The 72,089-nt window shown below is 43.3% G+C and overlaps 1 protein-coding gene across 1 annotated transcript; it reads right to left on the bottom strand.

Annotated features, from left to right (window-relative positions):
* Positions 1-26,436: 26,436 nt before the first annotated feature.
* elavl2 (ELAV like neuron-specific RNA binding protein 2) lies at positions 26,437-61,384 on the bottom strand. The gene is made up of 7 exons (XM_053619387.1): positions 61,181-61,384; positions 50,021-50,258; positions 42,446-42,549; positions 38,081-38,234; positions 37,003-37,228; positions 36,347-36,385; positions 26,437-32,592 (listed from the first exon to the last, which is right to left on the bottom strand). The coding sequence occupies exons 1-7, from the start codon at positions 61,250-61,252 to the stop codon at positions 32,265-32,267; spliced, it is 1,161 nt and encodes a 386-aa protein (XP_053475362.1). The 5' UTR covers positions 61,253-61,384; the 3' UTR covers positions 26,437-32,264.
* Positions 61,385-72,089: the final 10,705 nt, after the last annotated feature.

Below are 72,089 nucleotides of genomic sequence, written 5' to 3'. Positions count from 1 at the left end.
TGGAACAGTCCTCCGAATTTATTTATTTATTTATTTATTTATTTAAGCCGAATCGCAGGCGGAGAGGCCGGGGTTTGGGCGGGTTAAAGCCTTAGATAGAGCACATTACTGAAAGAACCACTCCAGCGGCTACATACGTCCTGACAAGAACTATACGCTCCTGCGGCTTTTTAAAATCTATGCAGCAGGATATTTGATATAATCATATAAACTTTGGCGTGGTAACATGCTAAACGTACGATGGACAAGTGCGCAGGGTGAGTTTATAAGTATGGCAGCTTATCACCTAGATGAGTCGTGTTGGTGTCGTCTCACGTTCATATTCACGCAGAATAAACACACGGTCACGCTCCCCGCCTTCCCCAATGATGATGGATGTGGCAGCTAGGACCGGCGCCGAATTAACGCCCGCAGTTTAAGGAGTCAGCCGAGCAGTTAATTATGCACAAAAGGCCACTGTATGGGCCTCTGTCCAAGCTGGAGTAATTAAAAAAGCCTGGTTTTATAAAGTAGATTTTAGTTGTTGTTTTTTTTTTTTTTTTACATAACATTCATACAAGATGAATTCTTAAGGCCAAGGTCAGTACGAGATAGAGATGCAACCAAGAGGCCAAGACTAAATTCAATGCTCAGATTGAGGAAGGTGTTCAGAGGATAACCGTAACCATAGCTGGGCTTTGTGGAAACATGCCAAGAAAGCCATTATTTACAGGGAAGAAAGAAATCTCATGTTTGAGACTCAGCAAATGTAAAAATTATTATTTGACCAACAACGAAGCTTTCAGCTTTGCTACAAAGTGGTGGAAATCCAACAGTTCTTGTATTCTCACTGGGAAGCACGGTGGAGGTAGTATCATGTCCGTGATGTCATGTCCATACTTTTGCAACCGACAAATGCGACATTTTTTTTTGTTTGTTTAATTAACCCGTCACAAGAAAAACAAATTACTGTGGAACATTTTTTACATCGAACATTTTTGTACATCTAAAATTTGGCCAAACAAAGTGATTTGGGATGTGTACGTGTGTGTGTGTGTGTGTACGTGTGTGTGTGCGCGTGTGCGCGCACACCTTGATGTTGCCATCTCAATTACACACACGATTCACCTTTATTTTTGTATTGTTCTGTTTTTACCATCTGTCTTCACTTACTCATTCCTCTTTCAGTTCTTTTTCTCTTCTTCTCGCTTATCTTCAGCCCTTTCTCCCCCCCCCCAGGGGCAGAAGAGCAAGTGGATCTTCTCGTTCCTTTGACCTTTTCGAAAGCCTTCTTCCTTTGCTATGAAGTAGAGAACACACACATACTTTCATTTTCCCCACACATGCACATACAAGGACAACCACAGACACACACTGTTTGTTAACACCCCCCTCCCCCCCCCCCCCCCTCTAAAAACCTGCTTCTACTGTTTTTATTATTTTTTTTTTTAAACAGCTTGGGGTTTCATTTGTGTGGTGTCAAGGTCAAATGTGTGTGCTGTCGCTGCAGATATGTGCATGCACGCGCGCACACACACATATATATATATATATATATATATATATATATACATACACACACACACACACACGTGTTATGATGAAAGTATCAAGTGCAAAAAATAGAGTGCTTTGCTCAGGGAGGGTCTTAGGTCTCAGAAGAGGAGTGTGATTCATTCAGCTGCTTGCAGTTTCTTTCTCTCTCTCTCTCGCACACTCTCATATACACACACACACACACACACACACACACACAACGTATTTGCTGATGGGATGCCATCTGCTCTGGATTCATAGGAGTGTGTGTCATTTTTCAAGCACCTGCCACACTCTTAATGACCAATCTGACACAAATGTGCACACACACACACACACACACACACTTTATGAGCACTGAATCTGCCATCAAGCATTTTTAAGTATTCTCCTGCATACATTTCGTATCACTTTGGGAAGAGTGCAGAATGCATCAGTAACAGTGAGTCATTTTTGTGTTTAATATCTTCACCGAGATTAAATACAGTTAAGGCTTTAGATCGGTTTAAAATAACAGTTTGGGGAATAATTAAACATCCACGATGCTCCTCGGATTCCACGTTTAGTCCGTCGTCCAGGACGTTTGCCATCAAGCTTTGCTTCTTCAGTTTTGTTCTGGAGAATCTTTTAAGAGCAAGCTCTAATCCAGTGGTGTCGAATCTTATCCACAAAGGGCCGGTGTGTGGGTGCAGGTTTTCATTCCAACCAAGCAGGAGCCACATCTGATTCCACCTGTTTAATCAGGTGAGCTTGGCTTTCAATAGACTCAGGTGTGGCTTCTGCTTGGCTGGAATGAAAACCTGTACCCACACCGGCCCTTTCCGGGACGATTGGACACCCCTGCTCTAATCACTGGCATCCTATTTAAAAAAAAAAAAAAAAAAAAAAAAAGGAAGTTATTAGAGAGTTTTGTTTCCTCAGTGTCATGCGCCATCTCCATTTCTGCTGAGATATTGACGATGATGTGAACCGCAGTGACATTGACTTATTGGGGGAAAAAAAAAAAAAAAAAAAAAAAAAACCCGGAAAACTCTGCCTTATGCACTCGTACCCAGGGCTGGGCGACATGACAAAAATATCATATCACGAAACTTGAGGACATTTCTACGCTACACGATGTGTATCACGATATACAATTTAGCTAACCAATACGTATCTATAAAACAGTAGTCAAATAAACAAAATAAAAAAAAACATTAAACAGAGTGTAACAATACTTTTCTTTAATGCCTGCAACGACAAAAAAAGATTAAGTCAATTTAATTACATCAAATAAACGGCATCCATTAGTACTATTTAACTTGTAATGATTAAAAACGTAAAAAAAAAAACCACATCACCATAGCAACAATATCACAATATCAATATTACACTGATATATCGCCTAGCCGTACACTGACACGAGCTACCGTTTCAGTGTCACTGTTATACTGAGGATAAAGCACCGCTCAAAATAATCTCGGCTCAGTGCTGGTCTCTTTCCATTGAAGGATGGGGGGCAAATACTTTGCACAAGGCGACAGTCAGTAGTTGTACACTTGACTTTACGCTGTGTTTACCTGATAATATGGCGAATACCATACTGTAGATGTACCCGAGCATGTCTGAAAACACACTGTTCACTATGTTTCACTTTAGGTGTTTTTTTTTTCCTTTTTTTTTTAAAAAAAAAAAATAGATGGGTCTGAAGAAGAGCTGGTGGGACGCTCCTCGCTTTCTCCTCACTTTAAATGTCGCATTTCTGTGCTAGAAAACATACAATAAGCATACACCCTAGGGAAAGTTTCCGAGTGTGCTGTGTGACACAGAGACAGGGTTTTTAAGTAGGTTACATGCGAACAAGTACACAAGTTAAAAGCCTCCGTCTCTCTCAAACCTCATTCATCCCCCTCACTTTATCTCTCTCTGTGTACCAGAGCTGCGGCTCTAATAATTCAGTATTAAGTTCAAATGTCACGCTGTTTGTATTTGGCCTCATTTTTATTTTTTCATTATTTTTTTTTAACATCAGCGCTAATCTCTAACAAAGCTACTGACGATGCCAAAAACGGTACGAGAAAATAAGTTTAAAAAAAAAAACCAAAAAACATATAGGGGACGCAGGAACGAAGCAGAGACGGACGAAATACTTTTACATCACGCCGAGCTTAACGCACAAATACGATCACAAATAACGGCTTCAATCCAAATCTTATCGCATTCAGAGCACGTGGGAAAACTTATTCCAGACCGAAAGCGTTCAAGGCGTCGCCGTTTCTTTCGCCAGAACAAAATGGCGTTGACGTTAGTACGATTCGTACCAATTTTAGCCCAAGTACGTAATTTTAAACTGTAATACAAACTAAAAGTCCTATATTAAAACCTTTCGGACGCACGGAAAGTTTACGGAGTCAGTTCCAGGTCCGGTCTGAGAAATCGCAGCTGTTAGAAAGCGCTCAAACTTCTCTGAAGGTGCAAATTCTGCCCGCCCCTCCATATGATGCGTAAAATTAGCTAAAATAAACGTTTACCTATAGAGCTAGGTGGCTCGATTAGCTAAACTATTTGCGTATTATGCTTCGACATGGCTAAAGATGTGGCGCTTCACAAAGAAGCATAAAGCTGGGAAGAGAGCACACACTGACAGATAAAACAGTCCATATATATCAGCTAGATTAGCCACTTCTGTGAACTGCTTTGAAATGTCAACACCCACGCCACATTAGGATGGATTCGCTCAAAAGCTAACTGTCTATGGAGAAATGAACTCTACCATGATAAAAATCAGCTATGATCGCTATAGCTTATATATAAATATGCAGGTGTATATGTATATAATATGTGTGTGTGTGTGTCAGTAAGAAGGAACATTAGAATGAATCATAGCCTCTGCAGTGGAAATCAAGTTCATTTTTTATTTAGACATCTCATCCATCATCGTGGGCAGAGAAGTAGCCAGCCGGCAATATTAATCTGCCGAAGAGACAGTCATGTCCCCAGAGCGTGTGTATGTGTGTGTGTGTGTGTGTGTGGGTGTTTTTTTGGGGGCATGCGATTTAAACGCTCACATTTATCACGTGCACGTCAACAGCGCACAATGTAAATAAATTGGTTCATTAATACGTAATCGAATAAACGCAGCTATATTCTCAGAGAAACACAGTCGTGACACAATCACCATTTGATAGCAAGATGTAGGCACAGGCACGTGTTGTCACATGGTACAGTATCCCATCTTTAAAACTTATTTAAAAAGGTTTGTTTGAAGCAGTTAGCGGTGAGAAAACGATGTAATCTTATGTTTGACAAAGCACTATGGGGTTTTTTTTTTTCCTCTTAGCTAGCTGACATTACCAGAAATATACTTATGTTGTTATCTTGATCGGATATTTTCACGCTTGGGCCAAAGACCGTCCAGTTCGGAGCTAGACTGCAACTGGCCACATGTTTAAGAAGGTCCACAACGGAACGACTTTTGTACCACCTAAATTGACCATGGAGGGATTACCATAACCTTACACTTCTACTGTATAAACCAATAATAGCTGACCCCTGACCCCGTCCAGCTAGGTTTGCTACACATGACCTTAAGATGGAATTAAACATACAATCAAGTCAAACAGCAAATGAATATATATATATTTTTTTTAATATTAAGGGTTTTAATTAACATTTATTTTTGTACACATCGGTCCCGTATGTCACAAGACATCCATTACGGAAACGCAGCATTTATTTGTAATCGTAACGCACACACATGCGCGCACCCGTCCATAAACCGTAAACCGTTACAGCATCTGCTGCAAAGGAGACTGATGGAAGGTGTGACAAATAAATAGACGTGCATTTTCTTATTTTCTGCTGGCAGATATCGCTGGAGAATATACTATGTGATAGAGGCTCTGGCAAATGCATACACACACACACACAGAAAATGAGTGTGTCAATGCTGATAGATTGAGCCTCTCAGCAGTCCTAGCTAAGCAGGATTCTAAAGACAGCAGCGTGAAAGCTGTGAATAAGCATCAAGCTTTCGCTTACTCATGTTCTTTTTGTGATACTGTGCATGCACGCTTTTAATCAATACACACACGCACACACACACCACTCTTCAAACCCTCGAGCCAAAATGACCTATTGTAAGATTTCACAATAAAGAACGCAATACTAACAACCATTTTGGATCACTGATTGTTTTGGGTTTTTTTAATGAATTGGGAAGGAAGGGGTTTTGACATGGTTATGACAACGCCTTAAGATGTATTAGGAGGAGTTATGATATTTTGACATCAGTAGGACAGTATATTGGGGAGTTTGTGGTTATGACATAATATATGGCTTGGTTACGATTTCACGGACAGGATGTAGGAGGAATATTAAGATGTAGTTATATATTAAGAAATGTTTTCCACTGTGACGCATTAAAGTGAAGAGAAAGTGTATTGGGATGGATTGTGGTTATGACAATGCATAAAGAAGAGGCCTGGACATCACATAATGTATTAAGATGATGGCGTGACGCGTCACGATGAGGTTCGGTCGCGGCGTGACTCCTTAAGATGAGGTTCGATCGCGACGTGACGCATTAAGATGAGGTTCGGTCGCGGCGTGACGCATTAAGATGAGGTTCGGTCGCGGCGTGACTCCTTAAGATGAGGTTCGGTCGCGACGTGACTCCTTAAGATGAGGTTCGGTCGCGGCGTGACTCCTCAAGATGAGGTTCGGTCGCGACGTGACTCCTTAAGATGAGGTTCGGTCTCGACGTGACTCATCAAGATGAGGTTCGGTCGCGACGTAACTCCTTAAGATGAGGTTCGGTCGCGGCGTGACTCCTTAAGATGAGGTTCGGTCGCGACGTGACTCCTTAAGATGAGGTTCGGTCGCGGTGTGACTCCTTATGATGAGGTTCGGTCGCGACGTGACTCATTAAGATCAGGTTCGGTCGCGACGTGACTCATCAAGATGAGGTTCGGTCGCGACGTGACTCATCAAGATGAGGTTCGGTCGTGACGTGACTCATCAAGATGAGGTTTGGTCATGACGTGACGCATTAAGATGGGGTTTGGTCATGACATAATGTATACACACCTGTCATTTGTACGATAAATGAACATTGGACATGCTTTAGGGGCTGTATTTCAATTAGGATTGATTGATCTGAATGCCGTTCCATCCCACAGATCACCACTGGAGAACAACTGATATTTTTGCTTTTAGACCAAGAATAAAATGAATTGAAAACAACATATGGGTAAATGTAATTTTCTGGGGGACGTGATTATTTTTCTACTCATATTCATTGGACTGCAGCTTTGTGGTTTTGGTAAAACATGAAAAAAAAACAAAAAACAAACAAAAAAAACACACACAGCTCAGAGTGCACTTTGGACAGCGTCCACTAGCCCTGCAGTGAGGCTTGCCATTTGAAATATTAATGGCTGCTGTTAAGGACATGGCTTGTGCTAGTGGTAGAGGGAACAAGCTAGAGTAAGAAGAAAGCATGTTAATAGCTAATGCTAGAGATGTGTTGGAAAGAGCATGCTGGTTCTGGGAACATTAGAAGGACTGTAGTAATCGAGGACCAGAATAAATGATTTTAAATGATATTAAGCTGATATGTACATTTTCAGTGTTAACATGAGACTCGATTAGCAGCTCCACTCTGAACGCAGTTCACTAAATCTCACTAAATCACAAATCTTTTTTCTAAAAAAACAAAACAAAACCACACACCGTGTTTGTGTGTGTGTATAAACGGGCCTCCTCTAATTATACTTGAGCCACAACACCCTTGACAACCTGAAAACGAGTCCAATCACAACAGTGAATGCTGGTGTTTGATGGTGAATGCCGGTGAATGCTGGTGTTTGATGGTGAATGCTGGTGTTTGATGGTGTTTGATGGTGTTTGTTGGTGAATGCTGGTGTTTGATGGTGAATGCTGGTGTTTGATGGTGTTTGTTGGTGAATGCTGGTGTTTGATGGTGAATGCTGGTGTTTGATGGTGTTTGATGGTGAATGCTGGTGTTTGATGGTGAATGCTGGTGAATGCTGGTGTTTGATGGTGTTTGATGGTGAATGCTGGTGAATGCTGGTGTTTGATGGTGTTTGATGGTGAATGCTGGTGAATGCTGGTGTTTGATGGTGTTTGATGGTGAATGCTGGTGTTTGATGGTGTTTGTTGGTGAATGCTGGTGTTTGATGGTGAATGCTGGTGTTTGTTGGTGAATGCTGGTGTTTGATGGTGAATGCTGGTGTTTGTTGGTGAATGCTGGTGTTTGATGGTGAATGCTGGTGTTTGTTGGTGAATGCTGGTGTTTGATGGTGAATGCTGGTGTTTGATGGTGAATGCTGGTGAATGCTGGTGTTTGATGGTGTTTGATGGTGTTTGATGGTGAATGCTGGTGTTTGATGGTGTTTGTTGGTGAATGCTGGTGTTTGATGGTGAATGCTGGTGAATGCTGGTGTTTGATGGTGAATGCTGGTGAATGCTGGTGTTTGATGGTGAATGCTGGTGTTTGATGGTGAATGCTGGTGAATGCTGGTGTTTGATGGTGAATGCTGGTGTTTGATGGTGTTTGATGGTGTTTGATGGTGAATGCTGGTGTTTGATGGTGAATGCTGGTGAATGCTGGTGTTTGATGGTGTTTGATGGTGTTTGATGGTGAATGCTGGTGTTTGATGGTGTTTGATGGTGAATGCTGGTGTTTGATGGTGAATGCTGGTGAATGCTGGTGTTTGATGGTGAATGCTGGTGAATGCTGGTGTTTGATGGTGAATGCTGGTGTTTGATGGTGAATGCTGGTGAATGCTGGTGTTTGATGGTGAATGCTGGTGTTTGATGGTGTTTGATGGTGTTTGATGGTGAATGCTGGTGTTTGATGGTGAATGCTGGTGAATGCTGGTGTTTGATGGTGAATGCTGGTGTTTGATGGTGTTTGATGGTGAATGCTGGTGTTTGATGGTGTTTGATGGTGAATGCTGGTGTTTGATGGTGAATGCTCGTGAATGTCAGTGTTTGATGGTGAATGCTCGTGAATGTCAGTGTTTGATGGAGTTGATTTCCAATTTGATTGGGGATTTACTGTATGTTTTAAACGTTTAAACGCCCACCAATTAAAGGAAAAACCAACCAAGTGTGTGAGTAAGGTGTTGGACATTTTTAATAACGAATTTTCGTGTTTAAAGGAGAATCTTGCTGTTTGTTGGCAAATGTTGATGCCTAAAGAGAAGGCTGGTGTGTAATGGAGGAGTGTTTGATGGTAAATGTGAGTGTCTGTTGGCGAGTATTGGTGTTTAAAGTAGAACGTTGGTGTTTTGATGATGGTTGCATCTAAAACATCACTCCAAAGTCTGCCATAGGTGTTCGACTGGGTTGCGATGCGGTTTATCCGAAGGCCGTAGCATATGATTTACAGCATTTTCACCTGCATCGGACCATCCAGTGACCCTCTGAAGAACAGACGACTGATGTGTCGACCAACATTCACTATTCATTAATATACCAACATTCACTAACAAACACCAACATTTACTCACACACATTAACATTAGTTCTGTTTCTCTCAGCGTGTTCGTTTCCGGTGGCTCACAGGGACTAAGTACATAATTGCATGTTTAAGCGTTTTTGCTTAATGGGCTCGTTTTCAGGTTGTCAAGGGTGTTGTGGCTCAAGTACCATTAGAGGAGGCCTTTTTGTCCACACACACACAAACACGGCAAGATTTAGCGAACTGTGTTCAGAGTGGAACCGCTAATCGAATCACAGGTTAACGCTGAAAATGTACATATCAGCTCTAGTATATTAGCAAACCTTAAAATAAAAAGGGGATGAGTGTGCGTTACTGTTGACCGCTTTGAAAACCCCGTCATGTGCCATGATATCGAACTCCAAACTGAGACACCGACAATTTATCACATCCTTCCAACCTCAAGGATCCCCGTCTGCGCCGTTCGAGCCGAGGGAGCAGTTTAAGATTAGTGCCGGATTATTCCGATAATATTGTCCAAGGAGTTGGGATTATCCTAGCAATGCAGCTACAGACTTTTGACCACATAAAATGGAAAGAAAGAAAAAAAAAAACCCACTAAAACAAATCCGAGGATATGAAATGAAACAAACCCATTATTATAATAACACACTAATCAGCTTTTTAGTAACCTAATTAATTCTAATACGGATTAACATCAATTAAACAACGCGGGTATTTTAAGATTAAGAATTTTAATTTGATTTGTAAGAATCCTTGGAGTTATTGACGGCGTTAGAAAGTGTTTAATTTCACTGTTGGTTATTATTTAAGTCATTTTAAAGTTATTTTAACTCTTGAGAGTCCTTACGGACATTTTTGTCTTTCTCTCTGTCTTTTTTGAATCATTTTGTCTGTGTTAATGCAAACAGCATAGATTTTTGCAAAAGGTGTGTATTTTTATTGGAATTTGAATATTTCACCCTCATTCGCTTTCATGAATCTATTTTAAATTCCCCCATTGAAACCCATTCAAACTGCGGTATTGAATCCCCATGACTTTTGATTTTAAGCGTAAAATCATGCATTAAATAAGTTAAATACGCTTTTATTTTGTTGACAAGTTTTCAAAAGATTTAATATTTTTAGTTTATTTTCTGAAACGTGTAGTATTTTCTCAGGTTTAGCCTCGGGGGAAAATCCATGCTTTTCCTTTTTTTTTCTGATTCTGCTGTATTATAGAGCGCTGCAGACCAACTGAATAAATGATGCGGATATAATTGTGTGGGTGTGTGTATGGATATCAGAGTTGTGCTTTGTGTGTGTGTGTGTGTGTGTGTGTGTGTACTGGAAATTTGATGTGTGTGTGAACAGTTTGAAAGAAAGAAATGATATTGTACTGAAATCCCAAATCCCACCCCATGTATACGAGTCAATGAAGGCTACTGAGCTTCGAGGATTTTTGCATTATGTAAAGAAACCAGCATTTAAAGGGTTAAAATTCTGAAAATGAAGGAATGTTTGGTAATTATGATCAGAACTGATCCTGGTTAAAAAAAATAATAATTAAAAAAAAAAAAAATCGACGTCAGTGAAAGTGGAACATTTTTTCATATCTAATATTTTATGACTTTTTTTTTCCTTTTTCGACATGGACATTTTCGTCCTCTGAGTTCCTATGTGTAACTTCTTTTAATTGACGCACACAGGTTAGTGTGTCTTGCTTTTTTTTTTTGCGTAAATTGAGTGCGAAACGAAACGAGCAAGGAAAGGCATTCTTGTAACATATAAATATCATTTAGTGCAATTTAAACATTGGCTTATTTTTACCCAAGTACAGCATGTAGTGAGGGTCCGGGTCCCTCACCCTCCGACCTCGAGATTTCTCACAAATATAAAACATCTGGTCAACTAATTCAGTGTTATAAGATCATAGGATCATTATTTGACAAATTGTATACAATTAAATAGATAAAAGTCCCCCAGGAGTTGCTGCTTTTTTCCTTTTTTCCCCTCACCTTGTACACGCCTCACTCACTCACTCAAACACATTTAAAATTTTTGTTTTTTTTTTTTTTACTTACATTTGAAATCTTTCCTCTTTGAGATTTAATTAGCTGCTCCAGCAGGAGAAAATGCCTGGTTTGGGATCGAGTTCAGCGGTTCTGTGGCCGCTCTGACAAAATTAACTCAGACAAACGATAATTAATATTTTCACCCTGCAGCGGCAGAGGAGCGCTAACAAGCAATCACAGGATGAACTGCCGCTTGTTGTTGCTCCACTCAGCCAGATCAAATTATTTCCACAGTCGTTAACCCTTTAGCACCCTGTACCCGGCCCTCGCTAATGCGCCGCTTAAGTGGGTTGTGGGTAAATAAACCAGGGTGTATGCCTGCTCGCGTCTAGCCTGGTGAAATATTAAACCTTAGCATAAGGCTAACGTTAGCAGAAGTTGGTAACATGGCTGCCGTATGGCGAGTCCATTAGAGGGGCACATCTTGTGCAGTTTCTCTAAAAACATTTTCCACTGAAGAGAATTTATAACATTTACACGTACATTCATGCTCACAGATATTGGACTAGACTGAGAATTTCCATGCACACAATCCTGATCACTCTACATAGCACATATCAGCAGTTATTATTTACAGATATTTAAGAACACGCTAATATGTACCATCAAGCCGATATAAGATCTTATGCAATGATGTAAAAAAAAATAAATTTAAATAAATTAATGTCATTTCTGAGATAAAGTCGTACATACACGAAGGGTGCTAATAATTCTGGACTATAGGTCTTGGTTTCTATTAATGCTGTTCTCTCTCATCCTAATCATTATCACACTATTTAGGTACCTTTTGTCCACAGAATATATTGTGGAGAGAGAATGAGAGTTGGGGTGGGGGTGGCGGATGAATGGGTTGCTATAGAAACCAGTCGGGGAGCACAATAACTTTACCTCCTCGTGTAAACGAGGGTTCTGAGGAGTCGGTGTTCTGTGATCTCAGATCTGTGCGTCGAGTTTCTGACTCTAGTGCTCACTGATGGACTCTTCCATCACAAAAGGGGCACGTGTTGCATTATGGGATGCGACTGCTTTTCCAGTGATGAGCCATTTTGCAGCCAGTGTACGGTGAGCGCGCAGTCACTGATACGGAAAGAGATGCAACGCGATTTCAAGGTGAAGGATGAAATAAAAAGGGACACAAAGCACTTTGGCAGGATGTGTTCAGAATCATAATGCTCTGTGGAAGTATCCTGAGCCAAGATGTGAATCCAGATGCATTTGGAAAAGCAGTTTGTATGAGCACAGATATGTGGATTTATAAAGCTTTTCGTTCCTCGTCGTAACGTAATGGAATATCAAAGTAGTCAGAAGATGGATGGCAGGATGGTGGGAAAAAAAAAAACGGTTAAACTGACAGTTAAAAACTATGCTGTGATCTCTCAATCTACAAACCGTCAAAAAACCATCAATCATTTCGGGTCTTATCTAGAACCACATACGTCTGTACGTCAGCAGCGGTGGTTTAATAGATCACATTATGCATCGGCATTTCATTATGGAACTGCATTAGATGTGCCGTTTTCTTCCTTCTTATTCTCTCCTTCCAGTGTCGGATGGTCAAAAATGCATCAATTACTTACGATACAATTACATAGGCGACATTCTAGTCATGCAAAAAAAACCCCTCAATAATCTTGTTGATTTTGTATACGTATGTTAGTTCACGCAGTTCTGTGAAGAAAAATCTCATGTATATAATTGCCGTGCTTGTAAATAAAAACACTGTTATGGCGAACACAAATCTCGGCTACGTGGTAGCTACCCTATTATAGCTAGTATTTATACAATCTCTACAAGGAACGAATATCTGCGTTACATTTTCAACAGTCCTGAGCAACTCGATGACGAACAAAACAAGTAAAGCGGAAAAGAAAAGACAGAAGTCTACCTAAAAGTTGAAGATGGTAAAAACGTTACCTGGTCACCTGTTCTTGGCTGAGCGGAGTGGAACCCGAAGTGGTCTTCTGTTGTAGCTTACCCGCCTCAAGGTTCGACACGTCGTTCCCAGATGTTTTCCTGCTCACCACAGATGGAAAGAGTATTTATTTGAATTACCGCAGACTTCCCGTCAGCGTTCCGCCCGCAGAACTGCCGCTCACTGGATGGATGTTTGTTTCACACACCGTAAACTCGAGAAACGGTTATGTGTGACAATCCCAGGAGATCAGCAGTTTCTGAAATAACCAGCCCTTCTGGCACCACACAATAACGCCACAAAGTCACAGAGTCACAGATCACATTTCTCCCCATTCTCATGTTTGATGTGAAGCTCTTGGGCTGTACTTACATGATCTCATGCATTGTGCTCCGGCCACACGATTGGCTGATTGGATAACGGCATAAAAGAGCAGGGGTACAGTACAGGTGTTCCTATTAAAATGGCCAGTGAGTGTATCTGTGCCGATTGTGCGTTTTAATTGATGTGTATTTACAAGGTGTGTATTTACTATTTAGCAATTCCAGAGTGAAAACCTTTTTCGACCCAAATAATTAATTACGGTCCACGTAGCCAGTTGTTAGTTTTATTGATGAAATCAATTGAGCCTGGTGTGACAGACAAAGACGGAGAGTAGGGAAGGAGAAATTGAGAGATGAATCACACGGTGTTGAAGGACAGCAAACTGCAACAGCATGGCAGTGTTAACAGCAGAGTCATATTTATAGTCGTCCTTCAGACTTCACGCTCAAGGTCGGAATTAGTCATAGAGGAAAATGAAAAAACCTCGTGAGAAACAGAAACCGCCACGCTGATATCAGCACACAGACAGCCACCAGGATTGTACTACATACTTCACATTGTACTACATTTGATACGATTTATATAATCATATAAATATATATTAGATATGGATGGATGAGGAAAGTGGAGCAGTAAGAATCCATTCTTACATCCAGGAATGTAAGAAAGCTCCAATCAAATCCGAAGCAAATGTAGTGAGATGGACGGACGGACAGACAGACAGATGATGAACGTGGATCTACTTCTCAGTCAGATTACAAATTTGAGGCCAAAACAATATATAGTGATGACTTCAAGGATGGATGAATGGATTGAGAAACCAAATTATTAGTAATTATGGCACGTTTTATATAATATGTTCATCTTTAGTGATGGATGGAGAAAGCACACTCGTAGTGTACTAAAATGATCATCTTTAGTCATGGATGTACGGCTGGATGACGGATGGAGAAAGCAAACTAACAATTTCAAAAGGCTATGTGATCATCTTTAGTGACGGATGATGGATGGATGCAAAGTAGACCCACAAGAATCCTTGGGAATCGATATCTAAGGATGGATGGTGACAGTGGACCATCCCAAATCCTCTACAAGACTTGAACGGAATGCAGCAACCCAAATCAATACTATCTATTCACAGTTGATTTAAGGATGGGTTGATAGATGGATCGACGCATGTTTGGTGATGGATGGATGGATGTATGGATGGGCAAACTTCAACAAACAAACAAACAAACAAAAAGTGACTGGGTGCATTTTGAGAATGCTTAAGATGAATAGATGATGGATGGGTGAGGAAAACGAACCGATAAGAAGCTTCTCAAGCACACGGTCAAATTAGGTTCAACTAATTGATCATTGCCTGTTTAATGAGGAACTGGTAGATGGATGGATGGATTGAAAACACAAACTAACTGTAACCACCACAAGTATTCAATGCTAAACCGCTGCTTATTTCATCTTGCGAGCCAGACTTGCACAAGGGCGTTTGGGTCCTTTCATCATTAAGCATCATTTCATCATTATGAGGAACTTCCTAGTTTCACAGGAAGCAGCTGTTTGATTGACACGACCAACCTAGTTTACTCGCCACAGCCAGTTTCAAACAAACGGAGGCTAATGGTGGACAAATACACCAGAAGAAGAAGACGAAGAAGAAACACCAAAAAAGGAATCAGCCTGCAACAATCCAAACCATTACAGAATAGCAATTAGTGTTTATTTGAGGAAGGGTGGAAGTGCTTGTCCACTCAATCGGAATGAATCACTATCTGTGGATGGATGGATGGATGAAAAAGGCTCTAACAATTCCATTCAGGCTAACGTCTGTCTGTAATGTTGGACAGATGGTTCCACGTTGCTTCCCGGTGAAAACGGACCAATAAGAATAATCTTGATTACACAATCGATATGCTTAATTAGAAACAAACCCTTCCTGCAGTACCCAGAATTAGCTCCAACTCACTGATAACTGTCTATTTTGTGATGGATGGATGATGAAGTGGAAACAAGAATTTTCTTGTGTACTCAATAGAAATGTAAAAAAAAAAAAAAAAAAGAAAAGATTTCAGCTCGAAGCTACTGCTGTTTAATGAGCTAGAAGAAAGACAAACAGTTTCGTGAATGGTTGGATGGATGGATAGAGGAGGTATGGATGGTGTTGACCAGCTGGAGCAGAGCTTGGCTGGATGTTGGATTTGTTTGGAGAGGATGCAGATGGTCAATTATCATTGACAGATGGTCTTTTGTGTCGACGAGAGCGCTGTTGGAATCGATTTAACCTGGTATATACATCCCAGATAACATGGAAACTGTAGGAATTTGGATTTTTTATTTTTTTTTCTTTCCAGGATGGTTTGATTCTCACCACCTCACTCATGATGAGGCACGGGCATGGTTTTGATTGTAGATGTCATTAGTCGGGATAATGCAATATCACTGAAATTGGGAAAAATGAAATTATTTCAAGGGTCAATACATATGGCAAGGCGGTGAAAATTTATTTAAATATATTTAAATATATTTTGAAAGACAGATGCCACAGAATTACACTTCAGACTTGAAGAAAAAAAAAAATATTGTTAACTCACACGTACCACGTCGCTGTTGAATTCTCGATTCTGATTGGTTCATTTTCAAGAACAGCAGCTCAAACATTAGTGACATACACTGATCAGCTATAACATTAAAAGCACCTGATACTGTGTCGGTCCCCATTGTGCCTCCAAAACAGCTCTGACCCGTCGAGGCATGGACTTCACAAGATCCCTGCAGGTGTGCTGTCGTATCTGGCACCAAGACGTTAGCAGCAGATCATTTAAGTCCTGTAAGTTGCGAGGTGGGGCCTCCGTGGATCGGACTTGTTTGTCCAGAACATCCCACAGACGCTCGATCGGATTGAGATCTGGGGAATTTCAAGGCCAAGTCAACACCTTGAACTCTTTGTCATGTTCTTTAAACCGTTCCTGAACCATTTTTGCAGTGTGGCAGGGAGCATTATCCTGCTGAAAGAGGCCACTGCCGTTAGGGAATACTGTTACCATGAAGGGGTGGGTGTACGTGGTCTACAACAGTGTTTAGGTAGGTGGTACCTGTCAAAGTAACATCAACGTGAATGCCTGGACCCAAGGTTTCCCAGCAGAACATTGCCCAGAGCAATACACTGCCTCTGCAGTCTTGCCTTCTTCCCATAGGGCATCCTGGTGCCATCACTTCTCCAGATGAGTGACGCGCACGTACGCAGCCATCCACAGACCAGGCCACCTTCTTCCATTGCCCCATTGTCCAGTTCTGATGCTCACGTGCCCATTGTAGGTGCTTTCGGTGGTGGACAGGAGTCAGCATGGGCACTCTGACTGCAAGCTGTGATGCACTGTGTGTTCTGACACCTTTCTATCAGAGCCAGTGTTAAGCTTTTTCAGCAATTTGTGATACAGTAGCTCTTCTGTGGGATCGGTCCAGAGTTCGCTCCCCATACGCATCAGTGAGCCTTGGGCGCCCATGACCCTATCGCCGGTTCACTGGTCGTCCTTCCTTGGACCGCTTTTGGTAGGTACTAACCACTGCATAGCGGGAACACCCCACAAGACCTGCCGTTTTGGAGATGTTCTGACCCGGTCATCTAACCATGACAGTTTGGCCCTCGTCACAGTCGCTCACACTTGTCCATTTTTCATGCTTCGAACACACCAACTTCGAGAACTGACTGCTCGCTTGCCGCTTGATCTATCCCACCCCATGACAGGTCCCACTGTAACGAGACAATCAATGTTATTCGCATCACCTCTCAGTGGTTTTAATGTTATGGCTGATCAGTTCACACAGCCACAAACAGATTAAGTAGTGTGTGGAATCACTGATATAATGAGATTATAAACCCCCAAGTGGTTTATTCCTTACATATGAAGCATTTGGCTTACTAGAGGGAAAAATACCTCACTAAAAATGTATTTTGCCTCTTTTGATTCAGTAACACAACAAATCCTTACCTGGGTTAATAATTCACACTCTCACTTAAACTCTTAAAAAGGGAAACCATTGATCTTTTTCACAGACGAATTTGGAGAGGGTGTGGAGATTAACATGGGTTAAGTGGTGAGCCACTCAACCAAACACACACACAGATTTGCACATGAAGCGAGCCAGAGGAGAGGAAGTTCTCCCTCAGTAGTGTGTGGGCGGGTTTGTGTTGACTGCAATTTGCTGAAAAGGGCCAGAAGCTGGACACGCACACAAACACACTCGCACACACTCACTCTTAGTAGTGAATTCAGCACAGGTTATATACGGCTTTGTTCATTATATAAGGAATTACGTGCAGTAATAGGAAAATAATAATAATAATAATAATAATAATGACGGTGTGGCCTGATGAAATGTGGAGTTACTCACCCCCTCGAAGTTGACCGTTTTTCAATAGCAGCATGTCCCAAAGTGTTTTATTTCTCTTATACCACAGCAGCAATTACAATTTATAATTTAGTAACGAAAGACGTATCATACTTTTAAAATAAATCCATTTATAGTTACTGTTAATGTTGTGGAGCGTCCACAAGTAAAAAAAAAAAGTTCTTGTTCAGTACAGCTACTGTATAAACAATCATTCTGTTGCCATGATTTTTCTTTTGTGTCGTGACTTAATACAGCGAAAAAAATTAAATAAATAAAAAAAGAAAAACAACAAACAAACGGAACGCTCAAACTCTGTGGAAAACTTACAGACTATTACAAAGCGCCGACACTGGAGACTCCTTCTCCAAACGTTAAACATCACCTTACAGAAACCTTCATGTGTCGCGTCTGCTGGAAATGATAACGCACTAGAACGAGCACGTGAATATAAACCTAAACCACAACTACTGCTACTATTCTATTCGTGTCTCCTTTTAGTCCACAGATCAAAAGGTCATCCGATGTGTATTATTTCTCTCTCACACACACACACACACCCTGAGAGCATCGAACCTAAGAATTTCTCAGCACTTCCTGAAAGTACGAGTGAGCCACCAGGCTGGCCAGTTTAGCACAGGAAAATAAAGTGGACAAACAGAGCTAAATGAAGAAGACATGGCGAGCGAGTGCAGATTTGATTTTTCTTCACAAAGCCTCCCAGCTGTTTTTGGCCATTACTGTGTGTGTGTGTATGTTTGTTCTGAAGTGTCTTGAATGCTGCCTGTTATCCAGTGACTCTCATTGGATAATGACTTGTCATTGCATCAGGTTCTCTCTCTCTCTCTCCCACACACACACACACACACACAACAAAAACCATGTGTGTTTTTCCCCACTCTATGGCCAGAATCTCATTATCTCTCCTGCCGAGATGCTGAAGCACTCAACGAACACAGTTGGAGGGCTAAACAGTCTCTCACACACACACAATCACACACACACACCACATGGTCATGATTCTAGATGCTATGGAGAGGCCAGCTGCACTGTGTATTTGCACTACAAAAAAAACGTCTTCCCTGGCACAGAGTTTAAGGTTAGCATTAGACTTCAATAGTAATATATTTCACCCGTGAGCCGTTAAATAAAGAATAAAGGGAAAAGTCCGACATCATCTTTATGTATGTAATACCGCCTTCAAGTACCTCGCTAAATTTAGCTATTTATGCTATCTTAATCCATTTTATAGATGTAGATGTTCCCTGGACATCGTACTTCCAACTTAAAGGGACGTCGATGTGAAACTCATATTCATGATCATTCAGATTGCACATGAAGGCAGGATGACATCAGGTCTGAGTGATGCACATTTGTCCCGCCCGATCTTATACTTTTGTTGGTTGTCCATACACACACACGCAAAAACATGAAAAACATATGAGTCGTGAAAAAATAAGTACACCCCATGGAAACTGTTGGCTTTTTTGACACATTTGGACGAGCAAACATTTGATCGTCTTTGAAACGGTGAATGTTAATAAAGCCGACGTACTTGAACCAAACCACAAAGAAAATGAGCTTTTTCAATCATTTACTCGATAGAAAGATCAATAACGTCATATTCTGCTGTGGAAAAAGTAAGTACACCCTTGGCCTCAGGAGTTAGTATTGCCCACTTTAGCAGAAATACCTTCATGTAGGCGTTCTGCATAATCGTCCACCAGTCTCTGACATCGGCTTGCTGGAATTTTTGACCGCTCTTCCATGCGATATTCTTTCAGTTGCAAGATGTTTTGAGGGTTTTCTTGAATGTTCTGCACGTTTCACATCCCCCCCCAACATTTCAATGGGATCCAAATCCGGGCTTTGACTAGGCCGTTCCATAACCCTCCATCTCTTCTTTTTGGGCCGTTCCTTGGTGGATTTGCGAGTGTGCTTAGGATCATCATCATCCTGTTGAAAGGTCCATTTTCGGTTCAACCTTCGGACACACGGCCTCATGTCATCTTCAAGCACTCTTTGATACGATGCAGAATTCATAGCTGAATCAATGAATGTAAGCTGTCCAGTCCCTGAGGCAGAGAAACAACCCCAAACCAAAACATTTCCACCACCGTGCTTCACAGTTGGTATGAGGTGCTTCTCTTGAAAAACTGTCTTTGGTCTTCGCCAAACATGTCTGCTGTTACTCTGGCCAAACGACTCTATCTTCGATTCGTCTGTCCGGAGCACATTATTCCAAGAGGCCTGGTCTTTGTGTATATGCTCATTGGCAAACTGTAGTCCTGCAAAGGCTTTTTTCTGGCACACCTCCCGGGCAGGTTAAATTTGTGCGAGCTCTTTCTGATTGTAGAAGCATGCACTTCGACACCAACAGTTGCAAGACTTACTAGCACATCCTGTGTTGAAATTTTGGAATTCTTAGAGACTTCTTTTTGCGTCAGCCGGTCTGCTCTTGGCCTTAATTTGCTTGGACGGCCAGTCCTGGACGTCTGAAATCTGCGCCATTTGTAGATTGTTTTCCTTACAGGGGAATTATGTATTTCAAATAACTTGGAGATATTTTTAAAATCCCTCGCCAGACTCATAAGCATTCGCAACCTTATTTTTTTTCCTGAAGGCCTTACAGAACTCTTTAGATCTTTGCATAATGACACCACACACCTCGATAACAAAGGGACACCTGATAAGAGACCGGTTCCACCTGCACTCCCCTCAGCAGGTTCTAATCACCGGCACCCAATCTTCAACAGCTGATTGTAATTTTATGGATCTGAAGGTGTGATAAATGTAGGGGTGTTCATTTACCTTCTGAAAATGACTACAAAATGTCGATTTTATGTGCCATTTGACAGTGTATTACCTTTATTAATAGGCACTGTTTCAAAGAGGATCAAATGATTGCTTGTCCAAATTCCATGGGGTGTACTTATTTTTTCACAAGCGTATTTAACCCTTTCTAACCATGATGTACTTTGACCCCTTTCTTCCCCTCATTAGTTTTATCACAACCTCAACTTTTCAACTTCAGCGCAATGTCTGAATCGCGAATCGTGCCGTAGCTAATCACAACCGAGCCAATACTCAGTATAACCCGCACAACTGTGAGTTTGAGATTGCTTTTATACAAGTTTTAAGAAATTAATATCAATATTTTTGACATAACATGGCTAAATATTTTGTTTATTTTTGAACGAGGCATTACAGGGCATTAAAGCCAAACGTCAACAGAAAAAGAGTAAATGAAGGAGATGCTGGTCATTCACGTTGAGTTTTTGAATCCAGCCTCAGGGTTTTCAATACATTACGGTCTTTAATTCCGTCCATCAGCTCGCCTGCAGCGTGAGGATACTGCTAGAATACTGTTCAAAGAGGATTTAACAGGATTCAGTTGGCAAACAATTCAGTTTTTGTCCTTGAGTGTAAGCCTTGCCAGTGCCGGCTTCAGGATTTTAAAATCTGTCCATGTGTGTAAATACGGTCAATGCCAAACTCTACACACACACAAAACCTATACGTTTTCCTTTGCATGCTTTTTTTTTTTAACCCAACATTAATAGCCTGAAGTAATCGTGAGTGTATGAGTATAAAATATAACTAGAATGAGAGAAAGTGCAATATGCAGTGTGTGTGTGTGTTTGGGGGGAGTGTTCATGAGGTTGCAATTACTGAGATAAGGAAGAGGTTATGGTTACCGAGGTTGGGATTACTGCGGATAAGGTTACCGAGGTTGGGATTACTGCAGATAAGGTTACCGAGGTCGGGATTACTGCGGTTAAGGTTACCGAGGTTGGGATTACTGCGGTTAAGGTTTCTGACATTAAGGTCACTGGAATATGGTTTAGTGATTAGTGGTTGCGGTCCTGGGATTACTGAGATAGCACTACAGAGGGTTACCAAGATTAGGTTTATTGAAAGTAGGCTCAGGGTTACCATGCTTAAAGGTCAAGGTTATTTAGGTTGGGTTTAGGTGCAGGAAAAGCATTTTTATTTTTTAGTTCCTGTAATATACAAGTCAGTGGAAATACTCCTCAAAAACAGGAAACCTGTGTGTGTGTGTGTGTGTGTGTGCGCGTGAGAGAGAGAGATTCAGACCAGTCTACCCACGAGGAGGAGGGGGCGGCTCCAGAAGAATGAGAGTTAAGTAATAATTGGTTATCAACCTGATAACAGTGGTAGCTTAATTTCACACATCACCATACTCAGTTACATAATTATCAACAGAAACCCTGCTGCGCGCAAGAAGCCTGGTGTTTCTCAGTCTCACCAATTCAGGCGATAATGTCCAGCCACTCATTATCACGGTGTAAACCCTGACAGGGTGATCAGGACCCAAACACAGAGCACACTTATTACACATCTACTTAGTGCAATTTCATTTCATTTCATGAAATCATTAACGTGACAGGATTTTGATTTGGAATGATATTATTCCTGGTTACAGTCAGAAACGATGGAGGAAGTGAGGAACCATCTAGAGGTTAAATCGACACTGGAACTCAGTGGAGAAGAATTGTGGGTAATTTCCACTCTAGTAGATAATTATCATTAAAACCTGTAACGTTGGACATGTTGAGGAGAGTAAATTACAATGCCAAAGGACAAAACTAAATCACATTTGTTTACTCATTGTTAAGCTCGAAAAATAAGTCTCAACAAATAGTGTAGTGGAGCTTGAAATTTGGGACATTAAAAAAATAATAATCTTTTTTTAGTTCCACTGCATGTTGTTGACGATTCTTCGGGACGGCTAATTTACGATTAAAAATGATTTGAATGGTTCCGTGGCTGAGGAAACGTATCCATTACACACGCACGCACTACAATGAACAAAAGGAAGCATCCGCAATCTACAAGCCTCCTTTCTCCTTGTCCACGACTCTCCTAAATGCAGTACAGCTGTGCTTTAAAGATGTTCCGATTGATTTCTGGGCCACGGATGGAAAGGTGTATGACCTAGAAGACAACGAGGCATCAACTGGATTAGGATGCACATCTCAATGCTTTTGTTTTTGTTTTTTTTTGGGAGTAGAACAAGCAGAATGAATCCCAAAGATGAAGTATATAGTGACTTCACTTCACTAAAATCATGAACCAAGAATATCTATTTCCTCCTTCTTTCCTTTTGCACAAGTCTGGCTTTATTTCAGAGCTTTATTTCTGAGACTTAACACAACAGCACTGTATAGTCTACCTGGGAAACAATTATTTTTTTTTAGGAAGGACAAGAACAATTATCAAGTTTAGTAGATGCATAATTCCAGGTCAAGTCTGTAAACGGCATTCCTGCCCTTTTCCCTCACTAATGCGGTCGTCGATATGCAAATCAGCCCACCCTCTTAATCAGCACCAGAGTTAAACGATTTCAAACCGAGCCATACTTTAGCCATTAAGGATTTTGTGCTAATAAGGCAAAAATCACCACAAATGCGGGCAGCGTTCATAATTAGAGGTAAATTACACGGAAATCAGACCCTGCAGGTGAACAATCGAGCATTCAAGACCGCTAAAGATGAGTTTTGATTTTAGATATCCAATCGTGGATATGGTTTTAACTGGTGTACAAGTGTGTCTTTTATGAAATAATTCACGTCACCTCAGCGTGATGTGTTATTTAGGTCGACGCTCCAGAACTCGTGCTCACGACAACACAGGAGACATTTCACCAAAATGAAATAACCCTGCCTTGTTCTTTCAGTTCCTTCATACTCGATACTCAAGGTTCAGCTAGACGTTAAGCGTGTTAGGAAACCGGTATAAAACAGCGCTGTCGAATTCTCGGATCTGATCGGTCAGAAGGCGTCGATTCATTTCCTGCAACAGCAGCCCTGACAGCTGTTCCAGCTGCAAGACAAATCGCAGGTTTATATTAATGTGCTCGATGCAACACGTTATCATTTCTATAGTAACGGCCACGTATGTAACGGGATGTTGGGCGCTCCACATAATCTAAGAGTAATAAGCAGCGTGAACAGGGTTTTTTTTTGTGATCGTAGCGGCTAAAAATGCTCGATTTTGGCGCGCCTTTTTTCTCCAAAATTTGTCACGCAAGTTTGTTTTGTGCTTTTTTTTTTGTTTGTTTTTGCAGAAAACCACTTCAATTGGTCAGAATTTCAATTGCAAAGTTGTCTTCCCCAGCGATGTTTGTTGGTAAACGAGACGTTTTAGCTGTACTCGTGTCCAACGCACGTCAATTGAAGAGGGCTTTGGCCGAATACGCGTTCTGATGACGTCACGTGACGCGTCTTGCGCCCAAATCTGCAGAAAACCCGCAGTCAATTTGATGAACTGCAAGCTCCTACGAATAGTGCGGAGTCGTCTCGATTTTGCGTTAATCTCTGCAACCGCATAATCCTGGAGGGCCTGAATAGTAAACCGATTTTAAAAAAGATGCTAGTTAATAAAGACACGTATAATTGATCGTGATGAAGCTGCAAGGAGATGATTTTTTTTAATCATTCATGGAAGGAGTCTCCAGTGTCAGTCAGAGGTAAAGCTGTAACTAAGACTTCAAACTTGCTGTGTTTGTCTAACGAGAGTGAGAATGAGAGAGAATGAGAGCGAGAGAGAAGTGAGAGGAGAGAGAGCGAGAGAAGAGAGCGAGAGAGAAGAGTGTGTGTGAGAGAGAGAGAAGTGAGAGCGAGAGAAGAGAGAGAGAGAGAGAAGACGGAGTGTGAGAGAGTAGAGAGCGAGAGAAGAGAGAAAGAGAAGAGAGTGAGTGAGAGAAGAGAGAAAGAGAAGAGAGTGAGTGAGAGAGAGAAGAGAGAGATTGAGAGAGATAGAAAGTGAGAGTGCGCATGTGAGAGGCTGGAGAGGTAATGACTGTTTATAGCTACTATAACGTAAATGATAACAGGGACCAACTTGTTTCACGGAGAAATTTCGCACCGTTAAACGGATAAAAGCTATGAGAACGTTCTTTAATAAATAAGTAACTGTAAAATCGCAGTATAAAGAGAACACTTCGGGCTGTACTGTTACAGGAAAATAATCAACTTCTAGGTGGTAACAGTAACTCCGCTTACCTTCGTGCCGCATCCCACCACACCGCTGTCGATTTTCCCAGAACACCACACGCACAAGCATTTAATCCCTTACATAACGTAACGTAGGACAAGGAGTGCGATGCTACCACATTATCGCTTTCGCACCCCATCTGTACGCGAGTAAAATGCTGTATGTGGATGAGGAGCAGGTGCTATTGACGTACACCGCTGTAAACATCTGTCAGGGGAAATTCAGAGCACGATGAGTCACTCGGCGTGCAACAGCTCGACGCGCACGTCTCATCAGGTGGCTTTCAGTGACAATGGTGCGCGAGTAAGAGCGGGGGGGGGGGGGGGGGGCACTAGTGTGGGTTGTGGCTGGGAATGGGGTTTACTGAAATGTACATGTTTATACTTCAGTTCATTTTTAGGTAAACTGGGGGGGAAATTATGCAGTCTAGGATGTTTTATTTATTTTTTTTTCATTTCATGCACCAGTTGTTTGCAGGCCATCTATAATGAGTCTTAAATTTCTTTCGCAAAACAGCTGGCCACTATTAGAGAAATCCTCACATCTGGTACAGACTCGGAGAAAAAAGTGCCGTGACTTTTTTTTGCATGGGCGTTCCACAACCTTAAATATAATACAATGATAAATCAGGGCAAAATTATGAATTGTTCTTTAATAAACAAACCAACAAAAAAGGTAGAAACAGCTGTGGTGTGAGAGGAATAAAACACCTGAGGGACTTGCTGGTAGAGCTGGTATCGCTCTCTATGTGACTAGACTGGACACTGGCTGAGAAACGCGTTCTCCTTATTGCCACGAGACTGCGAGTTTGAATCCCGTGGCTGAGAGTCAAGAGAACCGATCTGGCCTTGCTCTTTGGGTGGGAGGGGTGTAGTCACGTTAGCTAGTGGGTGGGGATTGACGAGACCAAAGTGGGGAGGAAAATGGGGGGGGGGGGTTGACTCAGAGAAAACTTATCGGATATCAGACTTGGAAAAGAAATTTATTTCTGAAACTGGAAATACTGACATACAAAGAGACGACTGTTTATCTTTAGTTAGGATTATTTTTATACTTGATATTTTATAATATTTTTTAAAAAAGTGTATTTTGCATGGAAGTATCAGTGAAATGCTTCAGTTTAAATACAGGAAAGTTTAATAGCTTTTATATTTATAAAAAAAAAAAAAAAATAAAAAAAAAAGGGACCGGTATCGGTATCAGCTGACACTCAAGGTTTCAGCACGGGTATCGTGCAATCTCTAAACTCAACTACACGGGTTCTTTTTCCCTCAGGACACCGGCCTGGTCCACTGACGAGCTCAACAGATACCCAAAAGTCTCTTCTGGAAAACATTCGCCTCTTCTCTCTCCATTACCTTTTAGTATAAAACCATGGTTATGTACAGTTAGTATCCAATACTTGGCAAAGTGACTTATTTATATAAGTCTTATTAGAATAAACAGCGCTGTAGCAATACCACACTTCCACTGATCAGAGCGGTGTCGTGTCCGATAATCAAGAACAGTCGATATTAATAAAAGTCTCGACAACACTAAGATGGTTAAACGGTAGAGATCATCACGATAAACTCTCTCTCGCGGTGTGTTCTCCACTCGATAACGCTTTTGAGATATTTTTAGTAAGCCGACTCACACCAGAGGCACAACGCCGACGGACTCGAAAGCCACTCGGGTTAGCAGTTCAAGATCCCTGTCGTGTCAATCGGCAAAGCAAGCATTTAGAGAATAACACGCTTTAAATTTATTAACCACCAATCAGACGCAGACACACTGTGTAACTTCAACTCGGAGAAGAGAGAACAGCAAAGCCATGAAGTCTCAGCTTCATGTGCCGTGTGTGTGTGTGTGTTTTATTGCGAGACCATGAGTGATCTTGCCTGCAGTTTTTATGAAATTGGCTATAAAAGCAGAGCAGAAAGAAGAGAAACGTCTCCCTGCTGCAGCGTCACTTTATGACCTGCTGCTGTACAACAAATAGATATAAACAGCGAGAGAGAAATCAGCCACGGAGGCGGTTTAAATACCGAACACACAGCGTCTTATTTATAGCGCTAAGAATAAACTCATTTCTGAGTAAATTCATCCACCGTCTTATCTTCATCCTCCACTTTCTCTTGTAGTTAATCACACAAAAAAAATGCAGCTGGTTAACCATAAATAATATATAAAATATATACATTTTGAAAACCCATCCAAGTGCTGAGCCTAAAATAAATAAAAAGCAGGTTTTCACATAGTCACGGAAACTTAAAAAAAGGCAACTCATTAGCATGATGGCAGAAAACGTGCGCTCGGGAGATAAGCACGCACTCGGCTCACTTAAAGCCAGCACTCTTTAAATACGTTAAGACCACCACCACGACTGTTCATTTATTCACCATCAGAGCGTGAGAAGCTTCTTTTTCCTTCCCCATCACACATACGCAGTGACTCGCGCTCATATCAGCTGACTAACGCGCTTTCCCGAACACACTCGAAAGCACGGACGCTAGCTTCGAGTGGAGCACGATGAGGAAAATCAATACACCATTACCGCTCCTTTCTCCTTCACACAGCAGGAGCTACAGGCGCCACCTCGTCACACCGCAATTAACAACCGAAACTGGGACACAAGTAAGAGGGGGGGACAAAAAAAACCACTTTAAAGATTAATAGATTGCTACATTTTACATGTTTGTTCTAGACAATCTGTTCAGCAGTTTTAATGGAGTAATTCGTTTAGAACTGCAAACTAAACAAGGAACAGGCTTCCAGATGCACACTTGTACACACTTCCGTCAGGAACGCTTCGAGGGATTCTGTTTAAAAAGCAGGCTGTAGTAAAGCGAAATATAACCACAGAAATTCCTCAGTGTCTGGATTTAAAAACAACCAGAGCAAAAGCTTACTTCATATGATCGTTACAAAACTAAAATAAGTGCATGTCAGACGCCGCACATAATAACATTAATCGACATGAAAGGAAATCAAAATGTCTCCACAATTAGGAACACAAAATAGCTTGCTTAAAAACTTCTTTTTGAGAGAGAGCACGAGAGAAAGAAAAAAAAATACAGCTGCAAGCAGCAATACCAGGGTCAAGCCAATTAATCAGCACCACGAGCAGCAAAAGAAGCTTTGTGACATGTTTTTGGTCAGAATCCGATGAACAGTGTACGACGAGTTAGAAAAAGTATATTTTATATCATAAAGAAGCCATTTAAAAATAACAAAATAACTACTTAGAATTTTTGTCCAGTATGTGGCGCTGTTCTGGTTATCATGCAGGAAAGCATTCAAGAGGTTGTTTTTTTTGCCATCTCCTGACCTGTAGGGGGCAGCATGCCAATACACTGTAGGCAACCTCAGGGCCTGATGACAACGCCTGCCAAGTTTCGTCACAATCCCTCAAAGCCTTGCGGAGACACAGCCGCAAGTTCTATTTTGAGCGTTCCCCGTTGAATTCGTTAAAGCGCCATTCGAAAATGATTTGGTTTATCAGAATTCCGTGAATAAATTTTTGTCGGGAAGTGCCTCTAGATGACGCAGGTCAATTTTCATCCAAGTCGGACAAACGGTCTAGGAGGATTTCGGAAAAAGTAGGTTCTCAAAACATTTAAAAATGGCGGACAGGAAGTTCGCGTCATCATTACATAATTGGTATCGTTGTTCTTGAAGTGAACGACGGAATCGAAGACGACTAGTCTCATGACAGTAGGCAAAACGAGTCAATAGCTATTAGCATTTTTAGAAATCGCAATCATTTTTGACCACAAGGCGGCACTGGCCTGCAGCCGAGTCTCTTCAGATCACGGTGCCAAAGACACAGACCGAGTTTCCTAACAATACACCTAGACGTTTGTCAAATACAGCGGCCATTTTATGATTAAATTCAAAATGGCCAACATCAGAATTTTTCCCACCGTTGGACTCTGAATACCCCGCTGAATCCAGTGAGGCCAATTTGAAACTGTTCAGTACTTATAAGCAAAAATGTGCTTGTAGGTTTTTCAGAAAATTCTAAATGGTGGGAAATGATGTCAGAGTGTAATCCAATCGTCTTATGCCAAGGAAACGGAGGAAAAAAATTTTAATTTCTAGCCCTTATGGTTCAAAAAGTTATTAACATGAACATAGAGCGGTTCAGTTAGAGACTGCAAATTTAATGATCATTGGGCCATATACATTATTATATGTAAAATTATTTTCTTTGCATAGCCCAGCATGCCAGTAAGTTGGGGTCAGGGCACAGGGTCAGCCATGATACAACATCCCTGGAGAAGAGGGTTAAGGATCTTGCTCAAGGGCCCAACAGTTCCAGGGCTCAGTGGCAGCACCAGGGCTTGAACCCCCAACCTTCCGATCAATAACCCACAGCCTTAAACGCTAAGCCACCGCTGCCCAATCCAAAAAAAAAAAAAAAAAAAAAATCAATTCACTCTATTAACAGAGCAGGGTGTCCTGCATCTTTGTGCCAAATTTCTTAACATTCCCGCAAAAAGTTCCATGGGGGAGAAGAAGAAAAAGAAAGAAGGGCACGCGGTGGCTTAGTGGTTAGTACGTTCGCCTCACACCTCCAGGGTCGGGGGTTCGATTCCCACCGTGGCCCTGTGGGTGTGGAGTTTGCATGTACTCCCCGTGCTGCAGGGGTTTCCTCAGGGTACTCCGGTTTCCTCCCCGAGTCCAAAGACATGCATGGTAGTGTATGAATGGGTGCAAGAGCGCGTGTGTGATTGTGCCCTGCGATGGATTGGTACCCTGTCCAGGGTGTACCCCACCTTGTGCCCGATGCTCCCTGGGATAGGCTCCAGGTTCCCCGTGACCCTGAAGAAGGAGTAAGCGGTATAGAAGATGGATGGAAAAAGAAAGAAGACTAACAAAGACAATAGGATGACAAGTGGAATTGTAGGTGGTGCAGGTCAGTGCTGAGATTTAAAATAATCTTTTTAAACAAGATTCGATCAGACCCATCAACTTTTATGCATTTTAGAGGACAGGAAGGGAAGAAGACAGGACCCAAAAGGAAGACGACAGGAAAGGAAGGGGACCAAAAGGAAAGGATGAAGACAGGAAAGGGACTGAAAGGAAAGGAAGAAGAATGGAAAGAAGGGGACTGAAAAGGAAAGGGACCGAAAGGAAGATGGGAAAGGACAGGGACTGAAAGAAAAGGCAATCAGATGAATAGGACTGAAAGGGAAGCAAAGAAAGGAAAAGTAGTAAGCCAAAAAGAACAGAGAAAGAGTGTGGGGGAAAAAAAGGAAAAAAGGCAAAGAAAGGCAGACAGTAAAGAAGAAAGGAAATAAACTAAGGGAAAGGAAGTGCAATAAAACACAGTGAAGAGCAATTCTATCACAGCTCCCTTCAATTTATTTATTGATGTACCGAACATGAAAAAATACAAAGTATTCCAAACACAAGAGGAAAAAAAAAAAAAAGAAAGAAAGCAAAAGAACATGTACATCATCTAGTAATACTGTTTCTTTTAAATACTGAACAAAAAGATTATATACCCCAAAATTCAAAACTCAGCTGTGAATAAGGTTATACTGTACAACTTTAAATAAATAACGCACACTACAGAACTGAGACTACAGACAGGACACGGAGGCTTTTCACGCCACAGACGGATCCGAGCTCAAATTTAGCCGTGTTTAAAACACTAGCAGCTGAAGAGTCTCTGCCTTGCAGTGGTTTACGGGAAGAAGAAAAAAAAAGTTAAAAAACAGAAAACTAAACCCTACATGACATGAAAAGCTCTCCCTGTCCCCAAGCAGCACAAAGCCACAGTTCATCAATGAAAATATAACCAAACAAAAAACAAAACAATAATAAACAGCCAAAAAGAGAAAGAAGGAAAATAAATAATGCATAGCACACTGCCACACATCCGGGGAGCCTGAACTGCACTGATAAAGGCTCTTTCCTTCAGTTAGTGGAGAATAAAACACGCCATTGTGTTGCTACGGTCATGGAAAAGCCTAGTCAGGCTCCCCTCATGAAGATTAAGCAATATACACTTTTTATTTTATTTTTTTTTATTTTAAAATGGGTTATATTATGTATTGAGTGTAACATGAATACAAAAACTAAATCAAATAAGTATTTGTTCAAAACTGTGGCTCTTCAATTTTTAACCACAAATATATTTAATGCTTATAATATATAGATTAAAGAAAGAAAAAAAAAACCTGAAGGAAGGAAGAAAAAAAACCAAACAAATAATCAAAAAAAAAAAAAAACCTCAAATGCCTAGCATTTCGCAGAAGCAGGACTATCTACGGACAAAACCACCAACAAATCTGATACAGTAATAATGCATCAAACAAAGTCTCTCAACTAAACAACTCTCAGAGGCAAACCAAATTATTAGCTAACAAAAATTACCCTACGTACTTTAACAAAAAAAAACAAAAAAAAAAACAAAAACACTTGCTTGGGGAAAAAATAATAAACGATACACATTACTCAACGTAAAGTACTTATTTACAGTAAGGTATTAACTCAGGAGCTCTTCTCCCTTCAAACACTTCATTCTCAGTCGATTTTGTTCTGTTCGCAGGCGTCGTCGGCCCGCTCTCCTTCGTTCAGAGCAGCTAAAACCTCTGTCTGCGTTTAGAAAGACAAAAGTGTTTAACAAGATACTAAATACAGCACTGAGACCCCTCCCACCCTTTTTAAGAAGGAAACTGTTAAGGAAGAACCGATTCACCCAAATCGCTCACAACCTACAGATTCCCTCCATCATCCTGCATGCACACGTGTGTGTGTGTGTGTGAGAGTGTGTGTGTGTGTGTGTGTGTGTGTGTGTGTGTGTGTCTGTATCTGCGTGTAATAAAACCTTCACGTTTTGGCGACCTGCGTCTCAAAAATATCGAATCCAAACGCAAGCTGTGGAACACAAAGACCTCAAAAGACGATCTTTGTCTTCAATAAATCGTTCCAGAAATTTCTAACTCTGCAAACTGGTAAAGTCTGGTAAAGTGTGAAAATCTCACAGGGTGTCGTATGAAGATAGTTTTTCTCAAAGTCAAAATATTTTGCTCCATGTCCAGTAAAAAGTTTCTCCAAATTTTCTCTTTTTATAAAAATAGACACTTTTTTTTAAACCCACATCAAAGAGGTTTGTAGCTCTTTGGCAAGGTACCGCTTTAAGAATTTTTTTTGTCTTTGTCTTTTTTTTTTTGTTGTTTGCTTGTTTCCTCAATTTAACAGTAACATTTATGCAGCCAATGAACTCAGTATGAGAAACTAAACATGGAAAGGTTACCAAAGCTTTTTTTTTTTTTTCTCTCTCTCCAATATTAAACATTGAAAATGGCTCAAAATAAGAAAACTAAAGAGAGGAAAAATGTAAATAAAAAGATGGGCACAGTCACCACCCAACGCATGCTATTAATCACTTTTTTTTTTTTTTTAAAGACCAGCAGAGAATTGTACGAAAAGAAAGGAAAAAAAAAGAGAAGGAAAAAAAAAAAAAACAAAAAACCCCACAAACAGTTTTCCTTTATAACACTGATTTGCAAACGTGTCTGAGAAAGTTTAAACAGGTCTCACACCCCGCTCCCAAACTCATTGTAGAATCAGTGAGAAACGCTGGCCATTAAGCCTTGTGCGTTTTGTTAGTTTTGAACGAGACCTGCAGCACGCGGTCTCCAAGGCGATAGCCGTTCAGGCTGGCGATGGCCATGGCCGCCTCGTCGTAGTTGGTCATGGTGACGAAGCCGAAGCCTTTGCACTTGTTCGTGTTGAAGTCGCGGATCACCTTGACGTTCGTCACGGCGCCGAACGGCCCGAACATCTGCCAGAGGATGCTCTCGTCTGCGTCGGGAGCCAGGTTGTAGACGAAGATGCACCAGCCCGTACCGGCGTGACCGGGGATGTTAATGCCCAGACTGGTGACACCGTCGATGGCCATGGGAGAAAACCTACTGCGGAAGAAATTACAGCGTGACTATGTACACACGCGTTCACAATAAACAGCTGATAAACAAAAAGATTCACATCTCCGTTTCTTCTGACTGCCGAAGCCACGGTCTACAAAGAGCTTACAAAGCATGCATAGTATCTCAGTCAAAAGAAATCAAATCAGCAGAGGGGTCTCAAAGAATTCTCAACATTACATGCACCATGGAACACCATCACACGTCAAGACGTGGAGAAAATGGAGCACCAGAGTCATCTCCTAGAGCAAGATGTCCCTCCAAAATTTTACAAAAACTTACCAGGGAGGCTTCCAAGAGACCTACAGTATCATTAAAGTAGCTGCAGGAATACCTGACAAGCACCGATTACTCTCTGCCTGCGACAATCTCTCATTCTTCACATGACTGGGCTATGGGGTAGGGTGGCTAGACAAGCACTTTTTCACCATAAATAAATAAATAAAATAATCTCACCTAACTCATCCCAAATGGCAAAATGTGTTCTAGTCTGAAGAAACTCATTCCAAAATGTACAAGGTAATTAAAAAATTATTTTAAAAAGCCGTCCCATAGTGAAGCATGGTACTGGCAGTATCATGCCTCAGGGCTGATTTTCTTCAGCCACAACTCGAGCTTTTGTCAAGGTGGAGAGAATCATGAATAGCTACATATAATCAATTTTACTCCAAAACCTTCAGGTGTCTGCTAGAAAGCTGAAGATGAAAAGGAATTTCCCTTTTCAGCATGACAATGATCCAAAAACATGCATCCCAATCAAAAGAACGGCTTAACCAAAAGATCAGTGCTTTTAAAAAGTCCAGCCAGATCCCAGACCTGAATCCAACTAAAAATCTGTGGGGTGACCTGTGCACAGGAAATGCCTGCACAATCTGATGAATCTGGAATGTTTTGGGAAGAAAAACTGGGGAAAATATCGCCAGGTCACTACATGACACACTGATAGACTCCTAACCAAAAAGACTGAGTGGTGCAACAATCAAAAGGTGCTTCAACAACGTATCAGTTGAGGGGTGTGCACACTTATACAACCAGGTTATTCCAAGTGCTTTATCCCCCGCCCCGCCAAAAAATAATAAATAATGTTTTTCACACAATTTTGTACGGTCATTTCACGCCGAGTGGAAAAAGCTCTGCTACGATTTATCTTGGTTGAATTTTTTTTTCCTTCACAAACCTTCCATTTTAACAGGGGTGTGTAGACTTGATTTCCATTGTACACACACAAATAATTACACATGTAAGCACGTTACTACGTACGCACGTATATACCCAAGAACATTATTAAATATGCACACTAACAAGCATACATACACAAGTGCACACATGTTGCCCAGTATGCAAACAAATGCAAATAAAGTAAGCAAATTATGCAAGTATTTACCAAAAAAAAAACAAACAAAACATGACTCATTTCATGGGAGGGGCAACGAGTGGTTGGGGACACATGGGGGTTGTGCTTGGTTCTCGCATCTCAAAAGCACATACCATAAGACAGCGCTGTTATTGTGACGCTCTACTTGGTATGTAGTGCACCGGGGGTGAAAACCCAGTGTGTGCGCAGGTTAGGGGAGGAGCCTGTCTAACTTCATTATGAAAACGACACATTCCTCCCCCCATCCTCATTTCTCCTCATCACTGGTGTACCGAGTGAGGTTGCTGACGTACATCGTAACTTTCAGCTCGATTCATGCCATGAAGCTGCTTCTACAGCTTTTCAGCCGGGAGCGTATTTAAGAGAAGAGCGACGCCAGGATTTTTTTATGAATAGCAAAGAAATGAAAAATTGAGGATTTGGTGAGGAGAAAAGAAAGTGAGGAGAATATACTTATATTTAGTCTGACAGAAATCTACAAAAATGCTTTTTTTTTTCTCTCCCCATTTGCTCTGTGGAGTTTTTGCCAAAGGGGAGAGAAAAAAAAAAAAAAGTCTATAAATAACTAGCGAAGGAGTGTGTAGCACTGTGCGTGTGTGTAGTTGCAGTCTAGAACAGCAGGGCATGAATTATTTCAGCAGGTTTCAGATTAGATCACACACTCGGCTGAGCTTCTTTCAGCAGCCACATCCTGACAGGTGTGTCCCTAACACACCACACACACACACTCACTTTAGGAACAGTATGAGCTACATTTTGCTCCAGTAAAACCGCACCGTGAATTCCGACGCTGGACGTCTTTTAAAGGAACGAGATGCTTCTGTATTTAATTTTAATTCACGGTGCAGAAATGTAATTTTTTTTCCCCCCCCTTCATCTTTTTCACCCAAATATCAAAATGCAAGTCACTACAAAATCCATTTCACAGAAGACCCTTTCCACTGGACAGTGAGGTACAGTAACACACCCATGATCCCACACTTATGCATTTCCATTGCCAAGTGACTAGTACTGTAACCAATAACCCTTGTACCCAGAGCATGCCAAACAAACATATGGGTAGAGCTGAAAATAGTACCGACCGGGGAAAGGTCGGAACAATAAATAAATAAGTAAATAAATAATAAAAAAGAAGGGCTTTCCTGGTGTACAGAAGAACACACCTTCAGTAGTGCAACATTCTGCCGAATAAGGAGTCCCTCCCTCCCCCCCATCTCATTGTAAGCTTTATGGGGCATCACAAATTCATCATAAAACGTTATTTATTTGCCCACAGTAATGTTTTCGTATCGCTGATATTTTTTCGTGCCATTTTTACATTTCTAACCCGTGACCCAAATTAAATCTTCCAGTTAGCCTGCATCCCAAAATGGCTTCCTGTTCGGTCACTACAGCAGACACTGTACACTACAGAGCCAACCGTATGGGATCTGTGATTCAGCCACGGAAAAGACCCAAGTTCATTCACTCACTCAGCTCCAGGAAGCGAGTCATCCCAGTCAGGGTGTCTGGATCTGGAGCCTATACTGGGAACACTGGGCACACGTTGGGAGAACTCGCACCAGATGGGACGGAGCACCATTCAGACACACACTCACCCACCCGGCAGATTATTTGTTTTTCCCCCGATTAATATCCACAATAATTTAATAAAATCTCACTTCCACTGTACATTACGGTTTGTTAATCTCTGCCTTGACATATTTTACTCGTTTACTTTGATCGCATTGTTTTTATTTAACATTACAGATCTTACTCGCGCTACGCTGTTCATCACCTCATCTACACCGCGAGTGAGGAGCAACACGGCCTCGTTACCAACAGACCCATCCGGTTATGATAAACGACAGAAGTTACACCGCATGGTGAAGAAACGGCATATAGTCACAAACCTGATTTAAACGGAACCTCTTAAGCAACTCGCACCAGTTTCCCCGACCCCTTGCACAGTTGAGCATTTGGGATACAAGTTTGTACTCGTGCATTACTTTCGTGCTTCCACGCTACACAAGCTCTGCTTTGTAAAGTTTAAAGTATTGGCAACGCTGCCTTCCTTTACGTGGATTCAATGCTAAAGCAGGTCAACTTGATGCATCTTGTGGGAGACACTTGGCAGCACACGGATTAATATTTATGTACGGGGGCAGGGGGCAAACCCATATTGCTTTTTGCTCCGAGTAGAACTTGACAAGCTGTCCATGTTACCGGATTTAGATTTGTTACCGTACTGTACCATCCAATGAAACAATATTAATAACTGTAGTCTTTGTGGCAACCCTTATATCCCAGTGGGGGATTCAATTACTGTCTTTGAGCAAGGAACTCTCCACACACACACACACACACACAGCTCATGTGCACATTTACCTCTTCACTCCGTAAGCCATGTTCAGCAGGTTGTCCAGCCTGAAAAGAAACAAAGACCATTAGCACAGAATACTTTTGTGAGTAACAAACCATCACCACAATACCAATATACATAGACAAAGTATGTCTGAACGTTTTCAACACCACCAACATTTAATTCATTCTAGGTCTAAAAAGTCAAGCCTCTGCATGTGCACTTCACATGTTCGATCTTCCCATCAGCCAATCATAGAACCAGCAAAGCATCCAATTAAACCGGAAGCATCTGCTCTAGCGCCGACCCTAGACACGTACTGAAATTCTCCGACGTGCCCAAAACTAAAACGTGCACCGTTTCCAATCGAAGAGCGACACATCCCGTGTTACCCGCATGCATCGTGACTTGATAATTAAACGTAATTATATGCGGCGACGTGCAGTCTGGCACATTATTATACGCGGTACATTAATTATACGTGACCTGCTCCATCGTTCTGATCGGCACTTTAAAAGTACTAAGAGAACGAAGGGGAAAAGGAGCTCGACACGGCTTCCGCTCTAAAGCGGGGAGAACGTTTGTATCCTCTTCATAATTATATCGAAATTGTAAGCAAAGCCGAGACTAAACGGATCGAACAGCCCGCCCCCTCCCCCAAAGACTGTTTCTGGCGTGTTACCGGAATCTCTGAGCCTGCTGGGCGAGTGGTCCTGGGTATCTCCTGTTCGGAGACTGGTAGAGCTGAGAGAGCAGAGCCTGGCTGGTTTTCTGACTCGGGTTGTTGGCGAACTTCACAGTAATGGGCTCGGTGGCTCCGGGAGGCTTCTGCCCGTTCAGCCCCTTGATGGCCTCCTCGGCCTCGACGCGTCGATCGAAGCGGATAAAACCCACACCTCGAGACACGCCTGCGCACAGGAGAGAACGCATCACAGGTTCGGGATCAGGAAGAAAAATCACTGACGTACATCACGGCCTCGTAGGTTTGTTAAGAAACCGGATGCTCTAGCCAAGCTCTGCTTCTGATTGGTTGACGGATGGTTATGTTAGCATATCCTCGATATATTGTACATTTATTTCTCCTCCTTCATCTCCTTCCACCATCACCACCTCTGACCTGTACAATTTTGTTATCTTTTCTTCTATTCGTTCTCTCATCCATGTTTTTTTTTTTGTTAGTTCTGCTCAGCTGCCAATACTACAATGCAGTAATCAGAAGCTCAGTCTCGTCATAACAATTTTCTTTTATTCGCCTTTTATTTCTTTTTCTCTCAAAAGTTGTTGAAATGGACCGAGGTCAATCTTTACATAGCAACAAAAGCGAAGACAAACACACTCCATCTCACACATAGGAAGTGTGAGAAAGCAAGACAAAAGAGCCTGCATATGACGGAGCGACTTGGCATTTTGGAAATGGAGATCAGTCTGACTAAATTCATTTTAAAGCTCTGCATTAAAGCAGCACCTCAGGGAAGAGGATGGAGAGAGAGAAAGAGAGACTGACTCATTACACACAGCCATTCTCTGCTCCAAAATCCATTTCATCCGTCCATGACGGAGGGATCTGTGGTGGGGTGAGGGGGGGGGGGGGTTGAGGGGGACAGACATTTCTAGGGACTAAGAAGCAACACCTGTAACATCCAGCAGTTGCTCGAGTGTGGAGAGACATTAACAAAAAGACACAAATAAAATATATCAGGACTTTCATACTGGGTATTTCTTGCAGCTACAAGTCCTGTGGAATGATGCAACTCGCTCACCTGTAACCTGGTCGACGAGGATCCGGGAGGTGATGATGCGTCCGTACTGAGAGAAAAGCTGCTCCAGCTCCTTCTGCGGCATGGTCTTGGGCAAACCGCTCACGTACAGGTTAGCGTCTCTGATGGAGGCCGAACTCGGACGGGCGTAGGACACCTGACGGCACAAGACGCGCGTTACACACGGCTCAACGGCTTTACAGGCTAAACGACAAACAGCCACTTGAGCGTCATTTCTCGTTAGTGCGATGCAACGTGACACAAATCACCGTGTTTGAAAAGCCCAAGTCACTCTCTGGTGGGTGCGTCTCAATCCACACAGCCCGTTCACTACACAACCACATACCTCACCATCAGCCGTTCACTGCGGATGTATCCTAAACCACACTCCCTATTCACTACATGAGGCACTAGTTTTCCCCCAAATAAAGTTTTACAGCAGCCGCAGAGAAGTTTCACACCCCCTTAGAGAACGCGGAAATTAAAATCTCCGTTTCGTTAAAACGTGTACGATAACCACGAGCTCCAGAACTCGGGTCTCGAGCTAGTTCACTCGCTTCAGGTTCGTTTGCGTTAACGCTAGTGAACAAGCTAGTCTAGCTAGTCAAGGTTTGTGCGCGTTTCAGGAAATATTAACCAGCTACAACACGACAACGCTTATTCGCTTATTCGCCAACACCTGGTTGTGTTACTATTAGCGAGTTAGTGACCGTTTGGGCAAGCACGCGATGATCCACAAACTTTTGCCAACACCGTGTAGATCGAACGTACCGTCCGGGTCGGTACCGCCGCAGACCGATTCTGACCCCATGTTAATACAAACACTGTGCTTCCACTCGACTTGCGATTGGGTAGTTTTTCGCGAACACCGTACTGCTGCCGCTGGGTGCAAAGACCGCACGGCGGAAAGCAACACGCCCGAGCTGATCTCATTTCAAGGTGACTCCAAGACCTTATTTTTTTTACTCAAACTGTTTAAATGAAGCGAGAAAGTCTTTACCGCATGAATGCCTTCACACGTTATCCAAACCACTATTAAAGACATCACCCCTCCCCTCGCTGGAAAACCGAGATTTCATCACAAATTCCTCACTATACAGAACAGAAAGGAGGACGGCTGAAACGACGGCGGCGTTTATCTCCGAGAGCGGACACGATTTAGTCCCCAAATTCCATTCATTATAACTCCTCAATGGCAGCCATTCAGCTATAACCACGACGCAGAGGTTTCTAGAGTGACGTGTGAAATAAAACACACACCTTGGAGGTTAAATAATCGCTGTAAGCGTATTAAAACATGCGGATGGCACTTTACTGTCGTTTATTTCCAGCCTCGGTTTCCCCACTCCCCGCCCCCTTCCCAAATAGGAGAAAGTCGTCAGCCTTTGAAGCGCTGGCGCTGTGAAACGGATTTTATTCTTCATAATAAACGTTAAATTCACGCGCACAAAAGCTTTGACAGGCCCACAATAGCGCATTCTCACTCGAGCCTCTAAGCTAAGGACGCAATCACGCCCAACCGCTGTCTATAGAGCGAGAAAGCTTTGGAACAGATGGAGATATTTATAACGCAGGAGACTGCAACACCTCTCCAAACTGTGAGCTGTTACCGCTCAAAACGCCGACCAGATCGCTCGGCTCACGCGCAGCCCCGGCGACGAGCATATGCTAAGAAGCTTTTGGCAAAACGCGAAACGATGACTGCACGGTGCGGTGCGTATCTTCTCCTTAAACCATGACGAAACGAGGAGTTGAAGTGACGCCCGACGGCTCGCTCTGTCGAGTAAAGCACGTTTTAAAACATCATTCCAGACGACCCCAAACTTCTCATCACCATGATACTGAACAATTACCAAGAACAAACCATACTTGGTGTCAGTATATTCTTTAATAAAGTGATCATCTTTATTAATAGCTAATAAAAGTTGCTTTAGGTTCCACTCACCATAAGCGGACTTTTTTCCCCTCGCAAGCAATAAGGACTAAATCCTAAACGGAGGATCATACACACACACACACACTTTCCTCACGCGTTACATTTGAAACGTTATCTAGACAGCTAGATAGTGCCAACGCAAGACGGATCCAGGAACAAGACGACCGATTCTTGTCGAGCTTTATAGATTAATGACGCGACAGTTTTCTTTCTGTTATCTTACTGATCCATCAACGATCTCACACACTGTAGCAGCTACAGAAATGCCGAGACAGGGGTGTATCGTCTCTCTACCGTACAGGACGCCACACAAGTCCAGCATCACGGCATTAATGTACATTTTCGTATTTGTACTTTATTAAGGAATCATTAGCATTTGTTCCAAAATGTAATGCCAATCCGGGATGGGTTTTTAAATAAATAAATAAATAAATAAATAAATAAAAATTTTGAAACGTTTCAGTGAACTGTGAGTGACGCGGCACTGATCCGAAAATGTTTTCCCGGCAAATTTGATCTTATTTTATATAGTGTATGGCACGGGGGGGAAATTTTTAAAGTTTTAGTTTTAAGTCAGTTTTTCTTCATTCTAAGTTTTGTTTAAAATACTCTGAGAATCAAGCCAGTACGGTGAACCGGATGGTGACCGGAGTGTATCGTTACACCTCTACTGTGTGTATAATAAGCTGAAGCAAAGGTTACAGCCGACAAGATTATATTTTTTGTGCATCATGTGCATTTTTTTTTTTTCTCTGATGAATTGTTTTTCAGAATAATCTAATTTATCTTCGCGCCCGCGCTAAACGCGTCGCACCGCGTAACCTTCTCGCTATATAGGCCACGTAACCCCAATCACGAGCTCACTCTGGATACATCCTAATCCTCACTATTCACTATTTATATGTAGGGTACAAACTCCACTGTCCCAATTTAACACGGGCCACACACACACACTTCCTCAAATACAGTGCAGCATGGGAATTCTGCATTGCAGTGCATTGTGGGAGTTACTGTACTTTCAAATCTCAGCTGAAACTTCTCTTCAAAACTTTTTATTTTCACTCAGATGAGGTCAAGGTTTCTGGCATCTTTCAATTGTTTGTTAGAAGGATGAGAGAGCAGCGTCAATGACACTGAGGTGCTTAATAATAATAGCAATCATGGAAAAGAGGTACCTCTAGATGCATTGTGGGTTTTAATTTGGTTTATCAATACACAGCTATGCGAGTTGGTTCCTCACCGATAATAAAGAGCGAGACATGGACGTGAAGCATCATCCTACTCATTTAATCCACAAGCAGGAACACAAACCTTCATGCGTCAGGAAGCTTGGCAGATCATTTTAGAAGGACGTACTGTATATAGAAATGTAAAACGGCACCGGTTCCTGCTTCCCTCTCTCTCTCCCTGCATGACACGGTGCACAGCGCTTATCTGCCTAAATTTAATTAGAACGCTGGCAGACGCGAGACGCTGGCTCGGCGCCGCAATCTCAGCCACGTCGATAAAAACTGTCCGCTTTTAATTAAAGCTCTGAACGGAGCTCGTGCGCACAGGAGCTCCGATCGATAAACGCCACCAAACTCGCCCTTGTTTTTCTCTACTTTATGTTTTGGAGAGCAGAAGACGGGAACGCGCCGCCATAACTCCACGTTCAGCATTCGCTCATCCGTCCCTCTGACGAACGCCTTCCCTCCTCCTCCTCCCGACCTCGAACCACGTTTGTTCCAACTCATCCAACATCTTTCCTATTCAACTTTACGACTTTTTCTCGGCTAATACTCGCAGACTGTAATCGCACGGAAGGCATCAGCATTTCTAAAAGAACAGCAGGAGATGTTTCTCTCTCCCTCTCTCTGGAGTGTTGGAGCACGATAAGAAAACTGGAAACGGGAACACGTTGCTGCTAACGCGCTTCATTTTATCCTCATTGAAGATCTAAAAAGTTGTGCTTTGTAAGAAAATTGTTGTTTTGCAGACCTGCCAACCCAGATTAGGAAAAAAAAAAAAATGGAGGAGTGAGGGGTAAAAACACAGGACATTTAGAGTACAGTCCTTTTACACGTCACTTATCTAAGTGCAGAGAATACAGTGTCCCCTCGTCTGTTTTAGTTAATGTTTACATGCAGGCTTTCTTCCAATTCCAGGGAAAATGTTACCTAAAGCACTTAGTATCCATCTCTCTCTCTATCTAGCAACTGTCAATCATTCCAGATTCACGTCAATTAGCTCATCTTGTGTTTTTATTGGAAGCAGAGTGGGGGGAGAGGAAAAAAAAAAAAAAAAAAAGAAACACACTGTACTCCAGTGTTAAAACGCGGAGCGCCTACGCAACAGGTGTGTACGTTGGCAGGTCCGATCTAGCATAGTAGGCGTTTCTGTATTCTCCAATCCCACAGTCACACGCAGAATCTCTTCCCAAGTCCTCTTACCTTGATGGTTTTGGTTTGCAGTCGCAGTCCGTTCAGAGTGTTGATGGCTTTTTCGGCGTCTTTAGGATCCACATAGTTCACAAATCCGTAACCCAGACTCTGACCTGGAATAAAACACAAGTAGGTTCCGATACCGCATTTTTATACGTCACATCAAATAGCATTCATAAATCAACCAATCACTGCACTTAATTCATTCACGAGCTCTGGCGAGTCAGGTGCACGTCACAGGTCATGCGGTAAATCGTGAAATTCAGCTCGCGTATCAAATTATCGCCTCACGTTTCTTTTGGGAATGCCGTGCCTCAGTAGTTTAGGTAATCGGGCAGGTTAGAGAGCTGCAGTATCCGTCTAAAGACCGCTTTAAGATGTGTGGAACAAAACACTTGGGTATGTGCTGGTACAGGAAAACAGGTTAGAGACGTCGATCAAAGAACAAGTTGTACATTTTATCCGTTTCTAGTTACAGCTACTGTAAACACTTGCTCCTTCACCAGTCTCTTTATTTTCCTCTTGAAGTCAAGGAGAAGAAAAATAAATAAATAAATGAATAAAAAATGCAGCCCATCATGACACCAAGAAACAAGACTCCTTCCAAAAAATGCTCACGAAGCGTTTCCTTGCGGGACTTCCTTACACATCGACACACACACACTTTGTTAAACCCGTTTGTGGCGCTCATGCAAGTTCTTCCTAGAGAAACAGTACCATCAGACGGAGTGCATTAATATAAACCTGTGATTTGCCTTGTAGTCGGAAGAACCGTCAGCGCTGCCGCTATACAAGATACTTGATTTGGATTGTTCAAAAAGGACAGTGGCAGTGTGTAAGAGGCCAATATTCTTTCACGCAAGTACTACGATTACAATGTGCTTATTTGGTGACGCATAAGACCCGTCGTAATAGCGTTCATACGCACATAGTTTGGTCCGTTCACATTTACGGCATTAACCAAAGCAACAGGACATTTTACGTTTTGCAGAGGAGGATTTAGGGCCTTGCTCGAGGGCCCAGCAGTGGTAGTGCTGGGATTTGAACTCAATCCAGTGCCTTAACCGCCGAGATCCCACCGGCTCAAACCTCGAACACGACCCACAATTGTTCATCAGCTGTCTTAACTCGAAACCGATTACCCGTGAGCAAATTAACCAATTTTACCTCACAAATCAAGGAACTCTTTCACAAGGAGAGCGCGTACCGAGACAGCGCCGTCCTAGTGACTGCCGATTACAGCACCTCCTGTATCGAACAAAAGGTGAACCGCCATCCGAGATGGAGTGTGACCCAACCATGGATGAAAAATAAATAAAGTGTGTAAAGCAGCCTTTATGCTCAAATTTGACCGCATTTTGACAATCATGATGGACTGAAACGTCCTCAACGCGGTTAAAGATAATACTGTAAACATGATAAAAGGCCATCGGGTTATTAGAATTTACCTCATAGAAGCATTCCCTCTGTTCACCCTTCTCACTGGATTGAAGCAACGCTGCAAAAAGGGAAAGTTTCTACTCTGGCCTGATATGATGGACGTTTTTATTTTAATAGACACTGGAGGGGAAATAAATAAATAAATAAATAAATAAATAAAAAAAAATCAGACTGCTGCTATGACTCATCAGGCTGAGCAATGAAGATCTCTGTTCTCTTGAATAATTTCAATCTCAAATCTGCCTGAGAAATAATAAATAAATAAAAACAAAAATAAAGCTCGACACCCACTCCCTTCTACCACATGGTAGCGATGCAATTTCCACAGCCAAGATGTAGCTGCTGGTCAGGTTCAGCTCAGCCTCCTCCGCTAAAGTGAAACCTTCTAATGATCAGCACAGACGGTGAGATTGCAGAGAGGATGCTGTGCCAAATCGCACCGTCGAATCCAAAAAAAAATTACAGCAAAAAGAGCAACACAGGAAATCCTACTCTGGGTAGAGAGTGTTTAGTTTCTGTTTTTTTTGGGATCCCCAAAGCTCAACCATCCCAAACATGCATCATCGCAAGACAACTGCTTCACACTGCACAGGGGAAAGAAAAGAAAGAAGAAGAAGAAAAAGATTAGATTGGAAGAAATCTTTTGGAGCTTCTCAAATCATCAAACACACCCAACAACCTGATTATACACAAGCAGCTTCCTCTGGACCAGTTATGTCAGTATTCCTATACTAGCATACCAAACTGGGCATTCGACTACCCGTGCACATCTCTACTACGTCACTGCTTCCGGCTACAGAAATGCGTACAAATTGCTCCAACATGCCATGCAATGTTTGACTCTATACGGCCAAAAGTCTGTCATCATCACACCCATGTGCCTTGTGAACACCCCATTCCAGATGGAGTCCCCCTCTGCTGTTATAATAACCTCCGCTCTTCGTTCAGTGCGTCCATTTGTGCTCATTCAGCATTAGTGATGTCGGGCGAGGGTGTCTGGGGTGCAGTCGGCGTTCCAGTTCATCCCAAAAGGTGCTGGGTGGGGTTGAGGTCAGGACTCTGCGCAGGACACGAGTTCTTCCACTGCAACCTTAACACACCATGTCTTCCTGGAGCTCGCTTTGCGCACAGGGCCGTCGTCATGCTGGAACAAGGTCTGGGCCTCTAAGTTCCAGTGAAGGGAAATACCTCCAACAGTTTAGAGAAGGCTCACGTATGGGTGTGATGGTCAGGTGACCACAAACTTTTGGCCATATAGTGTATAAAAGTGAAGTGTGGTGGAAACGTTCATTTCCACCTGCTTTTCTGGCACGAGCACAGACACCAGATTGGTTACATTAACAGGAAGACGTCACTGCCGGTCATTATACTTTTACTACCATGTTTTGCCGCACCGTTTACTTCTAATTAAATTGCACATATAGGAGATCTACACAGTTCTTAGTCGATGCCTATTAAGTGACATACCCTTTCAAATGGCAATCGAACGTCATATTTAACACGTGACTTGGTGAATTGGTTACCATATCATAACTAGCATCTTTCCAATGCAAAGAAAAAGTCATGAACATGATGAGAGTCATGATGCCCCCACCCCCAAAAAGAAAAAATTATTAAAAGAAAATTTTTTTTTTTATTTTTAGAGTTAAAAAAAAATCAGCCACACATGCCATCTTTCACTCACTAGAACCAACCAGCAAAGTGCCAATTAGACTGGTGGAATATGCATTCGTCCCCAAGAGAGTGGCTCTAAGCATCTGCTTTCACTATAATTGGCTCCCTGTTTAGTGTGCTACCGTGGGAGATCTAACGACGGTGTGCTGTAACGAGGAACCTGAAAAGCTGAGCTAGGAGGAAAGGAGAGAACAAGAGAAACAAAAAAGATTCAGTCTCTGCAGTGACAGAGGTCAGGGCTAAATAAAGGTACACGAGTAGATCTCTGTCATTCTAGCCAGAAAGACGCCTGCAGTGGAAGAAGAAGAGAAGGGGGAAAAAAACAAAGAAAAAAAAAAAAAAAAAAAACGATTCTCCAGGACAATGGTGTAATACAACACAGGAGCAAGGCACAAAGGACTGCAAAGTCCAAAAGTGCAACTGTAACTGTGCTCCAAAACTGTGGAGTCATAAATCACGACAAAGAAGCGTGCAGGACCTGAACCGCACTAAAGGGATCTAGAAATTCAACTGTAACACTTACAAGAGTGGAGTCCGAAAGGTAACAGTGTGTTCTAAAGTATAGATAGTGAGGAGACTGGGCTTTTAGATACGAGCTACTCAGGAAGCAGAAGAGAAGAAACATTCATAAAGTCTGCTGATGGTTCCCCAGATGAGGAGTCCATGACCAGCAGAGTGGGGTCATCCACCACAGTGTCCACATCCACCCAGATGTAATGAAAGTTTTCATCATCAGCTGGTTTCACCAATTGCTGTACGGTCTTGCGTTTCAAAAATTGCAAAATTTGCACTTCCCAAGACAGAGATCAGATGATCATTTAGAACGCAGAGAGGATGGCAGAGAGGCAGGCTCCGCTCCTCAGAAACACATGCACTGCTGGGCTTTTGGTCTACGGAGAGTGGCGTGATTGACACGAGAAACCTTTTGATCGTTTTCACGGTAGCATCGCCGATGTGCAGTAGAGAAGGATAACGACGGTAGTTTTTCACTCTACTCCTCCCACTCATCATCCGTCACCATGGTGTCATCAGCTAACTAGATGTAGTTGGAGGAAACGAAACGTTAGACACTTTACTGCTTAAAAACAAGCGTGTGATCTCCCCTGTTGCTTGATATTCTGGATGGATATATACGGCCAAGGTTTTGCCCATTCGCATACATGAATGCGAACCACTATGAAAACAAAAATAGAGCAAAAGAGCAGCAATTATGTAAGCGCTGAAGATCAACGGGCCACCCCGTGCACCGAGACCCTCGGCTTACACAACGTACATCACCGAGAAAGCAGCACACTCCAGTTTAGCACTACAGAATTCGATTTCTCTTCAGTAATCTGTTCTTTATTTTCTGATAATCATCTCACTCAATGTAAAACGTTTAGACATTTCCTTCATTTATTTGTTTTTACTTTGTTCATAGGTCTTGCAGCAGCTTTAATAAGTTTGAAGCCTATTCGATGTTTAATAGCTAAATACGTTACAGACCCACAGATTAATTAAAAAAAAAAAAAAAAAAAAAAAAAAAAAAAAAAAGCACTTTCTGCGTGTAAACATTGAACAGTGAGATTTGATTCAACATCCCTAAGCCATGATGCATGATCTCGCTCACAGACGAACCTGCTTTACTGGAGGAGCCACTGATCTGGAAACAGTTGTATGGAAGAAATCAAACGGTCCATTATCAAAATGTCTAACCTTATTTTCAGGTAATATGAGCAACTATTAACATAACAGCTATAGACAGCGACCTATACACTGTAACGGTATGAGGTTGATGACTGATACATGGTGGACTGTGGATCGGATATCGGCGGAGAAACCGTCAGATATCGGGTCCTGGAACAAAATCCATCACTGGAATAGGATTTGGAAGAGAAATCTATAACCAGAACTCTAAGTGTTGATACGTCATCATATTTATTATGATCAGAGTCATTTAGCATCGACCATCAGCTAATACGGAGTCCTGATCCGATTTCTCCAGTGCCAGATACACGCTTCAAATACATTATAGATATAAACTCAGTCCAATGCGTACGCTCGACAACTGAATGGCTCTGCAATGCATTAAGAAGGTGGGGGGGGACCTGAATCCAATCTAGTTTTGTTTTTTTAAATAACTTTCTCTTAATTGCAGAAAAAGCATCATCACACCATCTCGAGCAGCAGCAGGAACTCAAAACCCAGGAGAACACAATCATTTAGCGTACAGGATAAAAATCTTTTGGGCTGAGGAGATTCAAATAAATTATATATGAATCCGGTTTAGGCAAAAAAACAAAACAAATTAATTCATTACTAAATGTACACAAACATTAGACCACAATAATCTACTTGTGCGTGAAGGTTTGGGCACGAAGAACATTACAGCATTAACTATAATTAGGAGGTTTAGAGAGAGCCTGGGGAAAAAGCAAAATAGTTTCTTTTTTTTTTCTTGAATGTGCCATGTCTATCATTTTTGCGAGCCTGGTTTCAACATGGCCATTCGTTACAGTCTTGAACTGAAGCCGTACGTCGAAGCATGCGGTGCATCAATTCTTCATAACGGATTCAGACAAACGTGCGAGATCTAAGATCGTAGAGAAAGCTACGCTCGACGTATTCACTGTTGCAGGAGACTGTAGAATCCGATCGAGCTTATTTTAACGCATCTTACTGAGCCGAGGAGCCGCAGAGCCAGCGGCGTGCTGAGTAGATGCGTGCGTGTGGGGGTAGGACTCGAAACAAGTGCCTAGAATAAAACCAGAAATGTTTAACAATTAAATGGCTCTTTAAAGCGAGTGAGCCAATCTGCTTGGCTAGCGGGGAAGTTTCATAACTGCGCTCGCTTAGGAAAAAACGTATAATGAGAACATATTGCTCGGTTAAGGCGGCCAATCTAGTCTTGCCGACGTGGTTTTTTTTTTTTTTTTTTTTTTTTTTTAAAAAAGGGGAACAAAAGCCCCCGCCATTTCATAAATGTAGGACGCGGAGAATATAAAGCGAGGCAATGAGAGAACTTGTGCTGAGAGCTTTGACTTGAGATGAAATGCTTAGTCTGCTATTGACTTTTTTCGGTCAACAGAATCGGCAACCTCGAATCTTGCGTGTTTAAAAAAAAAAAAAATTGATTAATTAAAAAAAGAAAAAGAAAAGATCAGCCCTCATTAATAATAAATTTTATAATAATAAATTACAAATTATTATTATTTTTATTAATAAATAAATTTTTTAAAATCGTTAAGGAGATTAATAAACTAATAATCTAAGAGGAAAGTATTTCTGTATTTGTTTTGTGATGAACTACTGAAGGCAGAGAGAAACCCTTCTCTTAGATCTAGTTTCTAAATGCAGTAGCAACTATATAATGATATCTGGAATTTAATCTAAATTGATTAAGCAGTTTTTCTGAAGTCACGAAAACGAGTTTGGGGCTTCATTTATAAAACATTCGAACACAAATTCGATATTAAAATACTTGTACATGAAGTCAATTATCTTTATTAATATTCTGTGTGTGTGCGCGCGTTATTTTTCTAGCCTCAAACTAATTGTAGATCACAGGCTACATTTCATCTATAGTAAATACTAGTGATTTATTTATTTAAATAATAATAATAAAAAAACACCCACGCATTAGTACAGTGAAAACAGCTACATATTTACACACAGTTAACATGTGCGTGTGTGAATATGGCCAGGGTGTGGTGTAGATTGTAAAGTTGCAGTAGTCAGTGGTTACCGAGGTGAGGCTTCAGTGATGACAGCTTTCATGTAGGATGTCCATTTCATAACGGTCGCATCAGAAAGAAAGCGCGGCTGCATGCCCACGTCCCCAACACCCAACAATAACCAGCAGTCCGGATGAGCAACAGCCCCGATTTTAGCAATGACTTCATCCCCTTACGCGTGTCCGTGACCGAGACTAGCTGATCGGAAAACGGACCCCCAGAGACCGACTTAAAAAATAAAAAAATTATTAAAAAAAAATAAATAAAAATAAAATAAATAAATTAAAAAAAAAAAATCATGAACCAAGTAGAAAACAAGTACTTTATAATCCAGTAAATTAGTAAAAAGTCATGGAAAGCTGTTCAGAAAAGACCGGCTAATTCAGTACACAAAACACACCAAAAGGTCTCCTGCAAGCTTTCTGAAAATCGATTTTCAGATGCTGTTAAATATACATCACCAAAAAAAAAACAAAAAACAAAACCACCACACTAAAAACATCTAGAAAATATACTGTGACTATTTATTTTTGCTTTTCGCCCCCCTCCACAGATGTTCCACTCATAACATACCAGATCATACAATGTGCATTTTGTATACTTTTCTGGCCACAACCTCAGAATCGTCCATGCTGTAATTAGATTGGCTCGTCACACCTCACTGTGCGCCGATTTCCAGCAGAAAGAGACTCCTAAACTAACAGTGTGAGCTCTAGAGTGTGGAAAGCTAAATAAACAAACCGTGGTCAAACCTCACCTGTGATCTTGTCTCGTACTAGCTTGCACGACTCGATCTCCCCGATGCTTCCAAAGAGGCTCTTGAGCTCCTCCTGGGTCATGTTCTGAGGCAGGTAGTTCACGATCAGGTTCGTCTTGCTGTCCTCCATGCCGCTCGACTCCACTGGTGAGGAGCAGCTATTCATCTGGTTCGGACCGTTGCTCGTGTTACACGACGGCCCGTTCGAGAGCTGTGTTTCCATGGCAGCAATTACCTGCTAAAGAGCCCAGAAAATAGAAAAAAAAAAAAAGAAACAAAACAAAAACAAAGGGGGGTGGGGGGACCTCGAGTCAGAAAACACATTTTTACCTTCTATCTTGCCAACATGCCATCATGAGCCATTTTGCCTGTAGGTGCTGCCTGTGTGCGAGCAGAGATTTTAAATGACACCGATTCAATTTGCATAATCTAAAAAAGGTGTTTAAAGAAAAAAAATTATCCGTTTAAAAAGTTGAGTTCACACGCAATTTGAGCCAATAATGTAGATATAAAAAAAAAAAAGGGAAGAAAAAAAATGCTTAAACCCTTTTTTGTTAAAGCAGTTTTTAAACTGGTATAAAAGGAAAAACATCAAGGACTGCCTACTCTGAAACTGGGAAAAACAACCACTTTTTTTTTTTTTTTTTAGCTCAGAGCTCTTACAAAAAGACACCAGGAATGTTTGTCTATTAGGGATGTCACAATACCAAAAATCTAGTAGTCGGTACTGATACCACCAAAAGTACACGATACTCGATACCAAAGTCGATACCATGGTGCGGCATAAAAATTTTTTATTAAAAACTCTCCTGGAGGACATCCTCCTCTGGCTGATACTGGCAAAGAGTGAGAGAGCGAGAGAGAGAGAAGGGGGTTATTTTATTTATCAAACACTGTCTGACAATGAGTGGAGGTGCACTCCTAAACGCGCACGCACACACCTTATACTCTGAATGCAAGCATTAGTTTAAATTCACTGATATGGTGGCAGGACAGAAAAGTTTATTAAAAGCATGAACATGTGAATAATAATTAGTGACATTAGGCTACATGTAGCTGACAGGACACGGGCTGAATGGCGATGCACGGTGGCCCATTAGGAGGTAGTTTATAACACTGCAATGCGTTAGCGTCGTTAACAAATAACAGGCTATGGCAAACGTTACATGGAGCATAACGTTAGCTGGTTTCACGGACGCAATGCCAGCTGCCTCAAACATACATGATATAGGACCGTCTTTCAGGTGCATCGCCAAATTCCAGGCGTTTCCTCGCTCGGGTTGAAATGAACGATAGCATCGGTTGCCCACCGGAAACCGATGGTAGCTTTCTCTCTTTTCCTCTCAACGAGTCGGGTCGGAGCTAAACTTGTTAAGCTAAGCTAATCTTCGGTAGTTTTTCCCCCTGTGCGCTTGTAGGTCTTCTTCTTCACCACTTGTGGACTGACAAACACTTGCGTGTATTTGCTGCCCCAATCAGGTCCGGAAGAATTGCAACCTCGATACCTCCATTAGAAACGCTCCAACGCTAGTGCAGAAAAACAAGTACGTCACGTTTTAAGCATGTTGGTACCGAAGTATCGGTTCTCGTGACATCCCTAATGTCTAGTCATATTGTATATTTCTTATTTTATATACACACACATGCACAAAAGAATCCGTAGAGAAAATGCATTTCTTCTGCTCAGTGTCCCACACAAATCTAATTTCTTCCTGCCATAACAAGCCTAAACTATGTGGACATAGCATCAGTGACTCTAATTAGCTACGAACACAGACGAGGTCGTGTTAAGGATGCGAAAGTGTTCAGATCCTCTGCAGAGTGGTAGCACTAAAAATAACAGCAAACCTTATTAAATCTTACTTTTCAGTATAATAGAAGCCAGAACTGCTCATCAGGAGAATTAACACCATAACAAATGCCGCTCCAGCACAAGGCACCTGATCAGCAGTAATGCAATTCCTAATCACATTAGCACCAAGTAACAGCTAATTATACCAGGCTGAAAAACACAAGTAAATACAATTACAGCTTATTTATATCTTACCAGCACACCAACATGCTAAAATCAGCAACACGCATATATGGTACATTAGCAACATCCTCACACACTCAACAAAATGCTCTTCAAATATCTCCAACAGGTATGCTTCAACACAAATCTTCAGCAAAACACCCTTATTCAAATCAAGACCAGTCTTCCAACACCCTTCTAGTTTTCTACAAGCTAGAATCAACATTGCAACCGATACCCATTTTCAACACACCCTACAAACAACCGTTAACCAACCCTCCTCCTTCAGCAAACCAACCAACCACCTCCTTCTACAAACCAACCAACCTCCTCTTTCTTCTTTAGACGACCAACCTCCTTCAGCAACCAACCAGACTCCTTCCTCAACCAGAGCCATATCTCCCTGTATTTCTCATGTGGTGTTCCCACAGAAGCTAAGCAGGGTTGAGCCTGGCCAGTACCAGGATGGGAGACCTCCTGGGGAAAACTAAGGTTGCTGCTCCAAGTGGTATTAGTGAGGTGAGCGGGGGGCGCTCACCCTGTGGTCTGTGTGGGGCCTAATGCCCCAGTATAGTGACGGACATTATACTGTAAAAACAGCAACGTCTTTCAGCAGAGATGTTAAACCGAGGTCCTGACACTGAGGTCATTAAAAATCCAAGAACACTTAATGTTTTTAAATAAATATTTTTAAAGTAGCAGTATGACCCCAGTGTCCTGATGAAACTGCCCCCCACAGCCCTTCTCATGGCCCCCTAATAACCCCCATCTCTGAATTGGCTACATCATTCTTCTCTCCACTAATAGCTGGTTTGTGGTGGACGTTCTGATGCGTTCTAAGATGCTACACACTAATGGTGATTGAGGAGATTCCCACCCCATACTAAGTAAAGTGCACCCACCCACCCTCCTTCCTTCCTTCAACCTACCCACCCACCATCCTTCAACCTACCCACCCACCCTCCCTCCTTCCACCTACCCACCCACCAACCCTCCTTCATTCAACCAACCCTCCTTCCACCAACCAACCCTCCTTCCTTCCTTCCACCCACCCACCCACCGACCCTCCTTCCACCCACCCTCCTTCCACCTACCCACCCTCCCTTCCTCCTTCAACCTACCCACCCACCCTCCCTCCTTCCACCTACCCACCCACCCTCCTTCCACCTACCCACCCACCCACCAACCCTCCTTCCTTCCACCTACCCACCCTCCCTCCCTCCTTCAACCAACCTACCCTCCCTCCTTCAACCAACCTACCCACCCACCATCCTTCAACCTACCCACCCACCCTACCTCCCTCCTTCCACCTACCCACCCTCCCACCCACCCACCCAACCCTCCTTTCTTCCTTCCTTCAACCTACCCACCCACCAACCCTCCTTCCTTCCACCAACCAACCCTCCTTCTTTCCACCTACCCACCCACCCTCCTTCAACCTACCCACCCACCCTCCCTCCTTCAACCTACCCACCCACCCTCCCTCCTTCAACCTACCCACCCACCCTCCCTCCTTCCTTCCTTCAACCTACCCACCCACCAACCCTCCTTCCTTCCACCTACCCACCCACCAACCCTCCTTCCTTCCTTCAACCTACCAACCCTCCTTCCTTCCACCAACCTACCAACCCTCCTTCCTTCCACCTACCATCCCTCCTTCCTTCCTTCAACCCACCAACCCTCCTTCCTTCCACCTACCAACCCACCAACCTTCCTTCAACCCACCTACCTTCCTTCAACCCTCCTTCCTTCCACCAACCTACCAACCCTCCTTCCTTCCACCAACCTACCAACCCTCCTTCCTTCCACCAACCTACCAACCCTCCTTCCTTCCACCTACCATCCCTCCTTCCTTCCTTCAACCCACCAACCCTCCTTCCTTCCACCTACCAACCCACCAACCTTCCTTCAACCTACCAACCTTCCTTCAACCTACCTTCCTTCCACCTACCAACCCTCCTTCCTTCCTTCAACCTACCAACCCACCTTCCTTCCAACCCACCAACCCTCCTTCCTTCAACCAACCAACCCTCCTTCCTTCCTTCAACCCTCCTTCCTTCAACCCTCCTTCCTTCAACCTACCAACCCTCCTTCCTTCCTTCAACCTACCAACCCTCCTTCCTTCCTTCAACCTACCTACCAACCCTCCTTCCTTCCTTCAACCTACCTACCAACCCTCCTTCCTTCAACCTACCAACCCTCCTTCCTTCCACCTACCAACCCTCCTTCCTTCAACCTACCAACCATGCTTCCTTCCTTCAACCCTCCTTCCTTCCACCTACCAACCCACCAACCCTCCTTCCTTCCAACCCTCCTTCCTTCAACCAACCCTCCTTCCTTCCACCTACCAACCCACCAACCTTCCTTCAACCTACCTACCTTCCTTCAACCCTCCTTCCTTCCTTCAACCTACCAACCTTCCTTCAACCTACCTTCCTTCCACCTACCAACCCTCCTTCCTTCCTTCAACCTACCAACCCACCTTCCTTCCAACCCTCCTTCCTTCAACCAACCAACCCAACCCTCCTTCCTTCAACCTACCTACCTTCCTTCCACCCTCCTTCCTTCCTTCAACCTACCAACCCTCCTTCCTTCCTTCAACCTACCAACCCACCTTCCTTCCTTCAACCTACCAACCCTCCTTCCTTCCTTCAACCCTCCTTCCTTCCACCTACCAACCCACCAACCCTCCTTCAACCTACCTACCTTCCAACCCTCCTTCCTTCCTTCAACCTACCAACCCTCCTTCCTTCCAACCCACCAACCATCCTTCCTTCAACCTACCTACCAACCCTCCTTCCTTCCTTCAACCTACCTACCAACCCTCCTTCCTTCAACCTACCAACCCTCCTTCCTTCCTTCAACCTACCTACCAACCCTCCTTCCTTCAACCTACCAACCCTCCTTCCTTCCAACCCACCAACCATCCTTCCTTCAACCTACCTACCAACCCTCCTTCCTTCCTTCAACCTACCAACCCACCCTCCTTCCTTCAACCTACCAACCCTCCTTCCTTCCACCTACCAACCCTCCTTCCTTCCTTCAACCTACCAACCCTCCTTCCTTCCTTCAACCCTCCTTCCTTCCACCTACCAACCCACCAACCCTCCTTCCTTCCTTCAACCTACCAACCCTCCTTCCTTCCAACCCACCAACCCTCCTTCCTTCAACCTACCTACCAACCCTCCTTCCTTCCTTCAACCTACCTACCAACCCTCCTTCCTTCCACCTACCAACCCTCCTTCCTTCCACCTACCAACCCTCCTTCCTTCCTTCAACCTACCAACCCTCCTTCCTTCCTTCAACCCTCCTTCCTTCCACCTACCAACCCACCAACCCTCCTTCAACCTACCTACCTTCCAACCCTCCTTCCTTCCTTCAACCTACCAACCCTCCTTCCTTCCAACCCACCAACCCTCCTTCAACCTACCAACCCTCCTTCCTTCCAACCCACCAACCCTCCTTCCTTCAACCAACCAACCCTCCAACCCTCCTTCCTTCAACCAACCAACCAACCCTCCTTCCTTCAACCTACCTACCTTCCTTCCTTCCACCCTCCTTACTTCCTTCAACCTACCAACCCTCCTTCCTTCCTTCAACCTACCAACCCTCCTTCCTTCCTCCTACCTACCAACCCTCCTTCCTTCAACCTACCAACCCTCCTTCCTTCCTTCCACCTACCAACCCACCAACCCTCCTTCAACCTACCTACCTTCCTTCCAACCCTCCTTCCTTCCTTCAACCTACCAACCCTCCTTCCTTCCAACCCACCAACCCTCCTTCAACCTACCAACCCTCCTTCCTTCCAACCCACCAACCCTCCTTCCTTCAACCAACCAACCCTCCTTCCTTCAACCAACCAACCCTCCTTCAACCAACCAACCCTCCAACCCTCCTTCCTTCAACCAACCAACCCTCCTTCCTTCAACCTACCTACCTTCCTTCCTTCCACCCTCCTTACTTCCTTCAAGCTACCAACCCTCCTTCCTTCCTTCAACCTACCAACCCTCCTTCCTTCCTCCTACCTACCAACCCTCCTTCCTCCTACCTACCAACCCTCCTTCCTTCAACCTACCAACCCTCCTTCCTTCCACCTACCAACCCTCCTTCCTTCCACCTACCAACCCTCCTTCCTTCCTTCAACCCTCCTTCCTTCCTTCAACCCTCCTTCCTTCAACCCTCCTTCCTTCAACCTACCAACCCTCCTTCCTTCCTTCAACCTACCAACCCTCCTTCCTTCCTTCAACCTACCTACCAACCCTCCTTCCTTCCTTCAACCTACCTACCAACCCTCCTTCCTTCAACCTACCAACCCTCCTTCCTTCCACCTACCAACCCTCCTTCCTTCAACCTACCAACCATGCTTCCTTCCTTCAACCCTCCTTCCTTCCACCTACCAACCCACCAACCCTCCTTCCTTCCAACCCTCCTTCCTTCAACCAACCCTCCTTCCTTCCACCTACCAACCCACCAACCTTCCTTCAACCTACCTACCTTCCTTCAACCCTCCTTCCTTCCAACCCTCCCTCCTTCAACCTACCCACCCACCCTCCCTCCTTCCTTCCTTCAACCTACCCACCCACCAACCCTCCTTCCTTCCACCTACCCACCCACCAACCCTCCTTCCTTCCTTCAACCTACCAACCCTCCTTCCACCAACCTACCAACCCTCCTTCCTTCCACCTACCATCCCTCCTTCCTTCCTTCAACCCACCAACCCTCCTTCCTTCCACCTACCAACCCACCAACCTTCCTTCAACCCACCTACCTTCCTTCAACCCTCCTTCCTTCCACCAACCTACCAACCCTCCTTCCTTCCACCAACCTACCAACCCTCCTTCCTTCCACCAACCTACCAACCCTCCTTCCTTCCACCTACCATCCCTCCTTCCTTCCTTCAACCCACCAACCCTCCTTCCTTCCAACCCTCCTTCCTTCAACCAACCCTCCTTCCTTCCACCTACCAACCCACCAACCTTCCACCTACCAACCCTCCAACCTTCCTTCCTTCAACCTGCCAACCTTCCTTCAACCTACCTTCCTTCCTTCAACCTGCCAACCCTCCAACCTGCCAACCCTCCTTCCTTCCAACCCACCAACCCTCCTTCCTTCCTTCCACCTACCAACCTTCCTTCAACCTACCTTCCTGCCACCCTCCTTCAACCAGCCAACCCACCAACCCTCCTTCCTTCCACCAACCAACCCACCAACCCTCCTTCCTTCCTTCAACCAACCTTCCTTCAACCTGCCAACCCTCCAACCTTCCTTCCACCTGCCAACCCTCCTTCCTTCCAACCCACCAACCCGCCATCCTTCCTTCCACCTACCAACCTTCCTTCAACCTACCTTCCTGCCACCCTCCTTCCTTCCACCAACCAACCCACCAACCCTCCTTCCTTCAACCTACCAACCTTCCTTCAACCTGCCAACCCTCCAACCTTCCTTCCTTCCACCTGCCAACCCTCCTTCCTTCAAACTACCAACCCTCCTTCCTTCCAACCCACCAACCCTCCTTCCTTCCTTCAACCTACCAACCTACCTGCCACCCTCCTTCCTTCCACCAACCAACCCTCCTTCCTTCCTTCAACCTACCCTCCTTCCTTCCACCCACCAACCCTCCTTCCAACCCACCAACCCTCCTTCCAACCCACCAACCCTCCTTCCTTCCTTCAACCTACCAACCTTCCTTCCACCAACCAACCCACCAACCCTCCTTCCTTCCACCAACCAACCCACCAACCAACCCTCCTTCCTTCCTTCAACCTACCCTCCTTCCTTCCACCTACCCTCCTTCCTTCCACCAACCTACCCTCCTTCCTTCCACCAACCTACCCTCCTTCCTTCCACCAACCTACCCTCCTTCCTTCCACCAACCAACCCTCCTTCCAACCCACCAACCCTCCTTCCTTCCACCAACCAACCCACCAACCCTCCTTCCTTCCACCAACCAACCCACCAACCCTCCTTCCTTCCACCAACCTACCCTCCTTCCTTCCTTCAACCTACCCTCCTTCCTTCCACCAACCTACCCTCCTTCCTTCCACCAACCAACCCTCCTTCCAACCCACCAACCCTCCTTCCTTCCTTCAACCAACCCTCCTTCCTTCCACCAACCAACCCACCAACCCTCCTTCCTTCCACCAACCAACCCACCAACCCTCCTTCCTTCCACCAACCAACCCACCAACCCTCCTTCCTTCCACCAACCAACCCTCCTTCCTTCCACCAACCAACCCTCCTTCCTTCCACCAACCAACCCTCCTTCCTTCCACCAACCAACCCTCCTTCCTTCCTTCAACCTACCCTCCTTCCTTCCACCTACCCTCCTTCCTTCCACCCCACCAACCCTCCTTCCAACCCACCAACCCTCCTTCCAACCCACCAACCCTCCTTCCTTCCTTCAACCTACCAACCTTCCTTCAACCTACCTTCCTGCCATCCTCCTTCCTTCCACCAACCAACCCACCAACCCTCCTTCCTTCCACCAACCAACCCACCAACCCTCCTTCCTTCCACCAACCTACCCTCCTTCCTTCCTTCAACCTACCCTCCTTCCTTCCACCAACCAACCCTCCTTCCTTCCACCAACCAACCCTCCTTCCTTCCACCCACCAACCCTCCTTCCAACCCACCAACCAACCCTCCTTCCTTCCACCAACCAACCCACCAACCCTCCTTCCTTCCTTCAACCTACCCTCCTTCCTTCCACCTACCCTCCTTCCTTCCACCCCACCAACCCTCCTTCCAACCCACCAACCCTCCTTCCAACCCACCAACCCTCCTTCCTTCCTTCAACCTACCAACCTTCCTTCAACCTACCTTCCTGCCATCCTCCTTCCTTCCACCAACCAACCCACCAACCCTCCTTCCTTCCACCAACCTACCCTCCTTCCTTCCTTCAACCTACCCTCCTTCCTTCCACCAACCAACCCTCCTTCCTTCCACCAACCAACCCTCCTTCCTTCCACCCACCAACCCTCCTTCCAACCCACCAACCAACCCTCCTTCCTTCCACCAACCAACCCACCAACCCTCCTTCCTTCCACCAACCAACCCACCAACCCTCCTTCCTTCCACCAACCAACCCTCCTTCCTTCCACCAACCAACCCTCCTTCCTTCCTTCCACCTACCCTCCTTCCTTCCACCTACCCTCCTTCCTTCCACCAATCAACCCTCCTTCCAACCCACCAACCAACCCTCCTTCCAACCCACCAACCCTCCTTCCAACCCACCAACCCTCCTTCCTTCCTTCAACCTACCAACCTTCCTTCAACCTACCTTCCTGCCATCCTCCTTCCTTCCACCAACCAACCCACCAACCCTCCTTCCTTCCACCAACCAACCCACCAACCCTCCTTCCTTCCACCAACCAACCCTCCTTCCTTCCACCAACCAACCCACCAACCCTCCTTCCTTCCACCAACCTACCCTCCTTCCTTCCACCAACCTACCCTCCTTCCTTCCACCAACCAACCCTCCTTCCAACCCACCAACCCTCCTTCCTTCCACCAACCAACCCACCAACCCTCCTTCCTTCCACCAACCAACCCACCAACCCTCCTTCCTTCCACCAACCAACCCACCAACCCTCCTTCCTTCCACCAACCAACCCACCAACCCTCCTTCCTTCCACCAACCAACCCACCAACCCTCCTTCCTTCCACCAACCAACCCACCAACCCTCCTTCCTTCCACCAACCAACCCACCAACCCTCCTTCCTTCCACCAACCAACCCACCAACCCTCCTTCCTTCCACCAACCAACCCACCAACCCTCCTTCCTTCCACCAACCAACCCACCAACCCTCCTTCCTTCCACCAACCAACCCACCAACCCTCCTTCCTTCCTTCAACCTACCCTCCTTCCTTCCACCTACCCTCCTTCCTTCCACCAACCAACCCTCCTTCCAACCCACCAACCCTCCTTCCTTCCTTCAACCTACCAACCTTCCTTCAACCTACCTTCCTGCCACCCTCCTTCCTTCCACCAACCAACCCACCAACCCTCCTTCCTTCCACCAACCAACCCACCAACCCTCCTTCCTTCCACCAACCAACCCACCAACCCTCCTTCCTTCCACCAACCAACCCACCAACCCTCCTTCCTTCCACCAACCAACCCACCAACCCTCCTTCCTTCCACCAACCTACCCTCCTTCCTTCCACCAACCTACCCTCCTTCCTTCCACCAACCTACCCTCCTTCCTTCCATCAACCAACCCACCCTCCTTTCAAACAAAACATGTACACTGTGTACATGTACGAACTTCAACATGTACACTGTCAAACATGCGCCTTCAAATTCACACCAAACATCCTTCTTCAGATACTTGGCTTTCTTTTGGGGGTTTCAAAATTTTCAGGACAGATTTTGTCTGGAGTTAGAGGATACACCTGAATTCTATACAGTACCAGCTAAAAGTGTGGACTTCTTTAACCATTCCATATTTTATACAGTAAGAGTGAGAAACTAGGAGCTCTTTCCTAGCACTTAATGAGGACTTGATTACATTTTGTAATTACTTCTTGGCTTCCTGAACTTTATTTTTGCATTATAGTTTAGGCATATAGGCCTAAATATTGTATTTAATCAGTCAAGTCCACATTTTTGACCGGTATGGTTTACATCACTTCAGGTATTTATATTTTTCCCCATTTGTGTATGGTGTCTGAAAAGGCACAAGGTTTAAACCACTGAAAAGGCACAAAGTTTAAACCACAGTTTAGTGTTTGGCCCGTTGTTGCTACTGTAGCTCAGCGCCATTTTTCGTTATAAGCAGGGTTTTTGTTTAATCATTGCCTTTACAACACTATTTTCCGTTATGTAACTGCTGGAGTAGCACAACTAACCAAACCACTAACAAAAATGATAGTATTACTCGATAACACTGATTAAACGTGAAGCAGAAAAGGGACAGATTGGAGAGATGTGATGGCGAACAGCTCAAGCCGCTCTAAAACTTTCCTAAGAGTTTCAATTTAGCTACTGACACACTGACCCAGACCTGTTTACTCTCCATTCCATGATTCATAACTACTCGAATTGTAACGCGGAGCAGCACAGGAAGTTGGCCATGACTGGAATGACATGCGTGGAAATGAAGATAAATAAAATCAGTAAATAAGAAGAAGAAGTCCCACAGACCCCGGTCCAAGGCTCGGCCGCCCACGAGCCACTTCTAAGCAGAGAAGCCACATCACACAGCCTGACTGCCATGTTAGTTCGGAGATGCCGTCTGCAAAAATGTGGACACAGAGCACACCGTGTTAGAAACACACAACGGTTAGAACAGATCACATCAGTACAAAAAGAGGGGGAGGGATTCAGTTTTTTGGGAAGTGGGGGGGGGGGGGGCTAGGGAAGCCATGCAGACATTTTCAAGTCGTTTACAACCGAACATCACTCCATACATCAGACAGAACAGATACACAACATTTGCAAATTCATATGTAGAAAAATGAAAATAAATAAAAATCCACTCACAGTTCATGCTCAAGAATTCTTTACAATCCAATGTCACAATTTACACACAAATGAAACTTTAATTTCCAAAATACACACTATACGCCAAAAAAAAAAAAAACCCTGCAGAATGCAAACCAAACTCATCGTTTCTTTCGTTCTTAATCCACAGCTCAAAAGTGCCACAGTTCCATATATATATGAAGCTGTGCGAGTGTGTGTGTATATATAAAAAAGTGAATAGAGTACACTAATGCTCATTTTAGGCCAGGGCACACAAATTCTTTTCTAAAGTAAACATCACTCATCTGCAATTCACTCAGGTAGAAAAGCTAAGTTTTTTTTTTTTTTACCGATTGCAGTTACTTGTACTTTCACCAAGGAACATGGAAAACATATTAGCTAAAGGTTTTATTAGCTTTATTCCTAATCTCACTTGGTTAGCGTTCGAACCGGACAAATACGGTGACAGAATATGGAGATCATAAGTTACTTCAGGATACGAATGTCAAGGATTTGTTTTTTTTTTTTAAATTATTTTAAAAAAGGTTTTAACAACGCATCATCGAGGGCTACATTAATAGCAGGAGCAAGGTTATGAATAAATTAAATTAAAGGAGGGGAAAAAAAAAACCCACACAAGAGACTAAAGTGGAATACAAATAAAATCAAGATTTATATCGAGAAAATTGTAAAAATTATTTCCCCCATACTGAACAAGTTAAAAATCTTTGATGTTTCTAATTAATTTGGGATAAAAATGGTCAAGTTCATTGATCTTTTCACAACAAAAAATACCTATTAGAGACTTTGTACTGAAACATTACATTTATAAAACCAATTTATTTTTATTCATTAGAATTGTAAAAAATTAGAATTATCTTTTCCTTTTTTTTGGTTTAGTCATTTATTTTTGTAGCCATAGCAGGCCATGGTGTTTTTGCACATCCACACTGTCCAGTGCTAAAAATCGTAATCATCATAAACGCAGATGTAACGAGCAACAATTCTAAAGCCTTAGCTTTTTGCATAATCACTTGAGTAAGTGTATATTATTTCTCTTCCCTGTGCACCTGCAAGCTTTCCGTGCCTCGTTCAGTCGTTTGTAATTTAGTACCGTGGTGAAAGTCTAAGAGAGGAACGTCAAGATGCACTCAAGTTTATTTAAAGCCTTTAAATCGCCACCACGTCTCGGTTTATACTCGACTGCCGTATAGAACAACTGCGAACAAAAACAAACAAACAAAAAAAAATCCATCATCTATGAGACAATACGCTAAAGCCACGAGACGATACGCATCCCGAAACCATAACGACAAATAAAATTACTTTAATCCATTCATCTTGTAATAATTACAAAGCAAACCACTGTGATATCAGTACATAGTAGTGGGAGAAAAGTAGATCAGGACCAACGTAAAATGTCATTTTCCAATATTTTTAAATGTTAATCTTTCATCAAACGTATTTGTATTCATGTCATCAGATCACCGCTCCTCCTCCTCCTCCCGTACTGAGGTCCAATTTTACATACGAACCTGAAACCTGTGAGCCTCGTGTTCACCATCACTTCTGATCAGATGAATTTTTTTTTTATTATTATTTAAATCAGCATGATTTGAGGCATTTCAGTTCCGATTCGCAAACAAGAGGTAGAACACGAATAATAAACAGGAATTTCGCCACACCTCAGAAAAGCTACGGTAACCTCGGCAGTATTTTTATATCGTTATGTAACCGAGACGGCGAAATTGCGTCTTAGGCCTGTTAACTCTCACCGGGTCCAACGTGCTCACCCAGGCCTGTGCTTTGGTTGCCTGGAAACCTAATCATCTAGAGCATGGCCAGTTAACACGCTAATTAATACAAACGAGGAACGTGCATGGAGCTGCATTCGGACAGAGATAATGAACGAGCACTTGAATACCCAGAAAGAGGCGACTATGTAAGCTCAGTCCTTGTCCTCTCTCAGTGATGTAGCGTGGTGCCTTTGCGCTCTTGACAAAACAGCAGTAGGTCTTTGACTAGCATCTCCACCCATCTGGCCACGTTTCCATCCTCGCTCACTGACTGCACACACTGCCCACGACCAGTTTTTATTTATTTATTTTATATATAAAATTTCCACACACCTGAAACGTATCCAACGCTGCCATCTTGTAGCAACCAAGCTGATTACCTCGGAGTTTTCCCCCCTCACTAATTTATACAAAACATCAGAGGTGCATTGCTGATGTAAATAGCTGTAAGGCGACGTGTGTCCTACAATCAGTGCGAGATCCTCATCGTGTCCTCCATCACTACAAACTTGTTGGGAGTAGAATAAACACATCTACGACTCGGAACGGAATAAGAAAAACCCAAATCCAGCATTTCAAACCAACAGCCAGCATCACGTCGAAGAACAAGCCTCAGAACAACCAACCGGTAGTCCAACGCAAATAAAAAAAAAATTTTAAAAACACACCGACTTAAATAATCCTGAATAAAACGTTTTAATCCGATAACCGAGCGGAACAGTTCTGCGGAAACCATCATCTCAAGCGATTAAAAAAAAAAAATGCTTAAGACGTTAAGAATAACTCCAGTCGGACTGCAGCTCCACTGGGGCAGCATCCAAACTACGGAGTGAAATTTGTGCCAAAAAGTATTGAACGCAACTAAGAAACGAACGAAAATATGAAACCAGAAAGAAGAAAAACAGTGAACAAGTTTACAGTCACCATTCTCTTGTGGGTGGGGCTTAACAGCGATTTACTCTTATTGGCTAGTGAGATCTGGATCGACAGGTCTTTGACCAGCAAGTAGAGATTTCTGTGGAGTGAGTTTTGCAGTTCTCAGTATCGTTAGTGTTTGTACTTTGTAGTGGAAACTAGTTTATGATTAGTATTTGAGGTGTGTGTAGTCTCATACGACTAATTTCTGAAGAGCTCTCAGGAACGACACGGAGCCTCACCCTCCACAGTTGGACACTCGAGCTGCCCATTCAAATCTCACTAGCCAATGAGAGTAAATCGCTCTCAAGCCCCGCCCACACGAGATTTGTGCCAGAGCGGCCATTGTGGAGCGTAAACGAGAACTCCGGCAGCGCATTCATAAACCATGATCACAGAAAACCAAGCTTAGAAAATCGTGAACCGAGAACGGCGTTTATCTGACGAGTTCACCTTTTCCAGTTTCGGTGTGTTCTTTCTTGTCTCGTCGTACATTTTTGCTCGTTTCTTGAATACTTTTGGCGCACATCTCATTCCATACCAAACCATATTCCCAAAACAGAATGATAAAGGATGAAAAGGTCAGCCCTCAGCTCTTCTAACGCAACAAGGACATTCAGGGGACGTTCTACTGAAACGGACAGCATTTAAGAGCACTTTCACACCTGTTAGACTTTTGAGCACAAATCAAAGCAAAATTTGGTTTGGCTTCACATGGCTCATGGTCACACCAGAAAATAAACTAACTAAAACTAAATTTGGGCTGAGGAATGTGTTGGGCTGAGAACATCCCTGTAAAAGTCACTGGTCAGAAATACTACGATGGGAAATGAACTAATCTTTACAGCGCCGCACGTGTGTGTGTGTGTGGGTGTGAGCGAGATTAAAGAACATGCAACTGGTGCGTTTGAAACGTTTTGTGCATCACACGCAGCGCTTCATTTGTTAGTTGGTCTACATCTCCAGCACACAGGATTTCTACAGCGCTACAGCTCTGTCCTTTTGCTCAGTTTAGCACACAAAGTCATCATCTTTAAATGCTGCATCCCAAAATACAACGTCTGATTCACTTCCTGAAGGATATCCGAGTGGAACCACTTTCTCTCTAGAGTCCGCTAGGAAGAGGATCGACAGCTCCACCGCTCAGACCGGTCGTTTTGGTCTCGGGTGCCATTTCAGAGTCCTCGCCCGATTAGAGATCCACACTGAGGCGAACAACGAGAAGTACGGTCCCATGCAAAACGGACTCGACAATGAACAACGTTCTTTAAAATAAACTTAAAAATAAATAAATGAAGACAAAGCAGATACGAGATGATCAAACACTCGGGAACCATCCTCAGCTCCTCTGACAGGACTTGTGCTTGTTATGATAAGGAGGACACTCTGCAAATAACGTGAATATAAAATGGAGTTGTTTGGGGGGGGGGGTTTTTTTTTTTTTTTTTTCTTTTTTCAATAAATTAATACGAGTTCAGAGGGAAGACAGAAAGGATTCAGTTTTAATAATGAAACCCTCTGCAAACAAACCAACCAACCACAGATTCAACAGGAAGTCGACTCTAAATCCTAACCAAATCAAACAGATTGATTGGCATTGCTGCAGATTTGTATATGGTTTTTTTTTGTTTTTGTTTTTTTTAAGTCCCCCCACACCAGCTTTTCTAATTTAACCACGTCCGACAGATACAAAAGGGCGAATCGATCCAATCCGGCAGCGTCAGAATTCGCTCTACAGAGACCGCATCTTTAGCCTGTGAAAAGCTCAATACAGCCTGAGGAAAAGAAAGGCTGACTGTGAGCCAGACAAAAACGCTGCGCGCGGCAAAAAAAAAAGCAAAGGAAAAGAGACGAGGAAGACGGCCGTGCTATTTATCTAGCTTCTACACTCTTCTCTCCCTCTGTAATTTCACCTTTTAATTCAACAGGGACTAAAACATTGGCCCACTTCCTGGCTTCACAAAGCAGCCCAATAAAAGAGGAGAGAAGTGGATTTCAGGACGGACGCGTGTCCACTGTTCAGGAGATTCCATTTCTATATTCCGACAGCTCTACGACGTTTCTTCGATTCTAACTGTAGCATTTTAACTTCATACACAGACCACATTTTATCTGGTGAACACAATTCGAATAGTGACCTTTCAACACTTAATAATAGATTTATGATTACTGCAGCAATTCATTTTCGATCTCTGCTTTCACGCCGTACGTCAAATCAGAAGGTCGGCTCGGTAAAGCGCGAAGGGCGTTCCCGACACGCCTCGTTTGAATGCAGCAACGCCCATGAAACGCCATAAAAGGGCAAACGCACAGACTACTGGGAGCACAAAATGAACAATCAGGGTAAAGTTTGAAGTGGAAGGTATTTTGACTCAATTATCTGCCAAGAAAAACATTTCAGAATATGTAATAAGTGAGCACAAAAGCTGAGGCATGTCTACAGCTTCCAGCTACAGTTTAGTCTTCATTTACAGGTTTGTGTTGGTTTGATTTATTTCTTCCTTTCTTTTTATATACTTTAATTAATGCCAATATCTGCCAAAAAAAATGACTGGTTTTCAAACAACAAAAAAAATAGCTTGTTTCCAGGCAGCCAGATTGTAGCGTTTAGTCACCCGGTGAGCAGCTGATAAATTTACTACATTTGCAAACTTAAAACCTCCCAACGTATCCGATAACACTTTGTACAGCGTCCAAATCTTTCACCGTCATTTCTCAGAGGCACCAACAAGAGTTAATCAGGGGGAAATAATAAAATGACTAAATAAAACCCCAGCAGGACCTTAACAACTAGAACAAAAAGCAGCTTCACTATTTATCTCGGATCTGGGTCTGCGAACACGGTGTACCTTTAAATCTGATTTAAAAGTTCAGAATTGGACCTCTGAGGCTTAACTCATGTTCATGCAGTGCATTTCAGCAGGGTGTAAAAACTGCCCCTGGGTCAGAGTAACTTAACATGATGGAGCAGGTCAAAATAAATAATTCTTTAAAGCAATACTCTGAAGTGTTCTGCCCTACTTGGGAGAGGCTTTATTCGTAAGGATGAATGCCGAACCGTTGGATAACGCTCCGTCTCGGCCTCAGGGGAAGGACACGAGTATGGTTAGTTTCCCCTCAACCCTGAATAGGAGCTTGAGTACAGCTCTGTGTGCAACAATCCCGCTCTGCTCGAGAGCTGATCGTCGCACCATCATGACACGCCACTCGGCAATAACGAGGTCACTTATAAAACAGCAAGTGTTTATTAAGGGGGGGGGGGTAAATCACAAGGAGACATCGCGATAAACTACACAATTTACCAGTGTGTAGTCCCGTTCTCGGTCAACGGGAGCAAAATTAAACATTAAATGTTTTTTACTAGATTAAAGACTACAAAGTGGATTGTACTGAACTTTTTTTTGGACAGTACCTGCAGGATTTGGTGATCACGGGAACACAAAATCAAGTCAACGCCACAATATTCAGAGGAGCTTGCGATTTTTCCCAAAAAAAGTTACCAACGATTTTCTGCAGATTCCGGCCAAGACACATCATGTGACATTATCACAAGCCCTCTTCTATTCACGTGCGTCTATTCCTCGCGACTGCGATTTCGCCGATTTAAGTCGTTTTCCGCAAAAAAAAAGCACAAACCCGCAGCAAAATCAAGCGTTTTGGCCGCGACGATCACAGAAAACTCACCGGAGTCCTGTACGGACTGATCAGGAACCAGCAACATGCAAGAACATAGAAACAGGAGGGTTGGGGGGGGGGGGGGAGAGACAGTGGGAATTAATGCAGTTCACAGCCAGAACTTAGGCTGAAGGCGGCCATTTTGTCAAAGATGTAACAATGCGTTAAAGCATTTAAAAAATATTTAAAATAAAATTGTATAAATATTGTATATACACTATGTCTGCAGCAGCTTTGGAACAGAATCTGCCAATATAAATAAATAAAGCACATTGCTTTACAATCATTTACAATGACTTATTTGGGGTTTTATGATTACAAGCAAAAAAATAAATCAAAGCAAAAAAAACAGGAAAAAAGAAGACAAAAAGGTAAAACATTATGCTCTATAGGTAATTTAATTTGGGATGTTATCATTGGCACAAAATAGGAAAAGGGCCCAAAAAAAAAAAAACCCCCCCCCACACACCCCAACACTGCATAAAATTGTTTATTTGGGTTTTTGATTGCAAGCAACATTTAAAAACAAAAACAAACTTCTTTAGGGTTTTTATAATTGAAAGCATTTTTTAAAAAAAAAAAAAATAATAATAAAAAAAAACCCCACACATGGCTGTACCCCACCCCCATGACTGTCCTTCAAGTGGTTCAGTCTGTGGTGGTTTTACTTCACCATTTAAATAAATAAATAAATAAATAGATAGATAAATAGATAGATAGATTTCAGATGAACTGCACACTGAATGACCCGACTGTTTCTATTCATGCGCCTTTCAATTTCTTTCAATTTATTCATGACGCAACAAGCCTTTATTCAGTCCTGCAACAAATGGTGCAGCAGTTGGTGTGTGCGCGCGCGCGCGTGTGTTTTAGAGCAGAACGGGGTAGGTGCTCAGACCACAGCGATCAAAACAGAGGTATAAACAGCAGTAGGTCTGAGTGACGACATGCTGAGGTTCGAGTGTAGGAGATTACAGGAGGAGAGAGAGGGTCAGAGTCACCTCACTGTTTTAGATCAGTCCGTAAAATCGCCTTCACTCTGCGTGCACGGAGTCCACAGACGTAACGGTATGAGCATTTCACATCGCCATGATCGTGTCCAAAACCATCACGGTTATCAGTATGATCACGGTGTTGTTAAAATGTGCTAAAAATGTTAAAGACGTGCCGAATCAAACGGACTCGTTTCAGTTTTTAATTGTAGCGTCCGTTTTCACGCTCAAAAAGCATCGTTGCGTGCTGCGCCTGCGTCAGACTCGCGCTGGGAGTGTGGACGGCGTTTACCGCGAGTTTTAGAAATCGGGTTAAATCGTACACTGTTTTAATGATGATTTAAACGTGACACGGTAATACTAACAGTCTGGGAATTGTATCGCGCAACCGGTAACCGTTTCATCCCTAACAGGGGCGCAGAGGATTACAGTCGACACGGGCCGATGCTCACTTCTCATACCGCAGTACGCTTGGGCGAGATCCATTTCTCCCACGATAAACGGTTTAATCATCCAGAACTAAGAGAGAAATACAGGACGACGAGTGTTTCCACCATCTCAGGTTTAAAGAAGGTGTAATAACGTTATGAGCCATGCAGTGAGGAAGTGCTGCTGCCGGCCTGGATGATGGATTTATGGGTGATTTGACAGTAAACACTTCAAGATGGCCGACATTTCCCCGGCTCATCTTCCGCTGCTTGAAGCGTCCGAGTGCTGACCCACGGCACAGAACAAGCTATACAGCACACATTGCAGCACTTTCTAATCATTATGACCAACATTACGGAGTAAAATCTTACATTTGACACTTGGATGCAAGACTTCCAGCGCTTTCTCTGACCAATTTCAGATAAAACGTTTGAGTGGCGTCACGAATTAACATAACGATGACGCGTAACGTTACACGACTATATAACGAAGCCGAACACGCGGCGAGAGATTTTTCCGGGAACGTATTACAAGCTAAAAAAAAACCTTCTCTAGTTACGTTTATAGAAAGCTAGGACGCAGTGGAAACCGAACGCTTTTGTGTTTGGATGCACTTCCTGTCCATCATTCCAGAGACACTGCACCACAGGCCACCGGAGATCGTGAGGGCGGAGCTTCATGGACCCACCTAACTGTTACAAGTAAATAAAGCAACTTATGGATCAAGGATCAGAAGATTTTGAATCGGAAAGTGTGGGCAGTACGCCGCTTCAGGTGCGATTCACCTGATAAGACGGGACGTGTAGCCTAGCTGACGTCCGAGACGACGAGCTGCTCCAGTCACACGAAGGAAGCAAGCGCAAGTTAGCTAAGATGGCGGAGGCTAGCATTAGTGAGCCCGGACCAACAGGCGAAGCCGACCTTACAGACAAACGAGATTTCACATCGAACGTCTGAAAATCATTCTGATTTCAGTTGTGACGCTCGTTCGGAATCGTCGAGACGACCGTCGAGAAACCACGTAGAACAAGCGCGACAGTCTTTCGGCTCACATGACAAAGTTCATCCAGGCAAAGTCGTCGTGAAGCAAAACTAAACGCGCCTTCATCGCTGCCCCTTCTGTGAATGTTTCCCTGCCAAAAGAACTTTCTCTTCATGTTTGAGCCGAGTGCTACTTCTGCTTGTAATTTCAAACCTCCTATTAGGAGGAAACGAGCCTCGGGATCGCTACTTAGCGACTCGGGACCGTCTCCGCAACTACGAGTTCGACATCTGACGTCAAATCAGCATGGACTGCTCAGAAAGACAGTAAACGTTAGAGCGTCTCAAGTTTAAACGAGTTCTACATGTATGTAGATGTACATATTTGTGTTGGATCCATCGCCATAGAGACGTAGCGTATTCGCTTATTAACCTTTTCTGCAACATTTCTCCCCACACCAGGTAGAACGGCACGAGTCAGAGTCTACGACTTCCCACGTCGGAGGACAGTCGAATTAACCATTTATCTAAAAAAAGCAAAAAAGGGTCTCCCATAATCGCTGTAGTAAGGGGCCAGAAACAAAATGCTCTCACCTCCATACAAACCAAAACTCAACTGTGCTACAGTACCAACTGTTATTTCAGACCGTTTCGACCTGTCTCAGGTTTGCTTTAAAATCGTCCCAAAATACAACGACACAAACAGAGCTGCCTGAGAACACACAGCTACCGAGAGCAATTTCATCCAGAATCCAATTCCGATTTTTGGCATGATTTCAGAAGCATGAAAGGGCAGAAGTGTTTATACCCTCTATCCAATACTCCAACCACAACCAGTGCATTTACCCAATCTGGTGTTTGAGCTTCTACATGAAACGCTGATTTGGTGAATTCAGGGTTAAAACCTGCACGGTCCAAACCAAAAGCTTGAAAACGGTCACACTTCTTGCCATCGCTGCGGGTGTTATAGCAAGCTGCGAGGCAAAAATAATCCAGAAAGGAGCGCCAAATGATCTCGCGCCCACGTACGCAACACGCGGGTTAACGGCTTCTCGACGCTGCCGTTCTGCACACGGCTCCGGCTGTCAGGACGCAGCTACGTACAGAGAGCTGCTTTAACTCAATCATGTTCAAAACGCAGGCCTACATGATTAGGGAAGTGCTCAGTCACGCTGAGAACAGAAACTATTTAGGATATAACATCGTTAAAAAAACAAAAACAAAAAAAAAAAAAAAAAAAACAAACCACACGTGCCAAGATGAGTTTTGGAACAATTAAGGATATTTATCCATGAGGCTAAATATTTAGCCACGAACCAAAATACACTGCCTAGCTAGCCTGTGCATCTTTTTACATCATTAAGCCTCCGTGGTTTCAGCGGTTTGAATAAGAATTTTACTAAAACTCACTTTTAAAAAAAAAAAAAAGAATGAACACAATTATACGCTGAATGACGATGGCGGAAGACCAAGGAGGAGGAAGGAAGACCAAGGAAGGGGGGAAAAGGAAAAACGAAGACGGGAAAGGAGGAAGAATGAAGGAGAAAAGGAAGAGGAACGAGGAAGAGGAACGAAGAGGAGGAAGCCGAGGAAGGGGAAAATGGAAGATTGAAGACTAGGAAGGAGGAAGAACGAAAAGGAGAAAAAGGAAGAACATGGAGGAATGAGGAGGAGGAAGGAAAAATGTTTAGTAAGAGCTGGTTAAACATCCTTGGATGACGGGACACGTGAAAAGCTTATTTTTCCTTGCCTGTTGTGAACACGTACGTAATCTCCGTTTGGTTCAGCACTTACCGTGGT

Source organism: Ictalurus furcatus, chromosome 29, assembly GCF_023375685.1.
Source record: "Ictalurus furcatus strain D&B chromosome 29, Billie_1.0, whole genome shotgun sequence".
Taxonomy (NCBI): Eukaryota; Metazoa; Chordata; class Actinopteri; order Siluriformes; family Ictaluridae; genus Ictalurus; species Ictalurus furcatus.
This window is presented reverse-complemented; position numbering and strand designations above follow the sequence as displayed.

What these genes read in the sequence shown, in the direction of transcription:
- elavl2 (XM_053619387.1), bottom strand. Translation starts at nt 61,252, where the DNA reads ATGGCAGTCAGGCTGTGTGATGTGGCTTCTCTGCTTAGAAGTGGCTCG. An exon ending in CGGCCGAGCCTTGGACCGGG is followed by an intron (nt 50,259 to 61,180) that starts GTCTGTGGGACT and finishes TGGGCTCTTTAG; the next exon opens with CAGGTAATTGCTGCCATGGA. An exon ending in TGCAAACCAAAACCATCAAG is followed by an intron (nt 38,235 to 42,445) that starts GTAAGAGGACTT and finishes TTGTGCCGTCAG; the next exon opens with GTGTCCTACGCCCGTCCGAG.